Here is a 71,639-nt window from a genome sequence, read left to right on the forward strand (position 1 = left end):
AAAATAATATGTCAAACTTGCATATTTAAATGGTTGTATGCATTTTGTTGCCAAGATATAGCTTCAAATCAGTCCAGAACACCTCATTATGCAAACTACAAAATAAGTGTTCAATGGATTCCGTTTCAAGTTCACTAGTTAACATCAGGTATTAATTTAGAAATCAAGCTATTACACGGGTAGAATCTATGGATAATCTTAAAGGAGACCTTTACTTTGTTTGTCACCATAAATGTGTGTGGAGTGAGCCGAACAAGGCGTCAGTACACGTCAAACGATGGAGTCCAAAAAGCTCTCGTGGAACTTTTTCCAGCCACAAAGTCAAAATTTGCTATATCGTTAACATTTTAGTCTTCATTTCAGGTTAGGGTTACTCATAAGGTTAGCATTGTGGTTAAGTTTAAAATCAGATTGTATGAAAATAAATTGCATCACTGCCTGGTACGGCAATTGCTCGGCCTCCTGACCGCAAGGCACTATAGAGGGTAGTGCGTACGGCCCAGTACATCACTGGGGCTAAGCTACCTGCCATCCAGGACCTCTACACTAGGCGGTGTCCGAGGAAGGCCCTAAAAACTGTCAAAGATCCCAGCCACCCCAGTCATAGACTGTTCTCTCTACTACCGCATGGCAAGCGGTACCTGAGTGCCAAGTCTAGGACAAAAAGGCTTCTCAACAGTTTTTACCCCCAAGCCATAAGACTCCTGAACAGGTAATCAAATGGCTACCCGGACTATTTGCATTGTGTGCCCCCCCCCCCCCCCCACCCCTCTATTACGCTGCTGCTACTCTCTGTTTATCATATATGCATAGTCAGTTTAACTATACATTCATGTACATACTACCTCAATTGGGCCGACCAACCAGTGCTCCCGCACATTGGCCAACCGGGCTATCTGCATTGTGTCCCGCCACCCGCCAACCCCTCTTTTACGCTACTGCTACTCTGTTCATCATATATGCATAGTCACTAACCATATCTACATGTACATACTACCTCAATCAGCCTGACTAACCGGTGTCTGTATGTAGCCTCGCTACTTTTATAGCCTCGCTACTGTATATAGCCTGTCTTTTTACTGTTGTTTTATTTCTTTACTTACCTATTGTTCACCTAATACCTTTTTGCACTATTGGTTAGAGCCGGTAAGTAAGCATTTCACTACAACATACCTGTTGTATTCGGTGCACGTGACAAATAAACTTTATGGAGATGAACATTGTCCAACTTGCGCCAACATGTCAACTGCATGAATTTTACAAAAATCATGTCGGTCCTGAAGTTTTGACTGCAGTTGACTCAGAGATAGATACTAGGGGTGTGCTGACATGGCCGTAATCGTATCCGTAAATTGACAGTTGATAGTCAGATCGGATGATACTCGTGATCAGAATTATTATTATTTTTTAATATGCATAAATATATTTAGGCAAAATACCTCCTTGCACGTTTGCACTGAAAAAAAATGCAGATTAGGAGCAGCGCGCAGAGGGGCGTGTGTGGTGGCTGCTGAGGGAAGAACGGCTCATAATAATGGCTGGAATGGAGCAAATTGAATTGCATCAAACACAATGGAACCATGTAGTTTGATGTTGTTGATACCTTTCCAACTATTCTGCTCCAGCCATTACAACGTGCCAGTCCTCCCCAATTAAGGTGCCACCAACCTCCTGTGGTGTGTATGTATGCGTTTATCCTCAATTTGTAGCAGGCAGACAAATGTTATATTATGCACATTGATAGCAAATGTCCTTGCCATGTGTTTTATCATAGTAGCAGGCAGCAGTAATCTAAATGATCAGACCAAAAACATGCAGGAAAAGTGATCATGTGAAATTATGAAGCAAGTGGACAGAGAAATACAGCTTCACTCCATCTAATCAGAGCAGCTAGATCAGCATACAGCCCGCCCTTCTCTTTACAGACAGGCAAACTATCCAGTTGAGTTATTTAGACCACGTAGAACCTTGCACATAGCTGACAAATGAGAAAGATGTGTGCTGGCACCCCAAAAAAAACATTTTTTTCCCGATTACGGATAATTACAAAAAAATGAAAATCTAATTGTATTGGTCACATACACATGTTTAGCAGATGTTAATGGGAGTGTAGCGAAATGCTTGTGCTTCTAGTTCTGACAGTACAGTAATATCTGACAAGTAATCTATCAATTTCCCAACAACTACCTAATACACACATATCTAAAAGGGGTGAATGAGACTATCTACATATAAATATATGGACGAGCAATGGCCGAGCGGCATAGGCAAGGTGCAATAGATGGTATAATATACAGTATATATATATATGATATGAGTAATGTAAGATATGCAAAAGTGTTAAAGTGGCATTGTTTAAAGTGACTGGTGATCCATTTATTAAAGTGGCCAGTGATTGGGTCTCAATGTAGGCAGCAGCCTCTCTGAGTTAGTGATTGCTGTTTAGCAGTCAGATGGCCTTGAGATAGCTGTTTTTCAGTCTCTCGGTCCCAGCTTTGATGCACCTGTACTTACCTCGCCTTCTGGATGGTAGTGGTGTGAACAGGCAGTGGCTCGGGTGGTTGTTGTCCTTGATGATCTTTTTGGCCTTCCCATCGATGTGGATGGGGGGATGCTGTTTCCTGAAGTCCACGATCATCTCCTTTGTTTTGTTGATGTTGAGTGAGGTTGTTTTCCTGACACCACACTCCGAGTGCCCTTACTTCCTCCCTGTACGCTGTCTCGTCGTTGTTGGTAATCAAGCCCACTACTGTTGTGTCATATGAAAACTTGATGATTGAGTTGGTAGGCGTGCATTGCCCGACAGTCATGGGTGAACAGGGAGTACAGTAGGTGGCTGAGCACGTACCCTCGTTGGGCCCCAGTGTTGAGGATCAGAGAAGTGGAGATGTTACCTACCTTCACCACTAGGGGGCAGCCCGTCAGAAAGTCCAGGACAGGACCCAATTGCACAGGGCGAGATTGAGACCCAGGGCCTCCAGCTTGATGATGAGCTTGTTGGGTGCTATGGTGTTGAATGCTGGGTTGTAGTTAATGAACAGCATTCTTACATAGGTATTCTTCTTGTCCAGATGGGATAGGGCAGTGTGCAGTGTGATGGCGATTGCATCGTCTGTGGACCTGTTGGTATGCAAACTGAAGTGAGTCTAGGGTGGCCGGTAAGGTGGAGGTGATAGGATCCTTGACTAGTCTCTCAAAGCACTTCATGATGACAGAAGTGAGTGCTGCGTGGCGGCAGTCATTTAGTTCAATTATCTTTGCCTTGTTGGGTACAGGAACAATGGTGGCCATCTTGAAGCATGTGGGGAGAGCAGACTGGGATAGGGAGCGATTGAATATGTCCGTAAACACACCAGCCAGCTGGTCTGAGCATGCTCTGAGGACACAGCTAGGGATGCCGTCTGAGCCAGCAGCCTTGCGAGGGTTAACACGTTTAAAATGTTTTACTCACGTCGGCCACGGAGAAGGAGAGGGGTGCAGTCCTTGTTAGCGGGCCGCGACGGTGACACTATTATCCTCAAAGCGGGCAAAGGTGTTTAGTTTGTCTGGAAGCGTGACGTGGCTGCTTTTCTTTTTGTAGTTAGTTATTTCCTGTAGACCCTGCCACATACGTCTTGTGTCTGAGCCGTTGAATTGCGACTCCACTTTGTCCCTGTACCAGAATTTTGCTTGTTTGATTGCCTTGCGGAGGGAATAACTAGACTGTTTATGTTCAGCTATATTCCCAAACCTCTTTCCATGGTTAAATGCGTTGGTTCGCGCTTTCAGTTTTGTGCGAATGCCGCCATCCATCCACGGTTTCTGGTTAAGGTAGGTTTTAATAGTCACAGTGGGTCCAACATCTCCAATGCACTTTCTTATAAACTCACTCACCGAGTCAGCGTATAGATCGATGTTGTTCTCTGAGGCTGACCGGAACAAATCCCAGTCCGCGTGATCAAAACAATCTTGAAGCGTGGATTCCGATTGATCAGACCAGTGTTGAATGGTTCTAGTCACTGGTACATCCTGTTTGAGTTTCTGCCTATAAGACGGTAGGACCAAGATGGCGTCGTGGTCGGATTTGCCGAAGGGAGCACGTGGGAGGACTTTGTGTGTATCGTGGAAGTTAGAGTAGCAGTGATCGAGTGTATTACCCTCGCGAGTACTACAATCAATATGCTGATAGAATTTAGGTAGCCTTGTTCTCAAATTTGCTTTGTTAAAATCCCCAGCTACAATAAATGCAGCCTCAGGATATATGGTTTCCAGTTTACATAGAGTCCAGTGAAGTTCCTTGAGGGCCGTCGGGATGTCTGCTTGAGGGGGAATGTACACAGCAGTGACAATAACTGACGAGAATGCTCTTCGGAGGTAATATGACCGGCATTTGATTGTAAGGAATTCTAGGTCGGGTGAGCAGAAGGACTTGAGTTCCTGTATGTTGTTATGATTACACCATTGTTAATCATGAAGTATACAGTTGTGGCCAAAAGTTTTGAGAATGACACAAATATTAATTTCCACAAAGTCTGCTGCTTCAATGTCTTTAGATATTTTTGTCAGGTGTTACTGTGGAATACTGAAGTATAATTACAAGCATTTCATAAGTGCCAAAGGCTTTTATTGACAATTACATGAAGTTGATGCAAAGAGTCAATATTTGCAGTGTTGACCCTTCTTTTTCAAGACCTCTGCAATCCGCCCTGGCATGCTGTCAATTAACTTCTGGGCCACATCCTGATGATGGCAGCCCATTCTTGCATAATCAATGCTTGGAGTTTGTCAGAATTTGTGGGTTTTTGTTTGTCAACCCACCTCTTGAGGATTGACCACAAGTTCTCAATGGGATTAAGGTCTGGGGAGTTTCCTGTCCATGGACCCAAAATATCGATGTTTTGTTCCCCGAGCCACTTAGTTATCACTTTTGCCTTATGGCAAGGTGCTCCATCATGCTAGAAAAGGCATTGTTCGTCACCAAACTGTTCCTGGATGGTTGGGAGAAGTTGTTCTCGGAGGATGTGTTGGTACCATTCTTTATTCATGGCTGTGTTCTTAGGCAAAATTGTGAGTGAGCCCACTCCCTTGGCTGAGAAGAAACCCCACACATGAATGGTCTCAGGATGCTTTACTGTTGGCATGACACAGGACTGATGGTAGCGCTCATGTTGTCTTCTCCAGACAAGCTTTTTTCCGGATGCCCCAAACAATCGGAAAGGGGATTCATCAGAGAAAACTACTTTACCCCAGTCCTCAGCAGTCCAATCCCTGTACCTTTTGCAGAATATCAGTCTGTCCCTGATGTTTTTCCTGGATATAAATGGCTTCTTTGCTGCCCTTCTTGACACCAGGCCATCCTCCAAAAGTCTTTGCCTCAATGTGCGTGCAGATGCACTCACACCTGCCTGCTGCCATTCCTGAGCAAGCTCTGTACTGGTGGTGCCCCGATCCCGCAGCTGAATCAACTTCAGGAGACGGTCCTGGCGCTTGCTGGACTTTCTTGGGTGCCCTGAAGCCTTCTTCACAACAATAGTACTGCTCTCCTTGAAGTTCTTGATGATCCGATAAATGGTTGATTTAGGTGCAATCTTACTGGCAGCAATATCCATGCCTGTGAAGCCCTTTTTGTGCAAAGCAATGATGATGGCACGTGTTTCCTTGCAGGTAACCATGGTTGACAGAGGAAGAACAATGATTCCAAGCACCACCCTCCTTTTGAAGCTTCCAGTCTGTTATTTGAACTCAATCAGCATGACAGAGTGATCTCCAGCCTTGTCCTCGTCAACACTCACACCTGTGTTAACGAGAGAATCACTGACATGATGTCAGCTGGTCCTTTTGTGGCAGGGCTGAAATGCAGTGGAAATGTTTTTGGGGGATTCAGTTCATTTGCACAGCAAAGAGGGACTTTGCAATTAATTGCAATTCATCTGATCACTCTTCATAATATTCTGGAGTATATGCAAATTGCCGTCATACAAACTGAGGCAGCAGACTGAGAAAATTGATATTTGTGTCATTCTCAAAACTTTTGGCCATGACTGTACACCCCCGCCCTTCCTCTCCCAGAGAGGTGTTAATCTCTGTCCACGTGATGCATGGAGAAGCCCGGTGGATTCCGACAACCTATCCCGAGTCGGTTGCTTTAGCCTTACCACTCTTTTCATGCCATTTCGGCCGGTGGGAGGTGCTAACGTCACGGTGGGCGTGGTTTTCAAAGTGCAAGGAGGACTTTCTGATGTGTATCCATGTTCAACCGAGAATCCTCCGCCAGGACCTCATTAATAAATTCAACTATAGTGGGTTTATATTAGGGCTGACCCCAATTAGTCGACTGGACGATTGTTTGGTCGTTAGGCTGTTTTTTAGTTGTGCAGTAACAAAAAATATATATATTTGCGCCCATCCCAGTGAAGTAATTCATTGTGGAGGCCGAGTCTAAAAGCCAATTTATGCTTGATCCGAAAATGTGGTCGGAGGCTCAATATGGATGGTGTGACGCAATTTTTATGGGTGGAAGATGACGCGTTGATGCCATCTGTTGGTAAATGTTAATTACTGCAACAGCAGTATTTTTCCTGGTGTGCTTGATATACCCGGATGGATTGCAATGTGCTGAACAAGACTGAATACTCGCATCAATGACGGTCTCGTCATTGAACATCCAAACAGCAATTGCGGCGCCTCCAGAGGCATGCAGATGCCATAATCGAGCTCTGTAACTGCATCGCCATGCGCCTCCCAAATGTTGTATCAATGCGGAGGGCTCTGTATAGCTCCGCAATGACATGATTGGTTGACGGTAGTTGGGGGCGGTACATCCTGTATAAACACAAACTCACTGCCTTGACAACAGCTTTGCACTGCTCAATGAAGTGCAGGAAGCATGAATGCCCTGACTTCTGCTGAGGCCATATCACCCTAAATGCTGCAATGGCCAATGCAGACGTCGGATTGACCAAGCGCCCAGATGCACAATGAATTTATCGCTCCAGAATGCGCTCTCCCGCCAATTTGTGCACATTCATTGTTTCAAAAACGTCAGTGTATATCAATTCTCCATTACATGTATCACTAATAATACATTTACTGTTAATACCCATAATTTCTAAATATACAATGTTTGTTACTCTGGTTACGGTAATTACTTTGAATGCATTCAATATTATTATTCCAGTCTTCCCATTCTCACTGAGTGGAAACATTGTTTGCAGAGTGTACAACCTGTGCTACACTTGTGAGAAACAAGTTTTGGTTTATTTAAGCCGCGCACGCATAGAAGTAGGCCTACAGGCTACCTGAAAAATCGCCCTCCCTTTCCCACAATACTTTTGAGCTAATATTCTATAAGAGGAACAGGAGCTCAAGCAGCAGAAAATTGGAAGTGCTGGTACTCAGCTACCGTGAGCTCCTACCCAAGTCAAGCACTGCTTCTTATCCCTTGCGCAAATAGCCTACAGCGGTGTCTGTCCCGAGCTCACTGTTGGGGAAACTGAGGGTCCAGAATATTTTATACAATGTTGCAAGTTCGCTAGAGCAAGCTTCCTGCTGGACTCAATTTAATTGATACAATGTTTCAAGTTCGTTGCGGACAGGCCATGTGTATCCAATGTGATTTATTGGATATTTATTTTTATCAGGATATTTTCTATCTGCAGGCTGAATTTTTTTATTTGTTGTCTTTATGTTGTCTATTTTTTTACCTAGTTTGCAATGGCAATATAAGTTAAACTTAAAAGTATCATTTTCATTTATATTTGGATATAATTTTGATTAACCACACGACACTGATTTTGAGATATGAAGACGTTATAAATTAAATGAAACTGTTTCACGAAAATGTGCATATGAAAACCATAACTGGCACACAGGTCGGTAGAAATTGTAAGATAAATTTGTAAGTCACTCTGGATAAGAGCGTCTGCTAAATGACTTAAATGTAAATGTAAGATAAATTGGCATTCAACATGAAAGTTTGCCGACTCCTCGTGTAGCCTATTACCGGCAACTTCAGGAGAGTAATCGCAGAATCTGCGAAAGCCAGCAGAAACGGGATGAGAATAGTAGGGTCAGGTCGTTTTTCTTCTGGTTAATTAGATCTCTGGCGCCCTCGTGCAGCATCAACCTGTAAACTTTAAGCATCAGACAAGCTCAATGCCTGTAGTTGATTTTATTAAAACACATAGGGTGTCTATATGAAAAAATACACGTTTTAAAATTTCGCCCGTCCTATTTTTTTAGTCGGCGACAACCCTATTTATATACTTTACAGTTTACAATTGCACTTTCATATTAGTACATCATTTTGCATTATTTCAACTAACAATAGCCAGCTACCAAGTGGCTGGACCAGTTTTCCTCAAAAGTGAATGATGTCAAATTTTCTTTGCTAGCCAACCAATTAATGCCGCTATCAAGCCAATCTACTAAATGTACCTTGAATGGATCTGATCATTATTAGATTTAATCTAATTTCAATGCGACTGGTTAGTCAACATGCAATAATACCTTTATACTGCCACTGAGATTATTTGCATTGCTGGCTTCATTCAAAACTTTTGGTCAGATTTATTTTTTCAAGGGCCTATACATGAGGCCAACTTTACCATATGATAAAGTGTCCAATCAAAAACGCATATTTTGACCAGTGTTCAAGCCTCATGTCTCTGTCATAATCCGTTCAAAAATTATTGGAGTTTTTACCCTTGTAGGATGGCAAAAAAAATGGAGAGAAAAAATAAAATTGAACAGCATTGCGTCAGCTAGGCTGGATGCTGTGCTAGAATGAAGGCCATTATAAAATGGAGGCGTACTTATTCCCCTAGTGTCATTACTTTGTGTGAACGATATCGCTTAACTTTAAACAACCACTAGGCTACAAGGCCCCGACTTTATGGCTGTCGCAGATGCACCTCCCCCTACTTCCATCTACAGTCGGCTTCGTTTGTGCTCGAGCACACCCAGTGACCCCCAAACTGTAGTTGTCCAAACTTCATCTTTGTGAAGCTAGCCAAAATAGCGATTAGCGGTTCACCTTCAAAATAAAAGTACCCCATTAAAACTGCTGCAAACGGATACAAATAGTGGAATAATGCCATATTTGGAATAGACAATTCAAACAAGGTTGAAATGTTATATAAAATAAACCAAAGACAATAAGTAGGCTTGTTTATTTGACGACCCCCCCCCCCCCAAAAAACTAAAAAAAAAACTAAACGGATTGCATTGGGTGCATACTTATATGCACTGAATAGCAAGGGTAACACTTTTGTCTTTGACTCCAAAACTAACTAAAATAAAAACATAATGAATTACAGTATGAGTCAAAAGTTTGGACACCTACTCATTCCAGGGTTTTTCTTTGTTTACTATTTTTTACATTGTATAATAATAGTGAAGACATCAAAACTATGAAATAACATTTGGAATCATGTAGTAAGCAAAAAATATAATTTATATTTGAGATTCTTCAAAGTAGCCACCCTTTACTTTGATGACAGCTTTGCACACTCTTGGCATTCTCTCAACCAGCTTTATGGAGGTAGTCACCTCGAATGCATTTCAATTAACAGGTGCCTTGTTAAAAGTACATTTGTGGAATTTCTTTCCTTCTTAATGCGTTTTGAATCAATCAGTTGTGTTGTGACAAGGTAGGGGTGGTATACAGAAGATAGCCCTATTTGGTCCATATTATGGCAAGAACAGCTCAAATAAGCAAAGAGAAATGACAGTCAATCATTACTTTAAGACATGAAGGTCAGTCAATGCGGAACATTAAGAACTTTGAAAGTTTCTTCAAGTGCAGTCGCAAAAACCATCAACCGATGAAACTGGCTCTCATTGGGACCGCCACAGGAACTGAAGACCCAGAGTTACCTCTGCTGCAGAGGATAAGTTCATTAGAGTTACCAGCCTCAGAAATTGCAGCCCAAATAAATGCTTCACAGAGTTCAAGTAACAGACACATCTCAACATCAACTGTTCAGAGGAGACTGTGTGAATCAGCCCATCGTGGTTGAATTGAGGGAAAGAAACCACTACTAAAGGACACTAATAAGAATAAGAGACTTGCTTGGGCCAAGAAACACAAGCAATGGACATTAAACTTGTGAAAATCTGTCCTTTGGTCTGACAAGTCCAAATTAGATTTTTGGTTCCAACCACCGTGTCTTTGGGAGACACAGAGTAGGTGAACGAATGATCTCCGTATGTGTGGTTCCCACTGTGAAGCATGGAGGTGGTGTTGTGATGGTGCTTTGCTGGTGATACTGTCTGTGATTTATTTAGAATTCAAGGCACAATTAACCAGCATGGCTACCACAGCATTCTGCAGCGATACGTCATCCCATCCGGTTTGCGCTTAGTGGGACTATCATTTGTTTTTCAACAGGACAATGACCCAAAACACACCCCCTGGCTGTGTAAGGGATATTTGCCCAAGGAGGAGAGTGATGGTGCTGCATCAGATGACCTGGCCTCCACAATCACACAACCTCAACCCAATTGAGATGGTTTGGAATGAGTTTGACCAGAGTGAAGGAAGAGCAGCCAATGAGTGCTCAGCATGTGGGAACTACATGATTCCATATCTAATATTTCATAGTTGTCTTCACTTATTCTACAATGTAGAAAATACTAAAAATAAAGAAAAACCCTGGAATGAGTAGGTGTGTACAAACTTTTGACTGGTACTGTAAGTCAAAACTGTAACTCGGCCACTCAGGAAGATGGTAAGCAACTCCAGTGTATATTTGGCTTTTTGTGTTTTAGGTTATTGTCTTGCTGAAAGATGAATCCATCTCCCAGTGTCTGGTGGAAAGCAGACTGAACCAGGTTTTCCTGTAGGATTTTGCCTGTGCTTAGCTCCATTCTGTTTCTTTTTTATCCTGAAAAACTCCCCAGTACTTAACGATTACAAGCATACCCATAACCACCACTATCCTTGAACATATAAAGAGTTGTACTCAGTAATGTGTTGTATTGGATTTGCCTTAGGACAAAAAGTGAATTGCTTTGCGACATTCTTTTGCAATATTACTTTTGTGCCCTGTTGCAAACAGGATGCATGTTTTGGAATATTCTTATTCTGTACAGGCTTTCTTATCACTCGGTCATCGTTAGTTCTGTGGCGTAACTACAATGTTGTTGATCCCTCCTCAGTTCTCTCCTAACCACTGCCATTAAAACTAACTGTTTTAAAGTCACCATGGTGAAATCCCTGAACGATTTCCTTCCTCTTTGGCAACCGAGTTAGGAAGGACGTCTATCTTTGTAGTGACTGGGTGGATTGATACACCAACCAAAATCTAAATTAATAACTTCACCATGCTCAAAGGGATATTCAATGTCTGCATTTTACATTTTTACCCATCTACCAATAGGTGCCTTTTTTTGTGAGGCATTGGAAAACCTCCCTGGTCTTTGTGGTTGAATCTGGGTTTGAAATTCACTACTCGACTGAGAGACCTTACAGATAATTGTATGTGTAGGGTACAGAGATGAGGTACTTTTATTGCACAGTGTGAGTCCATGCAACTTATGTTACTTGTTCAGCTTATTTTTACTCCTGAACTTTAGGCTTGCCATAAAAGGGGTTAAATACTTAATTGCTCAAGACATTTCAGCATTTAATTGTTAATTCCACTTCGATATTAAATGGGGTCTTGTGTGTAGGCCAGTGACATCTAAATTGAATCCATTTTAAATTCAGACTCTAACACAACAAAATGTGTAAAAAATAAAGGGGTGTGAATACTTTCTAAAGGCACTGTATACAGTATGTGGCTATACATTGCATTTTAAAATGGACATGTACAGTGTGTAGTAATAGTATTTGAACGCAGGTCTGAAATACAGGACGCTATACCTCACCATCATAACACACAAAGAAGTTGAACCGGAAAGATGTAGAATACAGAAACGCAGGGTATAATTGATTAAGAACTCTAGTAGTACTATACAGTGCATTCGGAAAGTATTCAGACCCTTTCCTTTTTTCCACATTGTTACGTTACAGCCTTATTCTAAAATGGATGACATTTTTTCCCCTCAATCTACACACAATACCCCATAATGACAAAGCGAAAACAGGTTTTAGAAATGTTTTCAAATGTATTAAAAAAAAGCAGATACCTTACATAAGTATTCAGACCCTATGATATGAGAATCGAAATTGAGCTCAAATGCATCCTGTTTCCATTGACCATCCTTGAGATGTTTCTAGAACTTGATTGGAGTCCACCTGTGGTAAATTTAATTGATTAGATATGATTTGGAAATGCACACACCTGTCTATATAAAATGTCCCACAGTTGACAGAGCAAAAACCAAGGAATTGTCCGTAGAGCTTCGAGACAGGATTGTGTCGAGGCACAGATCTGGGAAAGGGTACCAAAACGTTTCTGCAGCATTGAAGGTCCCCAAGAACACAGTGACCTCCATCATTCCTAAATGTAAAAAGTATGGAACAACGGAAACTCTTCCTAGAGCTGGCCTTTGTCAAACTGAGCAATCTGGGGAGAAGGGCCTTGGTCAGGGAGGTGACCAAGAACCCAATGGTCACTCTGGCAGAGCTCCAGAATTCCTCTGTGGAGATGGGAGAACCTTCCAGAAGGACAACCATCTCTGCAGCACTCCACCAATCAGGCCTTTATGGTAGAGTGGCCAGACAGAAGCCACATGACAGCCTGCTTGGAGTTTTCCAGAAAAGGCACTTAAAGGACTCACACCATGAAAAACAAGATTCTCTGGGTCTGATGAAACCAAGATTGAACTCTTTGGCCTGAATGCCATGCGTCACCTCTGGAGGAAACCTGGCACGATCCCTACGGTGAAGCATGGTGGTGGTAGCATCATGCTGTGGGGATGTTTTTCAGCAGCAGGGACTGGGAAACTAGTCAGGATCGAGGGAAAGATGAGCGATCCAGTACAGAGAGGTCCTTGATGAAAACCTGCTCCGGAGCGCTCAGGACCTGACTGGAGCGAAGGTTCAACTTCCAACAGGACAACGACCCTAAGCACACAGCCAAGACAACGCAGGAGTGGTTTCAGGACAAGTCTCAATGTTCTTCAGTGACCCAACCAGAGCCCAGACTTGAACCTGATCGAACATCTCTGGAGAGACCTGAAAATAGCTGTGCAGCGACACTCCCCATCCAACCTGACAGCGCTTGAGAGGATCTGCAGAGGTGAATGGGAGAAACTTCACAAATACAGGTGTGCCAAGCTTGTAGCATCACACCCAAGTAGACTCAAGGCTGTAATCGCTGCCAAAGGTGCTTCAACAAAGTACCGATTAAAGGGTCTGAATACTTATGTAAATGTGATCAGGTTTTTTTTTTTTTATAGTCAAGGGGTCTGAATACTTTCCGAATGCACTGTACCTTGAAGGTTGTCTCCCTTCGCTCTCTTTACTACACTACATGACCAAATGTATGTGCACACATGCTCGTCGAACATCTCGTTCCAAAATCATGGGCATTAATATGGAGTTGGTCCTCCCTTTGCTGCTATAACAGCCTCCACTCTTCTGGGAAGGCTTTCCACTAGATGTTGGAACATTGCTGCGGGGACTTGCCTCCATTCAGCCACAAGAGCATTAGTGAGGTCGGGCACTGATGTTGGGTGATTAGGCCTGGCTCGCAGTCTGCGTTCGAATTCATCCCAAAGGTGTTCGATAGGGTTGGTCAGGGCTCTGTGCAGGCCAGTCAAGTTCTTCCACACCAATCTTGACAAACCATTTCTGTATGGACCTCGCTTTGTGCACGGGGCATTGTCATGCTGAAACAGGAAAGGGCCTTCCCCAAATTGTTGCCACAAAGTTGAAAAAGCAGAATTGTCTACAATGTCATTGTATCCTGTAGCATTAAGATTTCCCTTCACTGGAACTAAGGGGCCTAGCCCGAACCAAGAAAAACAGCCCCAGGACATTATTCCTCCACCAAACTTTACAGTTGGCACTATGCATTGGGGCAGGTAGAGTTCTCCTGGCATCCGCCAAATCCGGATTTGTCCGTCGGACTGCCATATGGAGAAGCATGATTCATCACTCCAGAGAACGCGTTTCCACTGCTCCAAAGTCCAATGGCTGCGAGCTTTACACCGATGCTTGGCATAGCGAATGATGATCTTAGGCTTGTGTGCGGCTGCTCAACCATAGAAACCCATTTCATGAAGCTCCCAACGAACAGTTCTTGTTGCTTCCAGAGGTGGTTTGGAACTCTGTAGTGAGTGTTGCAACAGAGGACAGGACATTGCTACATGCTTCAGCAGTCCCGTTCTGTGAGCTTGTGTGGCCTACCACTTCGCGGCTGAGCAGTTGTCGCTCCTAGACGTTTCCACTTCACAATAACAGCACTTCGTTTCCCGGGGCAGCTCTAGCAGGGCAGAAATTTGGTCTACTGACTTGTTGGAAAGGTAGGCATCCTATGACGGTACCACGTTGAAAGTCACTGAGCAGTTCACTAAGGCCATTCTACAGCCAATGTTTGTCTATGGAGATTGCATGCCTGTGTGCTCGATTTTATACACCTGTCAGCAACGGGTGTGACTGAAATAGCCGAATTCCATAATTTGAAGGTGTTTCCACATACTTTTGTATATATAGTGTGTTACAATGAGTGCTAAAAAAAATAATCCCACCAACACTCGCACTTAACTTTTTCTACTAGCAGACTTTGCTGATAACTACTTTGACAAATGTACTTACTAGGACAAAGCAATGTGGTCGTCTCCCCTAACCATCTTAAGATGAATGCACTAAGTCGCACTGGATAAGAGCATCAGCTAAATGACGTAAATGTAAATGCTCATCCCCAGTGAGGTCAAGGACAGGTGAAAATCCGCAAATAAGTACCCCAGTTACACCTAACTGGTTATCTACCCCTCCCCCTTGCCTGTGAAGCTTATTGTGGCCTGATGTCCCAAAGGGGACGACGACAATTAACTAACTGCAGGTTTACTAAGGACAGGTTAACTAAAGATTAAGGAAATTGCCTTTCTTTTACACACTTTAGATTAGACTTTTTTGGTCAGATTATTTGTTTTCCTCATGTCACCTTTCAGTTGTAATACTAACTTGTTTGGTTAGGTGGCAGAGAATACAGCCAGCCAACTTGGAAGTGAACCATGTAGCATAAGAAATGGTTTATCAATTTCATAGTAATTAATAGGTAGCATTGATAGTGACATTTTAATTAACGAAATGGACAAAAATAGTTCCTTTTTAATTTTATTACCCAAACAAAGAAAATCTGGATTTTTTAATTAACAATACAACAGTCTACCTATCCAGGATGAACAAAAAGAGAGAGGATAGGGGGTAGGAAAGGAGAGAGGGAGAGAGGGAAAGCGACAGTGTGGGGTTTGTGAGTGTGTCTGTGTGTGTCTGTCTGTACAAACCCCCATTAAAAAAAGGAATTGGAAAACTGAATATTGATATCTGCCCTCCAAAAATGAACATAAATCTTTCAACAAATCAACTACATCCAAGAAGATAAAGAGCAAGGGAATAGATGGATTGTGACAGAGCGATAGGGAAGGAGGAAAGGGAGTATTCTTAGTTTTCAAAGTCTTATAAAACGCTTGGCAGAAGATACTGTATACCATGTTAATCATCGTCACTGCTTACTAGATCTATTAGTTTAGAAACAATTTACCAGAAAACCAATAGTTTGCAATAAAAACCCCTTTCAACACACACACATATATACCTGGCCCCTGAAAACAGGGGAGTTAGAGTTGCCAAAGGAAAGGAAGGAAGGAATGGAGGAAGGAATAGAACAAAATAAAAAAAGATGGATGGAGTTTGTCGGTTGCCAGGTACGATATGCCCATTTTAATCAAGACACTCAATGCCTAATACAAACGCATGGGGGTGCTACCTCTATATACACATTGTATTGTATAGTGTGTGTGTGTGTGTGTGTGTATTTTTGTTTGAAAGAAAGATGAAGAGGAGTGACAGAGCGAAGATGAATGGGAGGAGAGGGTGATCGAATTGACAATGTTTTGGCAGTGTGTGTGTGTACGTGTCTGGTGGTATCGTTCAGTGGCGCCGTTTCTTCTTGCTGCTGGGGGGCGGGCCTGACGAGCGGCCCTTTCTCTTCCTATTGGCCGACGAGGTCTCCTCCGCGTCCTCATAGTGAGACTCTTTGTCCGCTGAGGGAGAGGGGGAAAGAGGGAGACGTGTCAATACCAAACAATTTGCAACCGATTTCACAGCCCCTTTTCATTATGTGAAGTGTGTCAACAACAAACATTAAAAAAAAGGTCGAAAGTGTCATGGGTCGTTGAATGAAGAATTTCCAACTCACATCGGATAACAAAGTATTATTTTCCAGTATTTCTCAGGCTTTTCTATACCAGGGACCAGCAATCAATAGTACCTCTTGTTTCAGGAACGGTAAGCTATGATTCTCTCCTTGGGGGGGGACCCCTTACATTAAAATGGGCATGTAGTAAAGTAGACTCACCTTTCCTGGCCTCCTCTTCCAACTCGTCCCAGTCTTTACCGCTCTCCTCTTCACTGCCCAGCGATGCACTGTAGTCTGAAATATACACACACACACAGTACTAAGTCTCTGTATGTGTTTGTATGCGTCTCAAACAGTGAGTCAACGCAAGTGATGCATGTGTCAGTAAATGTGTGCGTAACTCAACATGATGCGTTACCATTACCAGAGTCCTCGCTCTCTGAGTCATAGTCTTCATCGCTGTCTTCCTCCTCTGCCTCGCTCTCGTCTGCCGAGGGGTTGAATGTCTCATCTTCCCCCGACTCCGAGTCATCCTCCGCTCCCTCCCCCTGAAAGAGACAGATGTCAAACATCTTCATTTTAACACAACACTTCATGTTTTCTGTCTTGTAATAATAGCTCAAATCACACACACGCTCCATTCACACCAGTGTTCATTTCTTCAACAATAACGAAAATACTTGTCAACAACCTATTTTTCCTGATTGAAAACGAATGACGATAACAAGATGAGATGTCCTAGATAAATTTTTTTTTAAAGAATTACTTTTCATTTTAGTTGACGAAAATGTAACGAGAGTTCAATGTGAGACTAATGGACATTCAATTTGACATGAAGCTCCTTTTCATCCGTTTTGTCCAATCATAAGCATGCATCCCTTTGCAGAATATATAATGCAATCCTCTCATTGGCTGATAACGTCTTTCTGTTGAGCGGGCTGATTGAGAGTTGACCTGGCTCTCCCACACTTACAGCTCCCGGTCACTTCAAATCACTCTCGGACTCTTTTGAACTGGTGTTCAATTAGAAAACATGTCTTTAAAAATCGTTGCTTTCATATAAGCCATTTTTGCTCTGATAACATCACTCTACCATGTGCTCTGTTGTTATTAATGTGTGTTGTGGTTGCTTTTTTCCCCCGATTGGAAAAACAAATGCTTTTTGCTGAATAAAGTACAGTATTACTTCTGGCAGTGTTGGAAAGCTCATATTCTCCCCCCTCTGACAGTTATGATGGGGAGAAAATAAGAGCTAAATTGTTTAACCTGTAGGCTTTATGTCCTATATGGTTAATTATGGCTGGCATTGGTTACAATTTTTCCAGCTAAGGTATATGAGGCAATGGTAGTCCTAGTTGGACAAGGCTATTTGAAAGGACACATGATGCAAGTAAGAGGTCAATATTAATTATTTAATGGAAAAGATACACTGAATAAAATGTGACCAAAACTAGACCACAATTGTCCAGTGTGTCACCTGATCACTAAAACTAATGAAGGAAGCAATTACTAAAAATGTTACTATTAAGGCCTATATATATATATATATATATTTTTTTTTTTCAAATCAAATTTTATGTCACATGCTCCAAATACAACAAGTGTAGATCTTACCGTGAAATGCTTACTTAAAAGCCCTTAACCAACAGCACAGTTCAAGAAGAGCTAAGAAAATATTTACCAAATCAAATAAAGTAAAAAGTATAACAAGTAACAAATGAGGCTATATACAGGGGGGTACCGGTACCGAGTCAGTGTGCGGAGGTACAGGTTAGTTGAGGTAATTTGTAAATGTAGGTAGGGGTGAAGTGACTATTTTGAGACTAAGACTAAATCTAAAATAGCTGCCAAAATTAACATTGGCTGGCTCGCTCACACACATTCCCCTCACCTCACTCTCCGGGTCTAAAAAGGACCAGCCCCCCTGTTCAAAGAAGCCCTCTGGATCGTCCACTATAGTCTTCATGATCTTAGTCCAGTTCAGAGACTGGACCCCCTCTGTGTACTTGATATCACAGGAACTGGAGGGAAGACAGCACGAGGAGGGAGGGAGGGAGGGGGAGGGGGGGCAGAGAGAGACAGGTTTTTAAAGTAGTTATTCTTTTTAGGCGTAACACTTGGTAAAACACATATCAATTGAAAATCGAATTCCTTTCCCGAGAAACTCAGAAAAATTCATTCACAGTTAAAAGGGACAAGACTAAACCATTAAAATATGTTCATAAAGAGACGTATCGGTATATGACATTTAGCGGACACTTTAATCCAGAGCGTCTTACCGACGCGCTTACATTTTCGTATTGGTAACCCAAGTGGGAATCAAACCCACGGCTCGAGCATTGTGAGTGGCACACTACCGACAGCCACACAGAACCAGTTGACTTACTTGAGCCACTCCTTGATGGGGTCCAGTGAGTTAACGGGCACGGCGTTGATCATGGTGACCTTCTTGCTGTAGTCCTTGTAGACGATGACCACGTCAAAGTTCTTCAGGTGGAACTGAACACGCTCAAAATGAACCAGCTCCACCTCGTCCAGAGTCACCACGAACGGAGGCTGGAGATGGAAAGGAAGATAACGGGAGGAAAAGAGAAGAATATGTATACTGCTGAATGTCCCTTTTAGCCTCAACTTTAACCTACTGAGGATTTGATTCGATCTGTAGTAAAATATCTGCCTCAAGGTCTAGCTCTGGTGGAGAATGCAAGCAGTACTGCTAACAATATCAGTGAAGGTGAAGTATTGGTATTCATATGTGCTGTAGTATTAGTAGTAGTATTCATATGTGCTGTAGTATTAGTAGTAGTATTCATATGTGCTGTAGTAGAAGGCACTCACCCACTCAGTGGTGTTACACAGGGAGCTGGATGTGGGCTGCAGCAGGCAGGTACTCCTGTAGGGGGCACCCTGGAACCTGAACACACAAAACCATTCAGCAAATGTCCTCAACAAGTCTGATATTCTTCAAAACTTTAACACTGTTTTATACAGTTTATTACTTGAACACCCAACTCCGTGCTTCCCACCCCTAAAGCTAGAATCCTCAATTTAAACAATTACAAAGCGGGCATCCTCCTCTGTTTTAGTAAAAAGCTGAGGGATGGGCCTGGAGAAATGTAAACACCAGAGCTGAGCTATTAACCAAAATTTGAAAGTACTTGAATTCCATTTAGTTTGGTTGTTTTCTGAGCTCAACGCGCCGTTTCTCTACAGGACATATGAATACTACTACTACAGCACATATGAATATTATTACTACTACAGCACATGTGAATACTACTACTAAACATAGTTAAGTGCAGAAAACGTGGTAATTAACGACAATGACCAGAATCCATTGCGCCTACAGCTGCCTGTTTTCATTGGTTCTTGCCCAGGCAAGCAGACATGTAGAGTAACCACTCTCAAATTCATAAACAGAGCTAAAGATGCAAGGACTGACCATCCAAGATATCAAAATGATAGTTTTACACGTTTTGAGGCTATACAGCACGTTTACAAACACTGGAGTAAAACAAGCTTATATTTTAGGTTCTGATGGGACATATACAAGTTATATGGAGTAGCACACACACACCCCTACTCAGTGCCCCACCCTGCCAATATCCCTCAACTCTCCCTCCCATCCCCCCTCCATAATGATAATAATAAATGCCATGTAGCAGACACTTTTATCCAAAGTGACTTATAGTCATGCTTGCATACATTTGAAGTACATTTTACTCCAGCCCTCTCTTACCCATACACTTAGACGGCAGATCTTTGCATCTGTCCCATTATGGCGTCTGAGGACATGGGCAGTGCCATCGAGGCTATATCCATTTTGAAGTAGTCATTTTCTTCTTCTACTCCTATATGCGCTGGTAAACAAACTGAAAGGGTGCATACTGCCACCTGGAGTGTTTTTTAAAGGTATAAAGCCACGGTTGGTGATTTACTGCCTCCTGCAGTTTATGGAATGTTTGCTCACAAGTATAATTAAGTGGCTGACCCCAATAGGAAGTCGCACCCAGTTCACAACTTTAAAATGGTGGAAGTCCTCAAATGGCAATTAGTCCATGCAAAAAGGAGTTATTTCCAAGTAGCGATGTCATCTCTCTCTATGCTCTTACCCGAGGTCTCGGAAGGGCACTTCGAACTCCAGCTCCTCCTTGGTGAGGGTCTCCACCTTCTCGATGAAGTTCTTGAAGGCAGACTTGAGCTTGTGTCTCATCTCCCTCTCCATCTGCTCGGCGTACAGGTCGTCGCGGTCGTGCATGTGCTGGTGCTTGCCCAGGTCTGTGGTGATCTCACCCACCTCTGTGTAGAACTGTACATCCGTGTGACGCTTCTTACCAAACATGATGGCGTTCTGAAGGTGGACGAGGAGGATAAGTCAAAACGGACACACAAATATACACACACACACACACACCAAAATCAAGACCCCTCCAAGTGCCACCGGCAAAAGCATAGACCCAAATACCCACAGCTTGATTACAAACGCATACGAGATCAGACATGAACTAAGCCTAAGTTTATCGCAACACACAAACACAGGTAGGTACCTTGAGGTGGAAGTGCAACACGATGATCATCTCTCCGTCACACGGCTGGAAGAGGGAGTGTTTGATGTTGTTGTAGAGGATGTCCACTTTGTCCCCGCGGACGGACGTGAAGCGGAAACCTGGTCAGACATACACACGTTATTAACCAGGTTCGTTGAGTGATAATACATTCTTGTAATCTTTCCAGCAACAATCTGATCTCGGGGGAAAAATAAAAAATAAAAAAATAAAAAATTCCCCTACTACTCTCCTCCACTCCCTCGAGCCTAGAGTTCCAATTATACATGAACTCTTGCCCAAAGTCTCTTGGAGGGACTCACAATTACACTAATTTGAACTCTGCTCCATCCGCCCCTTTCCTCACCATTGGTATGGGCCTCCAGCGACCCCTGCATCCTCTTCTGGGCGATGTTGGGCCTGATGTAGAGGTCTTTGAGTTTGGGGTTGGAGCGGTTCAGGTTGATGACCAGCGAGTCCTGCTTGACGATGCCCTCCTTCTCCTTCTCCTCAGCCTCCCGGGTCTTGTAGCGCTTCTGCACCTCCTTGATGATGCGGAAGGCGTTCTGGAGGTTGGTGGACGGGACCGTTGGGTCGCCTGGCGCCTTGAGGTTCGACGCCCGGTACGTACTGCGGGGGGGGACAATGGTTAGACATAGCAGCAGTTGGACACAAAGATGAATACATCAAATACACGTACGTACACACAGGGTCTACCCAACCACCTGCTTTATATTTGATAGCAGTGAAACCTACTGCAGTAAATGGGTGCGCACATATGTTTAATGTCTTCTTACATTTCTTTGACGAAGGTGGCGTCAGGGTTGGGGAAAATGTTGCCCTCGTTGCGTCCCAGAGAGCTGCCGGGAACGTAGAAGTTTATCCTCAGGTAGGTCCAGTCTCCTTCCACCGACGAACTGATGTTCTACACACACACACACACACACACACACACACAGAAATGGCAAGTTTTTCCTCAGATCGGTGTAGTCTCAAATTCGGTCGAATTGTGTGTGAAAAGAGGTCACAGAAATCCAAATATGCATTTTGTGAGTGAATGAGTGAGTGCACGATATTAGAGTTTGTGTCAGGTACCTTGATGGTAGCGATATGGAAAGGGGTGGCGATGCCGAAGACAGGCATGACGACAGTCTCGTATTTCTTATCGATGAAGATCTTCATATCTCGAATGTCTTTCTCTCGAGGCATCTGAGAGCCGTTCTTGTAGGAGACATTGGACTTTCTGGACCTAGAGGATAAAGACACAGGGAAATACTTAATTTAATCATTCAATTCATTTGGTACCACCACACATTTTTGGAAAGTGCATTTACATAAAAACAGGGAGAAAGTGAAATCATTAATAATTTAATAATATAAATCATTAATTAAAAATGCTTTTAGACAGTCTGAAGCACACAGACTATGTTCCGAAAACTCAAATACAAAATGTTCTACCATAGGCCATTTAGACAAACATAACACCATATAAATCCCCATAACATACAGTAGGGGAAAAAAGTATTTGATCCCCTGCTGATTTTGTACGTTTGCCCACTGACAAAGAAAGGATCAGTCTATAATTTTAATGGTAGGTTTATTTGAACAGTGAGAGACAGAACAACAACAAAAATATCAAGAAAAACGCATGTCAGAAATGTTATAAATTGATTTGCATTTTAATGAGGGAAATAAGTATTTGACCCCCTCTCAATCAGAAAGATTTCTGGCTCCCGGGTGTCTTTTATACAGGTAATGAGCTGAGATTAGGAGCACACTCTTAAAGGGAGTGCTCCTAACCACAGCTTGTTACCTGTAAAAAAGACACCTGTCCACAGAAGCAATCAATCAGATTCCAAACTCTCCACCATGGCCAAGACCAAAGAGCTCTCCAAGGATGTCAGGGACAAGATTGTAGACCTACACAAGGCTGGAATGGGCTACAAGACCATCGCCAAGCAGCTTGGTGAGAAGGTGACAACATTTGGTACGATTATTCGCAAATGGAAGAAACACAAAAGAACTGTCAATATCCCTCGGCCTGGGGCTCCATGCAAGATCTCACCTCGTGGAGTTGCAATGATCATGAGAACGGTGAGGAATCAGCCCAGTACTACACGGGAGGATCTTGTCAATGATCTCAAGGCAGCTGGGACCATAGTCACCAAGAAAACAATTGGTAACACTACGCCGTGAAGGACTGAAATCCTGCAGCGCCCGCAAGGTCCCCCTGCTCAAGAATACATATACATGCCCGTCTGAAGTTTGCCAATGAACATCTGAATGATTCAGAGGACAACTGGTGAAAGTGTTGTGGTCAGATGAGACCAAAATGGAGCTCTTTGACATCAACTCAACTCGCCGTGTTTGGAGGACGAGAAATGCTGCCTATGACCCCAAGAACACCATCTCCACCGTCAAACATGGAGGTGGAAACATTATGCTAAGGGAGTGTTTTTCTGCTAAGGGGACAGGACAACTTCACCACATCAAAGGGACGATGGACGGGGGCCATGTAACGTCAAATCTTGGGTGAGAACCTCCTTCCCTCAGCCAGGGCATTGAAAATGGGTCGTGGATGGGTATTCCAGCATGACAATGACCCAAAACACACAGCCAAGGCAACAAAGGAGTGGCTCAAGAAGAAGCACATTAAGGTCCTGGAGTGGCCTAGCCAGTCTCCAGACCTTAATCCCATAGAAAATCTGTGGAGGGAGCTGAAGGTTCGAGTTGCCAAACGTCAGCCTCGAAACCTTAATGACTTGGAGAAGATCTGCAAAGAAGAGTGGGACAAAATCCCTCTTGAGATGTGTGCAAACCTGGTGGCCAACTACAAGAAACATCTGACCTCTGATTGCCAACACGGGTTTTGCCACCAAGTACTAAGTCATGTTTTGCAGAGGGGTCAAATACTTATTTCCCTCATTAAAATGCAAATCATTTTATAACATTTTTGACATGCGTTTTTCTGGATTTTTGTTGTTGTTATTCTGTCTCTCACTGTTCAAATAAACCTACTATTAAAATTATAGACTGATCATTTCTTTGTAAGTGGGCCAACGTACAAAATCAGCAGGGGATCAAATACTTTTCCCCCCCACTGTAATTCCCATCCTCATTTTTCCATCTCTCCCCAATTTATCATCTCTCCTCATCCCTCCATTCCAGTCCTTTATTAACTCTAACCAGTATCCTCCCATCTCCCTCCTTCCAAACATCATTCCATCACCTCCACTCCTCTTTTCCCTTGTTCACTCACTTCTGGACCTGTTGCTCTCCTTTCTGTTCCGTCAGACGTCGCTTGGCCTCCTCGTTCACCTGATTTGCCAGCTCCTTCTGGTGAGCCCGCCTCTTCTCCTCTGCCGTCATCTCGTTCTGACCAATCAAATGACAGTGTTCCTCACAGTCTGACCAATCAACAGCAGCCTTTATCTCATACACACAGAGTACAGTGAATTTCTCTCAAGAACACAGACAAACACACACCCTAGTCCTGTCCTGAAGTAAAGCTTGTCCACGTGCTCCCTTCCCCAGTAGCTCCTCTGCATCGTCTGCATCTTCCTCCTCATCCTCTTCCTCATCGTTCTGAGGAGAAAAGTTTTTTTTTTTAGATACATTTTTATTTTCCTTTATCAAACAATGAGTAAAATAACATTGCAAAAGTTTAAGAGGGCATAGAGCCCTAAAAGAAACATTTTAATATATGAAATAGATGTGTATCTTTCAGGATTGGAGAGGGACAGAGTGAAACAAGAATCCGAGAGAGACGGTGGTTATCTTTCATACCTTTAGGAAAATTCCAACGTTCTTTAACTTCTTCTTGACCGGTGTGAGAACTGTGGCGGGATCATCCTACAAGATACGCAGACATTTAAAATGCACACACACTGAATGTTAGGTGTTTTGATACTACTGTCAATGTGCTTATATCAGATATAAAAAATTATATTAACAGAACTATATGTTTGACTCTGTAAAAATTAAACAAAAGTGTGTGTGTACCGGTTTTACTATACTTCTGAGTACCAGAGGTCCTCACAAGAACAGTAAAGCAAGGAAAATTATAACAAGTGAGGATATGTTGACGGTCCTCACAAAAACAACGGCCATTTTAAGATTAGGGTTAGGAGTTAAGGAAAATAGGATTTTGAATGAGAATCAATTGTTGGTCCACAAATAGTCCTTACAAACGTCTGTGACCGCTACTTTGTTGAGTTGTACAGAGTCCTATGAACAGGGCATATTTCTTCTGCTCCCCCCATCCATCCCTCTCTCTCTCCTACCTCATTGATCTGTACAGAGTCTCCTATGAACAGGGCGTATTTCTTCTGCTCCTCCTTCTTCCCCTCCTTATTCACCAGGTCAGCGAAACCCAGGCTGATGCTCAGTACCATACCTAAAAACAGACATACGTAACGCACACAGTTATGAAAGCGTCCGCTCCACACACACACACACCACGTAAAATTGCCTTTGTCTGAGACACACTGACACAATACCATGCCTACAAAGTAACCTACTCCTACTCAGTAAGGCAGTACAGTGACTTGACTTTTCTCACCTTTCTTCAGTTTGTACTGGTTCTTGCTGTTCAGGACCAGGGAGCCCTCTCTGAACTCAATCCCCATGGCAAACCTACAACAGGGAGAGAGAGGGGCCGCACAATAAACAAATGGGCACATGGGGAGCCTGTGTCAGAAGTTAAGAATGTGTGGTTGTGTGTGAGAGAGAAAGAGACAAAGAGTGAGTGAGAGTGTGCGCGAGCGAGAGCAAACGGGGACGTGTCGCGGCCTACCCTAGGTTCTTGGTGAGTTTGGCCGCCAGGTCTGGTTTCTCCTTCTTAACGTAGTTCAGCACGGCATTGTACGCGTCGCAGATTTTCACACCTAGAAAAGAATAAAGAAAAGGTTAGGTTACGGCAACCACGTGTACCCTATCCCGCAAACACACTCCCTCTCATCTACAGCCCCTCTCTCCCCTCGAGGTGTTTGAGCAGCGCCAAGCTGATGTCCTGCATCTCCCCCATCACACACACACACACTCCCTCCATCCTTCACCCACCATGTTTGAGCTCTTTGAGCAGCTCCTCCTCCACCTGTAGCAGGAAGCTGTAGTTGTCCTGCATCTCCTGTGGGGGGTCCACCATTAGGGTCCGGACCAGGTTGGAGCAGTAGGACTTGTAGCGGATGCCCATGGCACACGTGATGGCCCCGAAGTGCATGTGATTCTTGTCACTGTCATAGGGAGTTATAACAGATGTATACAATAATTATAATGGGGGTATAATGGGTTAATAGAGGTTATAATGTTTTAGAAAAAGGAGTCTGCTGTGACAGGTTATGTACAATTTGATACAGTTTCTTGGGTCTTTCTGGTCAAGAAAAGGGGATAAAATGAAAGATTGACGACTTCGCAGTCACAAGTCAGTTAAGCAGTAAACTGACGATCGATCGTAGTAAAAAAGGCAACCCCATGGAAACGGTCGTTCACTCTAGACATCGCCATGGAAACGGCCATTACCTGACGACACTGAACTTGAGGCTGTAGTTGCCCCCGCTCTGTATAATAGGGGGGTAACACATCTCCACTGTCGAGGGGTCCGCTCCCCCGAGGTACTTCTTCTCCTCGATGGCCTTCTCCACAGACTCAGCCAGCTTACTGTGGCGCACCTTCTGTTAGGGCAGACAGATGGGGACACACTGTTAACAAAGGAAAGGAATGGAATCGATTCAAAACAATTTGGACGTAAACTGTGACGCTTACATCTATGTTTGCTGTATGATGTTCTTTCAGGCCAGTCTAGCCCGGTTCCAATACTTTGAAAATGCATCCTTTCTTCCTAATTTGAAAGATAGCACTGATCTGACATGACTCGATTGGTGAAAGCTGGTGTTGGGTCAGTGATTACTCCATGGGAGAAAGGAAGGTAGGGAGAAAGGAAAAAAGAAAGGAAGGATTTTAAAAGTACTCAAACAGGACCTAGATCTTCTCTTGTGTCCTTCCTTACCTCATCTGCGTCTACGATCTCCATGACCCTCTCCTTGAAGAACTTAGAGTAGACCTCGCTGGTGACGGCTGCAGCTTTCTTCATCAAAGCCAGCTCCCCATCCTCCTTCACAGCCATGGTGTAGGCCACTACCGCACTGATGTCCACCTGGGGGAAAAAGACGGGGCGGAAGGTGTTAAACTATATGAGGATCCACAAACCAATGAGTAGCTACTTGTACATTACATGCGTACAAGCACGTCACAGACATATCCCTGGGTCGGATTTTCGGCCTGCTAACACACACCCCATCATCCCTCCTTTCTCTCACCTTCTCCAGGCCCTCAGCAGTGATCATGTCATTCCAGCTCTTCATGTATTCTCCGGGGAACTTGTCCTTGCTGAACACACCTACAGTCTTGCCCTCCTTACTGGCCCTGATCGCCTCCATCATCTTCTCAAAGTTAGCCTTGTTGCTTTCGTTCTGAGGGGCGGGAGAGAGAGAGGTTTTGAGTGTTATACCAACAGGCTTGAACACATTCATGTGAGCGAGTGAGCATACTCACACAGGCTTTCCCCTCACGCAAAAACACAAGCGCTCACAAACATGAGCTGACAAGGTCTCGCTCTCACACAACTTTGCAACTACAAATGACTAATGAGACTTGAACAACCACGCGGACTCGATGTGTCACACATTACAAAAGGACAGGCATGTTGGGGAAAAGACGCGTCAACACTGACAATCAGTGATAGACCATCCCGAGTCTACCAAGCGGTGCTTACCTTTTCCCTGACGAGCAGCGTGATTGGTGGAACCCCATTGGCGTTCTCGTTGCCCTTGGTGACAGCCACCTGTTTAAGGAACTCCACCTTCTTCTTGCTGGCCAGGAAGATGATCTTAGACTCACAGAACACCATGATGGTGTCGGTTAGCTCATAGCCAAACAGCCATGTCTTCAGAAAAGAGGAAGGGAAGAGAGGAGGAGGAGAGCATACATGTTATTCTCTGAAACGGTTGCTGATGCTAGAGTAGGGCTGGGCGATTACGGCCTAAAAATCATATAGATTTTTTCCCCCCAAACTTGTCGTTTAATGTTCTCTCGAAATAAGCTTTGTCGTACAATTAAAGGTCAAATACACTGCATTTCAAACAGTCAGGAACAACCTAATGAATTCAGGGCTTGCGAAAATTCTATCTAGGCTAAATATAAGCCTTCCACAACCATAAGACCCACTTTTTGTAAACATTTACCAGAACCATGCATAATGGACATTCACTAATAATGACTTATGTTCTTGTAGCAGGCATTTTAGACAATGAACACAGCTCTCAAACAGGTAGCCTAGTGGTTAAGACCGTTGGGCCAGTAACCGAAAGGTTGCTGGTTCGAATCCCCGATGTTGTGTAGCACACGCCAGATGATCTAGTTACAGTATGAAATTCACAAATAAATGTTTGCCAGCTAGATACCCTAGAACTATTAAGTGAAATGTCTAAAATGTGCGAAATGCTCCGCATTTGTGCATTTGGATTGATAGCCAACTTGAATTATCTAACAGTGCTTAGCTTCTTCCAAAATCAAGCTTTGTTTGGTAACAGCAGAGAATCCCCTACTGGATCAAGAGTCTTGCTGTCTAATATTTGTTTTGTGTGTGCAGCAAACTGTGCTTTTTTATTTACTTGTATAACTTTGAGCTGGGATGTCTGTCCTGCAAATACTTTAGGTCAGAGACAAGTGAAATGCAACAACCTCTCCCTCAACGTGAGCAAGACTAAGGAGCTGATCGTGGACTACAGGAAAAAGCGGAACGAACAGGCCCCCATTAACATCGACGGGGCTGTAGTGGAGCGGGTCGAGAGTTTCAAGTTCCTTGGTGTCCACATCAACGAACTATCATGGTCCAAACACACCAAGACAGTCATGAAGAGGGCACGACAAAACCTATTCAGGAGACTGAAAAGATTTGGCATGGGTCCCCAGATCCTCAAAAGGTTCTACAGCTGCACCATTGAGAGCATCCTGACCGGTTGCATCGTCGCCTGGTATGGCAACTGCTCGGCATCTGACCGTAAGGCGCTAGAGGGTAGTGCGAACGGCCCAATACATCACTTGGGCCAAGCTTCCTGCCATCCAGGACCTATATAATAGGCGGTGTCAGAGGAAAGCCCATAAAATTGTCAGAGACTCCAGTCACCCAAGTTATAGACTGTTTTCACTGCTACCGCACGGCAAATGGTACTGGAGTGCCAAGTCTGGGACAAAAAGGCTCCTCAACAGCTTCTACCCCCAAGCCATAAGACTGCTCAATAATTCATAAAATCGCCACCGGACAATTTACATTGACCACCCCCCCCCCCCTTTTGTACACTCGCGTTTGTTTGTTACTTATGCATTGTCACTTCGCCCCCACCTACATGTACAGATTACCTCAACTAGCCTGTACACTGACTCGGTACTGGTGACCCCTGTATATAGCCTCGTTAATGTTATTGTGTTACTTTTATTATTACTTTTTATTTTAGTCTACTTGGTAAATATGTTCTTCTTCTTGAACTGCACTGTTGGTTAATTACTTGTAAGTAAGCATTTCACGGTAGTCTACACTTGTTGTATTCGGCGCATGTTCAAATCGTTAGCATTTAGTTAGCATTCTCTATGGGATTTTACATGTAAGCATTGCTACCCTTTGGATTATAAAGGCTCAGCAGGGGTTGGAGAGAGAAAAAAAAAGAAAAAAAGCCCATTGTGTTCAGTGCCGTTATTACAGTACATCCCTGTATGGCACAAAGTCGGTATGAAGGTATGAGAATCTGGATTCCGCCCAAGCCTCGTTCAGATGTTGATATCAAATGGCCTGCCTTATTTTTTCCTTATATAAATTGTTTTTAATACTTATTGCACATATATAAAAACACAGACTCGACAGCTAGTATAACAGTCTTTAGCTAAAATGCTGCTAGCTGCACGTGGTACCGCAATGCCACAAACTGAGCATACATTTTCCAGAATCAATGTTCATTGATACTCCCATTTTAGTGGTGTCGGGCTCTGCGCGCAATTTGAGGAGTTGAGACAAAGGGTATCATTAGAAAGGTTAACTTCTCTATTACAGTGAAATAATGTCTCAATGTCTTTCGGTGTCCATATGACCCCTTCTGTTGGACTAAATCTCAAATGTAAATAGTGAGTTGAAACCGCTTGTCAGAGAGGAAGAAGTGATCTCGCCATCTTTGTTGTTGTAAGTGGCAGGCAGAGGGGCTTGGTGTGTGTGTGTAAACAGAGAGGAAGAGCCGAAGCGAGAGGTTTCACGCTTGCCAAAATCTGTCAAAAATAAACCCTATGCATTAATGAGTTTATTTTGGATCTAAGCTTGTCTGCCTTGCCACCGTCGGGACGACTCCAATTGTTAGGGCAGAGACATGAGACATGAGCATCTCATCGTTATATAGAGATATCTGGTGTAAATGGGAATGTGCAAAGAGCACACAAGGAGCGAAGGAGACGAGACCAAAAAGACGACAAGAGGTCAAACGCTCATTAAAACAACAATATTGTAGAAAAAGTTCAAGTAGAATTAATCAAATGATTGAGATATATATAGATATATATATATCTATATATATCTCAATCACAATCAATCACCCAGCCTTATGCTTGAGTGTAAACTAGCTATGTTTCTTCATTAGACAAGTCATAACACACATGTAAATGTGCGTGAGCTCACGCACACACGATTTGAAGTCAGACTGTGCAACAAGTTGCCAAGGAGCCATATTTTCCTGACCGGACCCAAATGACTCCAGGCCCCAGCTACAGCCTACAATTGGGGTCCAGAGTTTTCCCTGATCAGCTCACAGTTAGGAATAACTCCAAGATAGGGGTAAGGTTCATGAGTTTTACCTGCAGGGCAGTGGATTTGGCGTATACAATCTCCTCGTCCACACCAACAGAGACCACCATGGCATCCACTTTGCCAAACTCATCTTCTCCTTTCTGATAGAGAAAAATAACAAAATAGATACTTGATTAATAATACAGGAATGTTTTACATAGTTCTAACTAAGTCAACCAATGAGCAAAAAAGGTACAGCTAGCCACAGTTGTGAGTTTTGGTTGACAAGTTGCTGGTTGTTCTTTTTGAGTGCAGTTTAGTATGGAAAAGTTGCTAGTAAGCTACAACCTAGCTAGCTAACCAGTTAAGAACAAACTGAAGTTGATAGCCATCTATTGCTATAGACAGTAGTATCTCAATGTAGCTAGAGAGAAGGTTGCTAGTTAGCTAGCTTGGTTGGCATTCAAATGCAGGGGATGAGCTTAATCATAAATAACCAAAAATAATAAAAGTGCACTGTGCACGTAACAAATCAATGCCTTCGCGCGATTTAAAAAAAAAAAGCTAGCTATCGCGCTAGCTTGAACATGTCCAGCTTTCTGATGTTCGATAGTTGCAGGACCGGCACCAGAACGAATCAGTTGGATGGGCATTGACCTTTTTTAAATGGGTTTTATAGTAAAGACATAATTTAACTGTAAAAATGTATTACGTTTTAATGTGGCATGAACACAACTAGTCGTGATGTTTTCACCTGATTGTCAAACTAATCACTTTAAAAAGCAGGTTACCTTTGCACGTTCGTAAAAAATAATTCCAGCATCCGAAGAGTGGCTGAAACTATCTCACCAGAGAAAGCATCCAAGGGAGCGAAACACGCCCCTCTGTTTTACTATAAATAGCCCATGTATCTGATGCTGTCTGGTCAAAAAGAGTACGTCATGCCACACTCTTTTTGTCCACACAGCATCAGGCTACACATTGAAACAGAGGGCCGCTGTTTCGCTCGCTCAGATTAGGGAAGTCGAATGAATGGGCTGCTGCACAGTCACTATGGGAGCTCTTTCTAGAGCCCCTGGTTAAAATTGTGCATAAGAGCATCTCTAAAATGGTTAACCTAGTGAGAAATGTGATTATTGAAATAAATCTGAGAGTTTGCTTTATTTACTATCATCCAAAATTAAGATAATAATTTTGCCGTGGGCCTCCCTAGTGGCGCAGTGGTCTAAGGCACTGCATCACTACAGACCGTGTTGCAGCCGACCGGGAGAACCATGAGGTGGCGCACAATTGGCCCAGCGTCGTCCGGGTTGTCCTTGTCCCATCGCGCTCTAGCGAATCCTGTGGCGGGCCAGGCACAGTACACGCTGACACAGTCGCCAGGTGTACGGTGTTTCTTCCGACACATTGGTGCGGCTGGCTTCCGGGTTAAGCGAGCATTGTGTCAAGAAGCAGTGCAGCTTGGCGGGGTCATTTCGGAGGACGCACGGCTCTTGACCTTCGCCTCTCCTGAGTCCGTACCGGACAAGGACAAGACTAACTACCAATTGGCTATCACGAAATTGGGGAGAAAAAGGGGTACATTTATTATTAATAAATAAATAAAAAGAAAATACTTGTTTTTTTGCCATGTGTAATGCATGTATATTGTAACGACCCTGGGTTTATAAGCGCGGAAATCGACTCTGCCGCTCGAGCATGCTTTTACGGCACAGTCGATAGCGCGCTGGACTTCGGGCTAGAAGGTCGAGGGTTCGAGACCTGCTCCCTGCTTGCTGTTTCATTACAATATTATGCTACTTTCCATGTCGACAGCACGTGTTACTACATTACACAATGGGGGGTAATTACACATTATTGATTACCTCAGATTGGTGATGTTAGTATAAAATGTTAAGTCAACACAATTATACAAGATCAATTGCTTAAAACAAATAAATATTGGGTTAGGGTTAGGGATGAAATCAACATCCGCCATTACAAAATATAGATATAAGCCAACACCTTGTTCTATTTCAGTGTGATATCGAGAGTTCCTCTGTCCAGTGTCTGTTCTTTTTCCCATTTTAATATTTTATTTTTAATTGGCCAATCTGAGATATGGCTTTTTCTTTGCAACTTTGCCTAGAAGGCCAGCATCCCAGAGTCGCCTCTTCACTGTTGACGTTGAGACTGGTGTTTTGCGGGAACTATTTAATGAAGCTGCCAGTTGAGGACTTGTGAGGCGTCTGTTTCTCAAACTAGACACTCTACTGTACTCGTCCTCTTGCTCAGTGGTGCAACGGGGCCTCCCACTCTTTCTATTCTGGTTAGAGCCAGTTTGCGCTGTTCTGTGAAGGGCGTAGTATACAGCGTTGTACGAGATCTTCAGTTTCTTGGCAATTTCTCACATGGAATAGCCTTAATTTCTCAGAACAAGAATAGACTGACGAATTTCAGAACAAAAGTTATTTGTTTCTGGCCATTTTGAGCCTGTAATCGAACCCACAAATGCTGATGCTCCAGATACTGAACTAGTCTATTTGAAGGCAAGGTTTATTGCTTCTTTAATCAGAACAGTTTTCAGCTGTGCTAAGAATTGCAAAAGGTCTTTCTAATGATCAATTAGCCTTTTAAAATAATAAACTTGGATTAGATAACACAACGTACCATTAGAACACAGGAGTGATGGTTGCTGATAATGGGCATCTGTACGCCTATGTAGATATTCCATTAAAAATCAGCAATTTCCAGCTTCAATAGTCATTTACCACATTAACAATGTCTACACTGTATTTCTGATCAATTTGATGTTATTTTGACGGACAAAAAAAAAAGTTTTTCTTTCAAAAACAAGGACATTTTTAAGTGACCCCAAACAAAGTTTATATTCAAGTTTTTAATATATCAAACTGTTTCTGCATATTTGGTATTAGGAATATAAATGGGGCTTTCAACATTAATTTCCAATGGGGTATTGTAATAAAATTAAAATAAATTAAAATCAGGTAACAGCTGCTGAATGAGATGTATAATTTTTTTATATACCAGACATCTCCAACACGGGTTTGCCCTGCCTTCTCAGATGCTTTATCTGGGATTGATGTGTCTTTCAGGGAGTGTCTCAGTCAAAGAAATTATCAATATTGGAATATTTTATTTGGATGGGCAAGGAGCTACGGTAGGGCGGGCCATGCCCCCTAAGGCCCGCCCTGGATAGTTGCTGGCTGGCTAGCTAGCTAGCATGTTTACTGATGCTAGTTAGCCATGTGAACAAGAAGCAACTAGTTAGTGAAGATAACCATTGTCAAAGTATTTTGGTGCCAATTTTAGATGTGCAACGCAGAATAGTAATTCATAATTTGCTAGCTAGCTAACGCTGGCTAGACTGGCAACGAGCTAAAGTGATTGTGCCACACACAGTGCCAGATACTGGTAACTGACTGGCTGGCTTAGCTAGCTACGCTAATGAATAGATAACTGCCTGACATGGTGAATAATATAACAATGCAGAATAAGTGGCAATGTTGTAGTTATAATTTTTAGGATGTGTAAGATCTCCTGAATGTATTAAATCCACAATAGTGTTTCATGCATGTAAGTCTACCTATATAATCAAAGTGAGGCCTTCCGCTCATTGTTGGGTGCTTTTTGCGCTTCTGTGCAACACCACCATGGCACTCACTCATGCCGAAAACAAAGTCAACCACGCACTTCAGAAACGCGGCTATCGGCGAGTATCAGTATCTAAGCTAGAGCATGATTTTACGAGTTTTACCCACACCTATACACAAAAATGATCGTTTCAAACGTGCCGTTTACCTTCCAATTGCCATATAAGCGCTTGATTCGGCGGTAGTACGCTTCCTTGTCCAAGTTTACCGCCATAGTGAGTCTTCTGCACCTTCAAACTTCAGCTCCTGGCTTCTCAGAGTAGCACAGGCCGGATGAGTGTTTGCTGTTTCACGCACTTTCCACGCCTCAAAACCTCTCTATCAAAAGACACTCTTGCTTCCTCCTCGATGTATGGACGATTGTTACGTTCAATTCTTCCCAAGATGTGCCTCTATGGCTATGTTGCTCAATTAAAAAAAATCGCCAACAAATGTTTACATTAAATACGCGTTTTGTTACAAAAAAGATATTTCGAGTAAAAATGTGAAATTCATAATTTTTCTTGAGATGAATAATTGCATAACATCTAGCTGTTTGTTATCCACACTGGTGCCACGCATAAACGACTCGATTATAATTGATACCCCCCACCTTCTCCGTTTTCTCCTCCTTCTCTCTCCCTCCCTCTTCTTGCAGTCTGTCGAGCACTTTACGTGTCAGATAGGTCAATTCCAATACTCAGCCTATATCTGGCAAGCACATTATTTGGATAAAATAATGCGACATGTTTATTATAACGGTGCTCTAGTTTATATGACACACACGCAATCTTGGTTTGCTTCTGTTTTCCTCTGGACCGCCTGGATTTCTATCTTTATTCGATGTATAAAAAAATAATATCAGTGTATTAAATCGTTTGATGGGGTTTTCAATTTGGGGCATTTCATGTATATTGTTAGATTGTTACAGTGTATCATTTTATTGTTTTACATTACTCGACAGCGCCTCCAGAACGACATCTGAATACCCACCTCCAGTCGGATTGTGCAAGCGACCATGCGCCCCCCACTACTGTATATTTTCCCGCCACCTCCACCCCCACTACTGTATATTTTCCCGCCACCCCCACTACTGTATATTTTCCCGCCACCCCCACTACTGTATATTTTCCCGCCACCTCCAGAATTCGAAATTCCTGAACACGTCACGCTGGAAACAAACGTTTTATTGCACAAACATTTAAAACATGTTCTTCTTACTGCTGGAATCAGATGTGCATGGTAGGCTCTTGCAAATAGTTATTTATCATGGTGATAAAATCATAATCTTTAATAGATTAGTTAATTGGATTTTTTGCTATTTTTTTATTTTCTTTTACCTTTTAGGGATATAAACCAAAATTCAAACCAAAAAAATATTACGTTCTGATACATAAAACATTTAATTTTTCCATAAAACATTTTAATCACCATTAGGAGAACAACCTTTTCATTCATTTCTTTTTTCTTTTTTACTATTTATGAACATGTTTGTGCAATTTATGTTCTGCACCCATAATATACTGACAATGACAACTGGTAAGAGATTAGAATTCAGAACCCATAATTTCTCTTTCACTAATCCAATGCCAAGCAAATCTATTGATGCACGTGGTGAAACCATATGAAAAATAATTACTATTGTACAGAATTACGATGTAACAAAATAATTATATTATCTCTATGGGTAAAATACTGATATTGCTTATTTACACTTCACTGACGTTTTCATAAGCATCTCAGAGACGAAGTGCTGACCTAGGAACAGTTGTCTTTTAGATCAAAATGAATAAGATTACATATGACAGCAGGGGACATGATCCTAGATCAGCACCCCTACTTAGAGACGCTTTATGAATATGGGCCCAGATTGAGATTAAACAGGAAAAAAATTATGAGGTTAAGAAATCAAAAGTTATTTTTCCTTTCTCCTACTGAAATAAAAGTACAAACTGGTTTAGTGTTATTGTGTGCAGTGTTTAAATGATTATGTATTTTCTTTCAAATACATTTTTCCAACTCTTATTTCACCACATAATGGTTTTTCAAAAACAAACTGTAAACCTGAATGTTCCTAATATGCATACTTTAAAGGTGAGAAGCCTTCCCATTCAACGGGAATCATTTTCACTATAGAACAACTGTACAGATATTTCATATAATATATTTCTATATGTAGTACAGACATGCTTTTGTCAGGTACTGGAGAAAGGAATCATGTCAGTTCTATACATAGCATTTCTATCTGCAACGTTCTGAATGTTGCACACTCCTGAACACAGCCCAGAGGTTTATTTTATGTCAAACCCGGTCCCTTGCTCTGGAAACCAACTGTCTTAACCATTAGACCGAGAGGAAATTCGGGTGACACTGATTTTAAGTTGCAGGCAGGGCTACCAAATCACAATGCATGATTTACAGTGCATTCGAAAAGTATTCAGACCCCTTTACATTACAGCCTTCTTCTAAAATGTATTCAATTGTCCCCCCCCCAATCAATCTACACACAATACCTGATAATGTCAAAGCAAAATTAGGTTTCGACATTTTTGAAAATGTATAAAAAATTAAAAACGGAAATATCAAATTTGCACAAGTATTCAGACCCTTTACTCAGTACTTTGTTGAAGCACCTTTGGCAGCAATTACAGCCTTGATTATTCTTGGGTGTGATGCTACAAGCTTGGCACACCTGTATTTGGGGAATTTCTCCCATTCTTCTCTGCAGAGCCTCTCAAGCTCTGTCAGGTTGGATGGGGAGCGTCGCTGCACAGCTATTTTCAGCTCTGTCCAGAGATGTTCGATCGGGTTCAAGTCCGGGCTCTGGCTGGGCCACTCAAGGACATTCAGAGACTTGTCCCGAAGCCACTCCTGCGTTGTCTTGGCTGTGTGCTTAGGGTCATTGTCCTGTTCAACGGTGAACCTTCGCCCCTCAGTCTGAGGCCCTGAGCGAGCAGGTTTTTATTGCGGATCTCTCTGTACTTTGCTCCGTTCATCTTTCCCTCGATCCTGACTAGTCTCCCAGTCCCTACCACTGAAAAACATCCCCACAGCATGATGCTGCCACCACCATGCTTCACCGTAGGGATGGTGCCAGGTTTCCTCCAGACGTGACGCTTGGCATTCAGGCCAAAGAGTTCAATCTTGGTTTCATCAGACCAGAGAATCTTGTTTCTCATGGTCTGAAAGTCCTTAGGTGCCTTTAGGCAAACTCCAAGCAGGCTGTCATGTGCCTTTTACTGAGGAGTGGCTTCCGTCTGGCCACTCTACCATAACGGCCTGATTAATGGAGTGCTGCAGAGATGGTTGTCCTTCTGGAAGGTTCTCCCATCTCCACAGAGGAATTCTGGATCTCTGTCACTGACCATTGGGTTCTTGGTCACCTCCCTGACCAAGGCCCTTCTCCCCCAATTGCTCAGTTTGGCCGGGCGGCCGTCTCTAGGAAGAGTTTCCGTGGTTCCAAACTTCTTCCATTTAAGAATGATGGAGGCCACTGTGTTCTTGGGGACCTTCAATGCTGCAGACATTTTTTGGTACCATTCCCCAGAGCTGTGCCTCGACACAATCCTATCTCAGAGCTCTACGAATAATTCCTTCGACCTCATGGCTAGGGCTGTGGTGGTCATGAAATTTTGTCAGCCAGTGATTGTCAAGCAAATAACTGTCAGTCTCACGGTAATTGACCGTTAATTAACATAAGCACATTTAGCATAAACTGGTTTCCACACACAGCCCACAAGCCATTTTAAAATGTTGAATAAATCCATGTAATATAGCCTACACCTTCACAATAAATCCATTATTGTTTTAGACAGGTCTAAAGAAGCATGATAAGAAGAAAATGTAGTCTATTTCAGAAGAACAGAATAGCATACTCTGAGTTGTCCTTGTGTTAGGTCCTGATGTGGCTATGTCAAATGGCTGTGGGCTACACTACTTCATTTAGCAGACAAGATTTGCTTATAATTCCGTGGCATTATTTTATAGTATTTAACAAAGCAGAATAAAATATAAATAGTCTCTCGATTTGAGGGAATGAGCACATGCGGCTATTCTGTGTTGAGCGGTTAACAAAGAAATAGGTATTCCTATATGCTTAATTTAGAGTTATCAATGTAACTTTAGTTGTTCTACAAACGTTGTAAGGCTGCATGATGAGACTAATGATGATTTGAAAAAGTTGCTTGAATGGCATGAGCCCCGCTTAATTTTTTGTGCAGGCTGTACACACTCCAATAGTCTCATTCACAATTTAACAAGCACCTGATAATGCCTCGATTTTCACGGTGGCATTCCCTTTGTGGCCGTAATGCACCCTAAAAAAATCCATGCCTTTTGCGGCCCTGAGTGCTGCGTTGTGCTCTTCTCCCCGAGTGTGCTGCGCAATCTGTCACGTGATCGGGTTTTTCCTCACAGGCTACAAGTTAAGACAGACATATCGGGCACGCAACTGCACGAGTCCTTATCCAATTCCGAGGTACATATTGAAGATATTGGATGAACTGTCCACATTTACTTTTCATCAGCCGACAAGGTGAGTAGGCCTAACGAACAGGAAAATAACTAGTCTATGTCAAGCTGCTATCCCCCGTAGTACAAAGGTTGACCTATTCTATTCTGTGCGAGAAATTAATATTCCAAACAGTCTGGGACAGTTGTGGGATGCTATAGATCCCAAATTAATACAGTCACTAGCATCAAAAAAACTTTTTTATGCAATATGACTGACACAACAGATCAGAACGTTTAGCTTAAAATGTTGATAAACTATTAGGCTATTTCTTCACATTATAAGTGCAGCAATGCGCACATGGTATAGTAGGCTATAAGCGCGAATGTTCAATTAGAGGAAAACACCATTATCAAAAGTGACCGCAAAGGCAATAATGCATGTAATGCTTATATTATAAAGGTGCATTTTTTATGGTGAAAATGATCTTCCCCAAACTTGAAACTCACACGCTACTTATATATGCCAGTTAGGCTCTACACCCCTTGTAAAGCGGATTAAATGTGCTTAATTTTAAGAAGTTATTTGGCCACTTTAGTGATACAAATCTTATTAAAACATAGAAGCCTATGGGCTAGGCTACATGAGGTGTGTGACTATGATACGAACAAGTGATAATATATAATTCACAAGACAGGCTAATATTGTCACCCATCAGACTAGTCTTGATTTAATTTTTTCTTTACATATACTTAATAATATATGTGTGACATTAGTTTTGATTTCGAATGAACCATTATCATGCACCTGTATCAAAACAGGGCAGTGTGAAAAAATAAGTCATCTATGCACCTATATAGCGAATGGAGGACGCTTTTCCCAGTGGTTTATTTTCATGCCAGCCAGGTAGGCTATACTCCTGTTGTAAATATAAGTAATGTGCTTAACATTAGGAAAGTTGAGAAATGAATAAATATAGTAGGCCTAGCCTTTTAGAAAGCTGATGGGATCCTCCTCTTTTTATTAGTGACCATCACTGTTTTCTCCCACAATTGCATAGCCTATAGAAATGTTGCACAACATGAGCTGATGGGCTCTCATGAAGTGTTTGATTCGATTTTAGAACACATTTGCTTTGATGTCAGAGTGATTAGAGGGACAATAGATTGCTGAGTACCAGGCAGTTAGCAAGTTTGGTAGGCTACCAATGACCAGCATCAGAGCTTGGAGAAGCTTAATTACCGTGACTAAACGGTCATGTGGAATTTGACTGCTTTCATGACTCGTGACTGCCGGTGTGGCAGTAATATGGTCACCGCAACAGCCCTACTCATGGCTTGGTTTTTGCTCTGACATGCACTGTCAACTGTGGGACCTTATATAGACAGGTGTGTGCCTTTTCAAATCCTGTCTAAATCAGTAGAAAGATCTTAAGGATGATCAGTGGAAACAATTTCGAGTCTCATAGCAAAGGGTCTGAATACTTATGTAAATAAGGTATTTCTGTTGTTTATTTTTTATACATTTGCAAAAATGTAAAAAAAACTGTTTTTGCTTCGTCATTATGGGGTATTGTGTGTAAATTGATGAAGATTTCTTTTCTTCATTTAATCCATTTTAGAATAAGGCTGTAACGTAACAAAATGTGGAAAAAGTCAAGGGGTCTGAATACTTTCCGAATGCACTGTACATACCTTGAAATCACTTGGATACGACAACACTGATACCATGGTCAGGAGAAAAACCTTCATTAGCCGTAGAGTTGGATAGATTAAAACAGTCTATTTTTACATGGACAGCACCATTTGCAAATATGTGCCCTTTGTCCAACTCTATGGCACGAGCTATGAAATGCAAGCGACATACCAGTGGTGCATCTAGCGTTATATTACATATTACCTTAAAAACATTTAATATAAAATGATTTAATTATTATTTAAACTTCATAATGTATCATCACAGGAGTATTGGTCTTCTGCTTGATTATTCTATGAGGACAAAGTCTGGTTGTGGAAAAAAGCCAAGTCCCTCTCTTCTCTTCTCCATTCTTCACTCCCCTCTCCTTTCTCTTTAGTCTTGGCTAATCCCTATCATGTCCATATATCACTCTTCTCTCCTCTCACTCCTCTTTGAAGTCTGTCCATCTATCACTCCTCTCTTCTGGCCATTCCTTACGTGACAGTGGAGTTCTGCCCTCGAATCGCACACCAGGCCATGAACACATCCCTATAAAGACAATAAATTGGAGAAGAAAAAAAGATAAAAAATAAAATAAAATCAATCAACTAATCAGTAATAAAAAAAATGAATCACAATTAGAGCAGAAATGTTGCTTTATCGGCATTTTCCTTTCCTGGCTACCCAAACGCTATGCTACGCCACGCCCACAGACAATCGTTTCCTCTCCACAATGAGTCTGGATCTGAGCTGTCGAAACGTTTGGTTATTAGGTTATAAAATTATTGCATTGGAGCTCCTAGAGTGTGCGGCTCTCTTTTTCTTTTCCAAGTGTTCTACTCCGCTAGCCAGCACCTCGCCTAAACAGGTGTGCGGTTCTTTCGCCTCGAGGCCATTCTTTGGGAAGAACATGATCTATCTTGACTCCTAAGTGTTTCAGGTGGTAATGTCAGTGTGTACTGTATATGTGTCTGTATGGTTGCATTTAGACAGGCAGCCCAATTCTGATATTTTTTCCACTAATTGGTATTTTGACCAATCATCAGATCTTTTCACATCAGATTTTTTTCAGCACTGATATGATTGATCAAAAGTGAAAAAAAGTGAGAAAAAAAAGCTCAGAATTGGGCTGCCTGTCTAAACGCAGCCTGTGTGTCCAACCATCTATCTGTCTGTACCTGCAGTGTGTGGCCACACACTCGTTGCTGCAGTATTCCCTGTCCCAGTCCTTGTTCTCTACAGCTGGGTTGGTGCAGCCGGCTCGGACACACAGGTTATCGCTGCAGGTCTGGGTCACATCTGGCCCTGGAGACACATTCAACTCCACCTGCATCTGGGAAGGGAGGGAGGGAGGGAGGGAGAGGGGGAGAGGTGAAAGACCAGGGGGAGAGAGAGGTAGGGGAGAGAGAAAGACAGTGGTTGATATACAGTAGTGTGAAGGATACCAACCATTAGATGACCAGGGCCCTGAGTTTTCAGAGAAAATGATGAAAACATATGCTAAAGTTTCTCTATTCTATACTTCTCTTACCCCTTCTTCTCCTTCAGCCCCGTCCTCGGCTTCCGTCGAACAGGCCGTTACTAAGGCAGCGGACTGTACCACCTCCCCCGAGGTCGGAGTGCCCCCCCCCAACGCGGCTAACCCCCCTGCCGCCGTGTCGATAATGGGAGAGTCCAAATCGGAGGCGGGAGGGACGATCTTGATCTGCAGAGGGGGTGGTGCCATGGCACCCCCGCCTCTTGGTTTGGCCTGCAGTGGCGGTGGGGCCTGGGCATGTACCATCTGCTGGAGACGGGGCGGAGGAGGGGTGTTCTGCATCTGTTGGAGTGGTGGCGGCTGCCGAGTAGACAATACCGTACTACTTGACACCACCATTACCCCTGATGGCGACGTCTGTTGCTTGATGATGATTTTAGTAACGGTGGGGGGGCTTGGAGCCAGGGCGGGCGTAGGAGTGGGAGGTTTGTGCGCCCCTGTACGGGAGCGGGTGGTGACCTGAGGGAGGTCTCCACCTGCTAGGATGATGTTGGAGGTGCAGATGTTGGTGATGGTGTTCTCTTCAGGGGCGAGGTGGGGGACGGAGGAACGGGTGGAACGGGGAGCAGGGGCGGGGAGTGGGGCAACGGGAGGAGGAGAGGGAGGCGATGGGGAAGTGTCCAAAACCTCAATGGTCGGCTGGGAGAGAGAAGAGGAGGAGAAAGGTAGAGGGGTTGCAAGAGAGAGGAGTTGAGAGGGAAAAGAGGAGATTTAGTTTACACACTGACAAAGGGTGGCCATCATAATAAACCTACTCACACACATAACTGAAGTGTTCTCTAGGAATACTTGTCTTGCCTCACCTGAGAAAGCTGATTATCTCTGTAGGCTGCCAGAGCCTCGAAATACTCCTTCTTAGCTGCTTCCGTCTTCCTCTTGTACACCTGAGAGGAATACACATACAGGGATATCATGAACCCGATACCATTACATTATTCATATCTGCGTGTGCTTGTGTGCTTTACATGTCCTTGTGTAGTGAATGTGATTGTGAACATGCGCATTTGCACATGTGAACGTGTGTGTGTGTGTGTGTGTGTGTGTGTACCTGCTTCTGCTCCTCCCCCAGGCTATCCCACATGGAGGCCACTATCTTGGACACCTCTCCGAAGGTGGCGCTGGGGTTCTGGCCCTTAATGGCTGCCTGTGTGTCCCTGAAGAACAGAGCGTAGGCCGACACAGGCTTCTGGGGCTCGTCAGGGTCTTTCTTTTTCTTCCCTTTCTTCCCTCCTCCACCTCCTCCTCCGGCCGCTCCCCCTCTCCGGACGAGGGTAGGAGGGGTGCTGGAGGACGGAGCGAAGGAAGGAATGGGGGAGTCGGAGAGAGGGGGCTCGAGGGAGATGACGCCGAGAGAGATAGGGGACTCCACCAACACACTCTGCTGAGTTAGAATGGAAGAAAGAGGGGTGGGATGGGAGAAAGGGAGGAATAGCAAAAACAAGGACATCAGTTTCATATAAAGTGACGTTTGTATACAAATTTGTGTGTGACTGTAATCAATGAAGAGACTGAGGCAGACAGACAAACCAAACAACAGACAGACTGACTAGTAGACAGACCAACCAATAGGACTGACCTGTCTGAAGTCGTCCATGTCGTCGTCCTGTAGCGAGCCGGCCGGCGAAGCAGCGGCCGACGGCGGTTGGTCAGGTGACTGCGACCTCGCCAGGATGGCCCCGCCCCCTAGGCTGAGCCCCAGCTGGGCGCTGAGCTCCGATTGGTCGATGGTGGTCAGCTGGTTGTGGCCCAACAGGCCGTGGCCCATGTCACTCAGTGGGACATCTATGGTCATGGGGGAGGAGCTGCTGAACTGGGAGCCAACGGAGTGGCCCAGATCCTGGAAAATGAGGCAGGGTTCATACTCAGAAAAAGCCAAAGACAATGTATTACAGGCAGGACCGGCCGGCCCATTAGGCAGGATTAGGCGGCCGCTGACACCAGCAGATTGACGAAGGGCGGGATTTTCCGAGCTAAACTGACCAAGACACACCGTCAACAACACATAAAGCCTCACATAATTCTTCCCAAAAATAACTACAATTCCTCTCACCTAGTGGCATATGGATTATTTAGGTGAGCGCTGATGCCCTCCTGTGATAAGCAGAGTCCACTTTGTCAAAAGCTGGGGCGCAAAATATTTTGCTCGTCCCATGCCGAATGCGCCTCTCCAGTGTGCTGTTGGCGAGACACACCTCTGCGGTGCTCCACCAACATTACTTTAAAAAAAAATCATCTAACATAAATCATTTAGCCTATGGTAGAAAGAGTATATGGCCTTTGCTGTAGCCTACAGGTAAAATGTATGTCAACGTCATGAGACAGACACTTAACATCATGCACGCTTCTCCGATCAAATAGCCTAACCTAAATGGCACCCAATCAAAAAAAAAAAATAAGTGCTTCGATGTGAATATGGCATGTTAACAAACATCATATCCTTAAAACAGGACAGCTCAAAGTAAAATGGATAATATGGAATGGAAAAATCAGGCTACTCACAACCGCTGTCCAGGAGTTTCATACTTGGAGCTAAATTGTCATGATAATCAGTGGTTTTCAAGTTTGTATCCATAATTGTTTTTACAAGATGATCATAGTGAAAAATAAAATGCTTCTGCATTTCCCGCTATGTAAACACATTGATTCTCATTGCAAATAGGCTCAGGATAACTCCTGATAAAGTTAGGTAGCTGATATTCAGAGCTTAAACAGACAAAATGATTAGTAACAGGAAGCAGGACTAATAAAGCCAATGCAACTGCCTATTTTAGAAATGGTAGGTCTACCACATGGATGAGCATTCATTAAATGTCATTGTGGGCTGACACTGTAGGCTACACCCCAGCATTGGAGGCTGGTGGGAGGAGGTATAGGAGGATCAGGCCCATTGTAATAGCTGGAATGGAATAAAAGGTTTCCATATGTTTGATACTGTTCCATTTATTCCAGTCCAGCCATTACAATGAGCCCGTCCTCTTATAGCTCCTCCCACCAGCCTCCACTGCACCCCAGTAAGCACGGACCAACGCGGACGTCTTTTGGACATATTTTTGGGGGTCCTGCCTGGATGACTTTTTTTGTATTGATTTGGTACGTTCCGGACTTGATTTCAACATCCATGGACCGGATCTAATCTGAACCAATCATAGACGTCTATGTTAAGTTGAGATTCGGTCCGGTCTGGACCGGCCTTGATTTGGCCCAAACATAGATGTCTATGTTTGGTTCAGATTTGGTCCGGTCCGGTCCTACTCAAGACATCTTTTCAACTTTCATTCAGAACCGAAAATGAACCCCAAAAAAATTGTCTCGCCTAGGGCGGCAGAAGGGCCAGGGCCGGGCCTGATTACAGGCAGCAACCATCTTGTTATCAAAAAATTGACCTGTGAAAAGGGCCCAATTCAGATAATTTCACATTTCTGTCAAGAACTAATTGTGTCGGAAATGGAACCCTAATAGGCTATTACCTACAGTACCAGTCAAACATTGACACACCAAATCATTCCAGGGTTTGTGTTTATTTTTACTATGTTCTACATTGTAGAATAATAGTGAAGACATCAAAACTATGAAATAACACATATGGAATCATGTACTAACCAAAAACGTTTTAAACAAATATATATATATATATATTTTATGTTCTTCAAAGTAGCCACCCTTTGTCTTGATGACAGCTTTGCACACTCTTGGCATTCTCTCAACCAGCTTCATGAGGTAGTCACCTCGAATGCATTTCAATTAACAGGTGTGCCTTGTTAAAAGTTAATTTGTGGAATTTATTTTCTTTGAGCCAATCAGCTGTGTTGTGACAAAGCAGGGGTGGTATACAGAAGATAGCCCTATTTGGTAAAGGACCAAGTCCATATCATGGCAAGAACAGCTAAAATAAGCAAAGAGAAGTGACAGTCCATCATTACTTTAAGACATGAAGGTCAGTCAATGCGGAACATTTCAAGAACTTGGAAAGTTTAAGCGCAGTCGCAAAAACCATCAAGCGCTATGATGAAACTGGCTCTCATGAGGACTGCCACAGGAAAGGAAGACCCAGAGTTACCTCTGCTGCAGAGGTTAAGTTCATTAGAGTTGTGTAAGGGCTATTTGACCAAGAAGGAGTGATGGAGGGCTGCATCAGATGACCTGGCCTCTAATATCACCTGACCTCAACCCAATTGAGTGAAGGAAAAGCAGCCAACAAGTGCTTAGCATATGTGGGAACTCCTTCAAGACTGTTGGAAAAGCATTCCAGGTGAAGATGTCTTCACTATTATTCTACAATGTAGAAAATAGTAAAAAATAAAGAGAAACCCTGGAATGAGTAGGTGTGTCCAAACATTTGACTGGTACTGTACATAGTGTACTACATTTGGCCAGATTCATATGCAGGCCCTTTTCAAAAGCAGTGTACTACATAAAGACTAGGGTGCCATTTCAAAAGCATCCTCAACCCTTGCAGTCCTCACCATGCCCAGAGCAGACCCCAGAATAGCTCCTCCTCCACCGGACTGACTGATGACCCCCAGACTCAGGTGGTGGTCCAGTCCCTGAGACCCCGGGTGGGGATTCACAAAGGTGGAGGCGAAGGACGGGTCGTCTCCCCCGACCACAACGTTCCCGGGGGTGGACAAGCCACCGCGCTCTCCATCCGACAGCTCTCCGAAGTGGGCCACCACATCGGACACGGTGAGCGCCTGGTCTGGATCCAGGGAGATGGGGGGGATCTCGAACTCCTCATCTCCCAGACTGGGGGTGTGGAACGTCTATTGGGGAAGAGCGAGAGGGAGAAGAGATGGTAGGGGATGGGGGAGCGGAGACGGTAAGAAGGAAAGGGGGTATGGAGAAAAGAGGAAGAGAAGAGAGAGAAGAGGGGAAAGAGGGTGGGAAGAGCAAAGGTTATAATTATTATAGATTGAGACTTCCTCACCTGCTATATTGGGTGTGAGTGTTGTGTGAGTAACTGCAGATTGTGTGTATTGTAAAGAGAGAGACAACATAGTGGAGAGAAAAAGAGAGTGAATGAGAGTTTAGAAGCGAGAGAAGTGGAAGGAAGGAATGAGTAGCTACCTCAGAGGATGAGAGGAACGGATTGCCTGCCCCGCTGATGGTCAGGTAGTTGTCACTGCCTTCAGGGAACTGAAACACACACACGGGTCAAATCATCATCGCATAGGAGAATAAGTCTCATTATCATCATCCTAACAGTCAGCATCCCTTTAAAACATCTGTGGCATCATACAAGGCTCGAACAAGGCTGCTGTATCACATCCGGCCGTGATTGGGAGTCCCATAGGGCGGCGCACAATTGGCCCAGCGTTGTCCGGGTTTGGCCGGGGTAGGCCGTCATTGTAAATGAGAATTTGTTCTTAACTGAGCACATCTACTGCTGCTAAGCTTCCCAGTAAAGCAAACGAAAGTAATTAAGCATTCCAGAAGAAAAGTGCTCAAAATAGCCCATGTTAATATATGCAGCTTAAGAAACAAGGTTCATGAAATCAACAATTTGCTAGTAACAGATGACATCCATATTCTGACTCTCTCTGAAACTCACTTAGATAATACCTTTGATACAGTGGTAGCAATACAAGGTTATAACATTTATAGAAAAGATAGAATTGCCAATGGTGGAGGTGTTGGTGTTTATACTCAGAACCACATTCCTGTAAAGATTAGAGGATCTCATGTCAAATACTGTTGAAATAATATGGCTACAGGTTAATCTGCCTCACCTAAAACCCATTCTGGTGGGAAGCTGCTACAGACCACCAAGTGCTAAGTCAGTATCTGGATAATATGTGTGAAATGCATGTGATATCAACAGAGGTATATTATCTAGGTGATTTAAATATTGACTGGCTTTCATCAAGCTGCCCATTCAAGAAAAAGCTCCAAACTGTAACCAGTGCCTGCAACCTGGTTCAGGTTATCAGTCAACCTACCAGGGTAGTTACAAACGGCACAGGAACGAAATCATCAACATGTATTGATCACATCTTTACTAATGCTGCAGAAATGAGCTTGAAAGCAGTATCCAGACCCATCAGATGTAGTGATCACGATATAGTAGCCATATCTAGGAAAACCAAAGTTCCAACGGCTGGGCCTAACATAGTGTATAAGAGGTCATACAAGAAGTTTTGTAGTGATTCCTATGTTATTGATGTAAAGAATATCTGTTGGTCCGTGGTGTGTAATGAGGAGCAAACCATCACAAAACCAACTGATATTGCCAACTACTTTAATGATTTTTTTAATTGGCAAGATTAGCAAATTTAGGCATAACATGCCAGCAACAAACGCTGACACTACACATCCAAGTATAACTGACCAAATTATGAAAGACAAATTCCGTAAAGTTAGTGAGGAAGAGGTGAAAAAAGTATTGTTGTTTATCAACAATGACAACTTGGATGGAAAATGACTGAGGATAATAGCGGATGATATTTTCGCTCCTATTTGCCACATCTTCAATCTAAGCCTACTAGAAAGTGTGTGCCCTCAGGCTTGGAGGGAAGCAAAAGTCATTCCGCTACCTAAGAATAGTAAAGCCCCCTTTACTGGCTCAAATAGACGACCAATCAGCCTGTTACCAACCCTTAATAAACTTTTGGGAAAAAATGGTGTTTGACCAGATACAATGCTATTTTACAGTAAACAAATTGACAACAGACTTTCAGCATGCTTATAGAGAAGGACATTCAACAAGCACAGCACTTACACAAATGACTGATGATTGGCTGAGAGAAATTGATGATGAAAAGATTGTGGGGGCTGTTTTGTTAGACTTCAGTGCGGCCTTTAACATTAATCGATCATAGTCTGCTGCTGGCAAAACTTATGTGTTATGGCTTTACACTCCCTGCTACATTGTGGATAAAGAGTTACCTGTATAGCAGAACACAGAGGTTGTTCTTTAATGGAAGCCTCTCCAACATAATCCAGGTAGAATCAGAAATTCCCCAAGGCAGCTGTCTTGGCCCATTACTTTTTTTATTCTTTACTAATGAATTGCCACTGGCCTTGAGGAAAGCCAGAGTGTCTATGAATGCGGATGACTCAACAATATACATGTTAGCTACTACAGTGACTGAAATGACTGCAACACTTAACAAAGAGTTGCAGTTAGTTTTAGAGTGGGTGGCAAGGAATAAGTTAGTCCTAAATATTTATAGAACTAAAGGCATTGTATTTGGGACAAATCATTCACTAAACCTCAACTAAATATTGTAATAAATAATGTGGAAATTGAGCAAGTTGAGGTGACTAAACTGCTTGGAGTTACCCTGGATTGTAAACTGTCATGGTCAAAACATATTGATACAGTAGCTAAGATGGGAAGAAGTCTGTCTATGATAAGGCACTGCTCTACCTTCTTGACAGCACTGTCAACAAGGCAGGTCCTACAGGCCCTAGTTTTGTCGTACCTGGACTACTGTTCAGTCGTGGGGTCAGGTGCCACAAAAAAGGACTTAGGAAAATTGCAATTGGTTCAGAACTGGGCAGCACGGCTGGCCATTGGATGTACACAGAGGGCTAATATTAATAATATGCATGTCAACCTCTCCTGGCTGAAAGTGGAGGAGAAATTGACTTCATCACTGCTTGTATTTAAGATGTATTGACATGTCGAATGCACCGAGCTGTCTATTTGAATTACTGGCGCACAGCTCGGACACCCATGCATACCCCACAAGAGGTCTCTTCACAGTCCCCAAGTCCAGAACAGACTATGGAAGGCGCACAGTACTAAATAGAGCCATGACTACATGGAACTCTATTCCACATCAAGTACCTCATGCAAGCAGAACATTTTGATTTAATAAACAGATTTTTTTTAAAACACCTTATGGAACAGCAGGGACTGTGAAGCAACACAAACATAGGTGCATACACACACACACACACGATAGCATACGCACACATACACATGGATTTTGTACTGTATATTTATGTGGTAGTGGTAGAGTAGGGGCCGAGGGCACACAGTCTGAATGTTTTGTAATGTTTTTTAAATTGTATAAACTGCCTTAATTTTGCTGGACCCCAGGAAGAGTAGCTGCTGCCTTGGCAGCAGCTGATGGGGATCCATAATAAATACAAATACTGACTTGCCTAGTTAAATAAAAAAAATATATAAAAATAGGGATGGCAGCACCTCATCAGACCATAATAACCAACAACTAGATATAATGTTCACGCAAACTTTACCATTCATCAAAACATTGAAAAGGAAAATCTCAATAACAGCTGAGCTCACATCACTTCCCCACACACGTACTGGATATACTACATATTCAACTAAGCCCTTACATGCTGTTGTAAAATAGTTATTGTACAGGATTCTGAGTGCATGTGAGAGTCAGTGAGTTTTCCATAGAGCACAACACACAGACAGACACACAGGTCGCTTGTCAAATCAATCTCGCTGTCAGTCACCTTATTGTCATATCCATTGAAAGACCCAGGGTCCAGGAATTCTGGATCTCCGTGTGGCCCAGTCCCATCCGTTAGATCGGAATAAAAATTCAGGTCCATTATCTAATGGCGCCTCGTATGACATTAAATCAATGCAATTGGTTGATATACGGAATAAATCTAATCTAAAACGTCTGTACCACTGACTGTTTTAGTACCACCAAATGTATAACCAAAAAAAGATATGACTCGAGGCTACACACCGAATTCAGATTTCTGTCATGAAATATGCAGGATTTAGCGACGTGATGGTATGAAACGAAGCAGTTGTTACCTATGCTCATATGGCCAAATAATTATTGTAGTGCACGCCAGCGCTCTCACTCACACCAAAAATAACCTCTCTTTACTAATTAGCGTGGCTATCCTAGCTGACGCAAGGCTGTGTAGTACCGAATCATGTGCTAATGGTATCTCTGGTTAAAATTCTACAGCTACTACACCCGAAAAAAGACAAACTCATGTTAACAGATGGGTAATATTACAAGTTATATGGAGTCCCGCAAATAGCCGTATTTTGATGTGTCTTGAGGCAGTTCAGAATTGACCTCGTCTGGTTCTTTCTCACAGCTGCTCTACTCTGCGCTCGAACAAGGCTGCTCAATGGATCCTGAACTGTGGATTTGGATTGGAATCAATCACCATGGGTCGGGTTCCAGTGTGGGGAATGGTTGGGAATAGAGGGTGTCTGGGATATCGGACTTTTGCTTTCACAGTTGTTTTAGTTCAAAGATTTGTCATCATGTAACAATCAACGTTCTTGTGTAGACACTCATATGGCTGGCTCAAGTCAGTATACAACCAATCTATAATTGAAATAAGTAAACAACAAATCGCACAGACTCCTCTCCCCCCAGGCCCCCATTTTTCTCAAATGGTTCATCCCAATGGCCTAGTACACCAAATTAAATAATTTTAACTGTTTATTCTCTGGAGACAGAATATTCCAGACCACTACTAACCCACTTTCAAATATTTGGTAAAGCCAATTGTCAACATAAATGTTGGTAAATAGCCATTGTCGCAGTTTTATTTGAACAGTCCAAATATGGTACGAAAGGGATCACGACCGCCCTTCTCCTGTGTTGAGATCTTGGTTTTACTAGCAAGCGTTCTCAGCTTTTGAAACAAGGCCACGTGAAGCTCACTAACTAGTTCATCTAAGGCTTCAAGGACTTTTAAAGAATCAGAAGCGAACTGCAGCTCGTGACAAACTAGGAAACTGTTAGCTATGCTAGCTAGCTAACGTTCAATCTGAATTGATGTCGGGCTGAGCGTGAGTGTTCATTGTGTGTTTTGAAAACCAAAGATTGTGGACACTTGGGCGAGCCAATCTGTACACGTTTGAATATGCCGACCACACGTGATTCCCCCACTGCGAAATTTTCTACGCTTCTTACCTCCATTATTACCCCGAAATCTGCTCTGTCCCACTTTTCTGAATTTCGCCCGTGATAATTTTTCCTAAAAAAAATGACATTGCACCGGCTTCCGTGATTGTCTCGAGAAGAGGAAGTGACATCATTTCCACAGAGCGACAAACAAGTTGAAGTTCCGCGAGCTAGAGTTACAAATGAGTTACAGTTTAACAATCATTTGAATGTTCTTGAATAAATATAACTCAATTTCTACTATATCCTTTCCTATACCATTATGTCAGAATACACAGAAAAACAAATGTTTTAAGTTGATGACTTATCGTTAACTCACATTTTCTCCCCATCTTTTTTATATTAACGTAATAAAAAAAAGATACAACTTGGGATGTCTGTTTTTATATACAAGCAAAATTGGAGGAAAAACTATCACACTGTAGAATCCATCCCTGCACAATAAAGTCAATACATTGAGAAGATCAAAGACAATCATTTAGCAGAATAAAATACCTCCAGGTTTGTGTCCCAAATGGCACCCTATTCCCTTCATTAGTGTACTACTTTTGACCAGGTCCCACTTTCACCTCTATCCTATTTTCATGAGTTCACAAGCATTGCAAGAGGCAGGAGACAATGTGATAGAAAATGTACCCGATTACCTACGTCGTGCACCCTTTTTGACCAGAGGTCAAAAATATAACATTTACATAATTATTCAGACTTTAAGCAGTACTTTGTTGAAGCACCTTTGGCAGCGATTACAGCCTCAAGTGTTCTTGGGTATGGCACTATAAGTTCAGCTACCTGTATTTGAGGAGTTTCTCACCATTCTTCTCTGCAGATCCTCTCAAACTTTGTCAGGTTGGATGGGAAGTGTCACTGCACAGCTATTTTCAGGTCTCTCCAGATATGTTTGATCAGGCTGGCTGGGCCACTCAAGGACATTGAGACTTGTCCCGAAGGCACTCCTGCGTTGTCCTGTTGGAAGGTGAACCGTCACCCCAGTTTGAGGTCCGGAGTGCTCTGGAGCAGGTTATCATCAAGGATCTCTGTACTTGGCCGGTCATCTTTCCCTCGATTCTGAATAGTTTTCCAGTCCCTGCCGCTGAAAAACATCCCCACAGCATGATGCTGCACCACCATGCCTCACCGTAGTGATGGTGCCAGGTTTTTTCCAGACGTGACACTTGGCATTCACGCCAAAGAGTTCAATCTTAATTTCATCAGACCAGAGAATCTTGTTTCTCATGGTCTGAGTGTCCTTAGGTTCCTTTTGGCAAACTCCAAGCAGGCTATAATGTGCCTTCCACTGAGGAAAGGCTTCCATCTGAACACTCAACCCTAAAGGCCTGATTGGTGGAATGCTGAAGAGATAGTTGTCCTACTGGAAGGTTCTCCCATCTCCACAGAGGAATTCTGTCAGTGACCATTGGGTTCTCGGTCACCTCCCTGACCAAGGCCCTTCTCCCCCGATTGCTCAGTTTGGCCAGGCAGCCAGCTCTAAGAGTCTTGGTGGTTCCCAACTTCATCCAATTAAGAATGGCGCCACTGTGTTCTTGGACAATTCTTTTGACCTCATGGCTTGGTTTTTGCTCTGACGTGCACTGTCAACTGTGGGACCTTATATAGACAGATGTGTGCCTTGCACATCCAAATCATGTTAAATCAATTGAATTTATCACAGGTGGACTCCAATCAAGTTGTAGAAACATCTCAAGGATGATCAATGGAAACCTGAGCTCAATTTCGAGCCTCCATAGCAAAGGGTCTGAATACTTATGTAATAAGGGATTTTTTTATTTTTAATACATTTCTAAAAACCTGTTTTTGCTTTGTCATCAGTATTGTGTGTAATTAGGGGGAAAAACTATTTAATTAATTTTAGAATAAGAATGTGATGTAACAAGATGTGGGAAAAGTCAAGGGGTCTGATACTTTCCAAATGCACTGTATATACTAGCTAGCAGATCTGACCTGCTTGCTTATAGCTGCACTAGGGTCAGATAGGCTTCCTGTGTATATTAAAAGCCAATTCATGCTTGATCCGGAAATGTGGTCCATGGCTCCGTATGAAGGGTGTAATCCCAAATTTGGTAACAATGTGGTCTCTGTAGAGCTCCGCATTAACATGATTGGTTGGCTACGGGTGGGGGCGAGAGGTGCTGTATAAACACAAACTCACTTCTTTTACAACAGCTCTCCGAAGCGCAAGAAGTATGAATGCCCCGACTTCCACAGAGGCTGTATCACCGTAAATGCTGACGGTCGGATTGACAACGCAGCGCCTTTAAGACACCATGGAGCCGGCGTGAGATATGTCTTGGAAAACATGCCTCAATCCAGGGCTGAGAAATGCATTGTAATCCAAATTATCCCAAATTTTCAACGAGAAGATTGAACTGCTGGTTTAATAGCAGTCGGTCCATCTTCTCTGTGTAACAGTTGGGAGTACAATGTGTCTCACCCTAGGATTGAGGTACAATTGAGTCTCGCACCAGCTGCGAGGTGTCTTAATCTACACAGGAAGCCTGTCCGACCCTAGTGCAGCTGTAAGCAAGCGGATCGGCTGGAGATTATAATATATACACACATAATCAAAATGTAATTAGCTAACAAAAAGTTGATTGAAAAATATGCTAAAAATATATTCAATATCTACAAAGCTCTCTGCCTAAGCAACCTCACAGCCCCATGGCACCTCTCTGTCCTATACATTTATCCAACTACATTTCAGTAGACGTACAAGAGTAGTTCTCACATTTAATTTATTCTCCATCTCCAAAACAAATATCTTTAGAAAAATATTGACACTAGTACACACATTAATTGAACAGTTGATTTTGACAGCTCTGAAAAACACATTTATATGGATTAGGAGAATCACATACAGCACTTCATGTCCAAAATGATGTGTTCTCTATACACACAGAATAAAAACTCAATTTAAAAATTATATTCTGGCAGGGCAAATAGCCTATGTAGGAGCCGGCCTGAGATTTTCATGAGCAGATTTCTCAGGCTAGCCCCAAGACATACATCCTCTGGGCCCATACGTCTCAAACAATTGTGGAACGAGCCTCAAATCAATTGATGATAAATCAAAGCCTGATTCACACTTTAGGGCCATGCTGAGCTGTACTGTTTAGCTGGAAACGTGCTGGAAAGGACAATGTACAAAGAAAATATCCAAGCCAACGCAGTAGGTCTACGGTTCGGGTCAGCCCTGGAGGGTGAATCAGGCACAATAGTTGTCATTCATGCTTCAATCACAGAACTGGTCTGGGCTGCTGGGTGAGGAGGAGGCCGAAGCGTTTCTTCAGAGTTACCCGGTGCCGGGAGAACTTGTCGTCGGGCGAGAAGCGGGCAGGATGGGCAGAGCTGGTGGGCTGGCCCAATAGATCCACCTTCTGTTTGGTCACAGGGTGACAAGCGGTATGACAAGAAAAGAGATAGCATGAACAAGTAGCTGAGTATAACTTGTCACATAACGTTACAGGTTTGGACTGGCCCATTTTCTACAGAAGCTGTAGGGTCAGAAAAAATGATATGTAAAGTTTGGATAAGTGGACCACCTCTGCGGAACTCCATATTTTGGTGAATGCCGAACGTATGTGGACATTATAACATTTGCAGAGCTAGTTAATGGGACTTTCAATTTAAGGATACTGGGCGTCAGAGTCTCCTCAAGCCCAGGTACTGGTTCAGTTCACAGCCAGCGTCTGACATTATCAATGGCGACTCTGGAGCACTTAGGGGTTAAGTGCCTTGCTCAAGGGCACAGAAACAGATTTTTCACCTTGCCACCTCTGGGATTTGAACTAGCAACCTTTTAGTTTCTGGCCCTACCAGAGAAATAGAATGAATTATATTTCTATGGGCCCAATGGTCTTACCGCTAGGCTATCTGTGCATTAGAGACCTCCAATACCCAGAAAAGTCAGATTGAAACTGCCATTCACCAGCTCTGCAAAGCGTTATAACGTTAATTTCAAAATATGTTTGCTTGTCAACAAATACTATCTTAAATTTACTCCTGTTACGGCCAGTATGTACTGGAGCTGTTTTCGACGTCCGACCTGTGCGTGGCTGTAAGGAGATGCTGAATAGGCATTTTTTGGGGTCAATTGTATATGTTTTGGGCAGTACATATTGGCATTAACGCGAGTAAATTAGCAGTTTCTCAGCAAAAAACCACATGATCAACGAACGTATTTTGACAACGCTTGCAGAGCTGGCGGTGTAATCTGAGCGTTAGAGGTCTCTAACCCATATCGCCCTGCTTGACTGCCTTCGGTTTAGCTTTGGGACACAAGATCGGGAGTCTTTGTATTGGTTGGACTCCGTCTGCAAATAACCCATACCACAATATAGCCAGCTTCACGCCCAAAAAGTTTCCAGTCAAAAATGGGCATATGTATAATCTCTAGCAACTCTCCACCAGACTTACAGTGAAATGTGTGCTTCGCTATCAAATAAACATCTGAATCCAACTTCTGTCCTTACCATATACCTGCTGTGCTCAGTAGACGGTGGTAGATTTCATGGTAGGATTTCTCACGTGAAGTGCGTGGTCTAATGGCAGTCCGCTGTTTAACTCGACATGAATATGGTGCTTTTCGGACAAATTTTAGATTCAGACGTTTATTTGATAGCGAGGGACACATTTCACATGTGTTAGAGTTTCTAGATAGCAAATACATGGCTTTGTTGAATGGAACGTTTTTTCTTGGGGTGAAGCCGGCTAAGATGTATTGTGGTAGCGTTATTTTCGATGCACAACTAGGCTACCTGCCTCCCTAAAAAACACAATGCATTAACGCATTCCGCGAAACTTTTCTAACAATGCAAAAGACACGTAGTATGTATGTGCATAGAGTGGACACGATTCTATACAACATCATTAAATATTGCTAACGGGTTTGCTTGCTAGTTAGTTGTTAGCTAGCTAAACCTACCTTCAGAGTGTAAACTCTCTCCCCATTCTCGTTCAAGTAGAACTGCAGAAACATCGTGACGAATAACTTGTGCTTTGTAAGTTATAAACAATAATACCGCACCACCAAAGTGGACTTGTTAACTTATATTTTACAGAAAATGTTCCTGTATTTGTTGCGTTCAGCGCTTACACGTGCTTTTTTTCTCCGAGTGTTGAAAGCGGATATCCGTGAGGGGAAAAAAGTGCCTTTTGCGAAAACCCAATCGGGGAATCTTGTTTTTTTCTTATTCGATGAGGTTTAGTTGGCATCCAATTAATATTGCATTACCGCCACCTACTAGACTGGAGTATAACTCATTTGCGTGAAAATAAATAAATAAATACAACAAATACCCTACCATTTAACACCACTTTATTTATAATAATAAAAACAATACCATACTTTGTCACATGCGCCGAATACAACAGTTTTAGACCTTACATTTTACATTTTAGTTATTTAGCAGACGCTCTTATCCAGAGCGACTTACAGTAGTGAATACATACATTTCATTTTCATTTCATGCATTTTTTTTTTGTACTGGCCCCCCATGGAAATCGAACCCACAACCCTGGCGTTGCACACACCATGCTCTACCAACTGAGCCACAGGGAAGGCTACAGTGAAACGCTTACTTACAAGCCCTTAACCAACAACGCAGTTTTAAGGAAAATAGGTGTCAAGTAAAAAATAGATAGGTAAAAAATAACAAATAATGTAACTCTTCTGATGTCAAGTCTCGCACACCCAAATACCTCTCTGCAGCTACCACCACAAGCTCTATTTTCTGCGACTTACGGATCCTTGCAGTACAGTTGATAACCATTGCTATAAATGCCAAAAATCAAATCTTACTGAAACATATATCACTTGTTGGTTTATCCCTCTGTACTGGTACAGATCTACTACTCACACCACTCCTCTCAGGATCCCTCGAACTTGACCCATCTTCCTCTATTTTCTTCAAAGCCTCAGCATATGACATCTGCACTACTCTAACCAGGGAAACCTCAACCTGCCTCTCTCGCACAAGACAGTTCTGATCCCCAGCCCCATGGGCACCCCTACAATTAACACATACCACTACTTTGTTTCATGCCCTTCTGCACACTTCTCACACCTAGGAACCCCCCTCCTACACACTGCTGCCACATGCCCTTAAGTTTGACACCTGTAACAACGTAATGTATTTGGCACAAAAGCTCGTACAGGATAACTTATATATCCTAACATCACTTTGTCGGGCAAAGACTCAACATCAAAACTCAAAAGTGTCAGAGAAAGGCCCTAAAAAATGTAAAAAACTCCAGCCACCCTAGTCATAGACCGTTCTCTCTGCTACCGCATGGCAAGCGGTACCGGAGCGCCAAGTCTAGGTCCAAAAGGCTTCTTAACAGCTTCTACCCCAAAACCATAAGACTCCTGAACAGCTAATCAAATGGCTTCCCCAACTATTTGCATTGCCCCCCTCCTTCTTTTACGCTGCTGCTACTCTCTGTTTATTATCTATGCATAGTCACTTTAACTGTACCTACATTTACATATTACCTCAATTACCTCGACTAACCGGTGCCCCCGCACATTGACTCTGTACCGGTACCCCCTGTATATAGCCTCGATTCTGTTATTTTACTGCTGCTCTAATTATTTGTTACTTTTATTTTTCCTCATCTATTTTTAACACTTTTTTAACTGCATTGTTGGTTAAGGGCTTGTAAGTAAGCATTTCACTGTAAGGCGCATGTGACAAATACAATTTGATTTGATCTCCAATACTTCGCCCTCATTCACTTCCAATTCCCTTCCTGTCTTCAATTCACTCTGCTTACACTTTCTACCATTCTTCTTTAACAAACCATCTCCCCTTTTCCCACAATTTTTAACCAACTCAAGCTCACCCTCTTCCTCCCTCTCTCTCTCTTAGACCTCCTCTGCCTCTCTTTTTCCCTCCATTCCTCCTCCATATTCCAAGTATAAGTTTCCTTACAGAGGGTAGACTGACTGCATCACTTCTTTTCATAAGAAACATTAATGTGTTGAAAATCCCAAATTGTTTGCATAGTCAGCTTACACGCAGCTCTGACACACACACTTATCCCACCAGGGGTCTTTTCATAGTCCCCAAATCCAGAACATTATATAGAGCTCTTACTGCATGGAACTTCCTTCCATCTCATATTGCTCAAATAAACAGCAAACCTGGTTTCAAAAATACAGATAAAGCAATACCTCGCGGCACAACGCCTCTCCCCTATTTGACCTAGATAGTTTGTATGTATGCATTGATATGTGGGCTACGTGTGCCTTTTAAAAAATGTATGTAGGTCTGTCCTTGAGCTGTTCTTGTCTAATGATGTTCTGTATTATGTCATTCTGTATTGTTTCATGTTTTGTGTGGACCCCAGGAAGAGTAGCTGCTGCTTTTGCAACAGCTAATGGGGATCCTAATAAAATACCAAAAACTAATAATACTGCACTTCTCCTGACATACATCTTGTTCTTGCCTTGTCAAGGGACGCCGTTTAACCGGCTGTCACAATCTCCTAAATTGAGTTTTATTTGCAGTTCTCGTACTTGAAAGTTTTCATAGGATAATATTATTTCAGTCAATCATTAAATCACATGTAATGTTCTCTTGTTAGAATGTTTTTGTTGTCCTCAGAACGTTGGGTCATCGTCAGTGACAGAAGAGCCATGGTAGTCTAATATTAGCCTACTCAAGTTGTCCAAATGTTCAGTGCTAACAATGTCTTTTCCATATTATGCTGGCTAAAAATACACCAAAGTTACATAGCTTACATAGTTGTTTTTTTATGCAGCTAGGCTAGTTTTAATAGTCCTATTGCAGGGAGAGATTGAGATGTTCACTGACTCAAATCCCACTAAATAAGAACTCAAAAGTTACAGTATGTTGGATATACTGTATGAAACCCCAAAGGCTGCATTAGAATGATCTCAGATACAAGGGAGGCAGACGCCGACCTAGCACAGATACTGTCAGATCAATCCCGTGTCTGTATCAGATCCACCTCTGATTCAGATAAACGAAGAGTCCAACCAAGTCCAGATACAGGCTAGTGCTCCTCTCCCTCAGATTATCATGGATTTGAGTCTGTACCACCTCATTCACAAGGGGAATCCGACCCAGTCCTGTTACAGCCAGAGCAGCCAGTCCCAGCCACAGACCTTACATTCAAGACTGAGACCGATCTCTCTTCTCCGGCTATATCATATCTGGTGTTTTACTTTGGACCAGAACCAGGTGCAGTGACTCTGCAATCTGACTCAAAGGACAGGGACAGAGTCCGTGAAGGCTCCCACTTGCGACACCTTCAACCTCACCCTCACGCTGTCATACCCCTCACCCATACAGCCTCAGCAGCCTCCATTCATATTTAATGGCCCTCCACAGATAATCTGTCACTCAACCCTTATCCCAAACTGCCCACTTCTGGATATAGCTCTCCCCCAGGACAAAGAAATATTGATTTCAAAGTTTAAAGCTAGAATCCTAAGTTGCTCGGTCCATTTTTGGGCTTGCAAATTCATATTTAGCCATTGATTTTTGAAGAATATAACTTATAAATGCCTCATGAGCATAGTTCAACTGTCGTACCAGATCAGAACCTAAAAATATTGTTTAACTCCAATGTTTGTAAACAATGTAAATGTAAACAAACAATGTACAGCCTCAAAACATGGTTAAAACTATAATGTTGATATCATGGATGGTAAGTCCTTGCATCCATAGCTCTGTCTATGAATTTGAGTGGTTACATTTCTCCAGGCCCATCCCTCAGCTTTTTACCAAAACCGAGGCGGGATGTCCGCTTTGTTATTGTTTCAATAAGGATTCCAGCTTTAACAAACCTTACAACTCTATGCACAAGGACACATTTGAACAACTCCCATTGAACATTTTACAAAAACACATTTACTGGAAGAAATGTTCAGATGCAAAGTATGGTAACAGAATTTCTGTAAAATCTCTGTTTTTTGTGTGACCACGTTTTCCAAACACTTCAATATTTGCTCTGAATTCAAATTCAAATATGTCTGCATTAAGAATTGGGTTTTAGCTTTGTCATGACACCTTGGCTTTGAAAACATCTCTTCTGGTTATTGAACTACAGTACGTGAGGTGGATTTACATCCGGTAACAGAATTACGGTAACGGAATTACATTATGGGTCCCTGATCTGTACCATACAAAAATGCATTATTATGGATATGGATGTCATTCTCTTCATGCATCCTAAATGGGTACCCAAAAGTAGAACTATTCAATATTCTCCTTTAAACATCACAGCATACTTTAAAGATATATGGTGCGTAGAAATCCACAGAAGGTGGCCAGCAGAGATAGGTGGGATTGGCTGAGGGCAGCTGAGGGTTGCGATGTGGAATTGGAGACAAGTGGGGGTGGAGTTGCCGGGCGGGGGATATAATGACAGTCAAAGATAAAAGTAAAAATAAATAAATATAAAATAAATAAAACAAAAAGAACATTTGAATGACACCGAGGGGCAACGTTGTTACAGCTAATGCCTGTTTGCCTGAGGCTGATGCCGCACAGGTGTGTGTACACATGCATATACACACACACACACTCATTCAAATGCACAACCGTGCACATACACGGACACACACACACACAAACATATTCAGTTGGCCTTGCTGTTATGATTTTTGTTGTCCTTGATGTCTTTTGTTTTTTGTATTGTTGTTTTCTGTTTCCCTTTGTCTTTTTTTTATTTTGTTCATTTTGTTGGTTGTTGGGGAAGGTGGGGGGAGCTTGGGCCGGTGGCTGATGGGGACCCTAACCAGCGACCTGTTTTTGACCTTGAGGGAGATCTGTCAACGTGCAGTTGAGCATGGCGTTGACCCTGGTTGCTCCTGTGGGTCACTCTGGATGGGAGTCTGTTAGATTACTGAATGTAATGTAAATGTTGAGTGGCTTCACTGCAAGTAGAATGTATGTTTTAATATTCAATAATAAGAAATCAAATATGCTCCTTTGCATATTTGGATATTATTCTAATGAGCTACGCACCTAAACAAGACAACATTTGGTTGGTCTGGACCAGACCAAATCTGAACCAATCAGAGACATCTATGTTTCACAAGTCTGGACAGTACAGCACAGTAAAGCTCAGTACAGTAGTTCAGTAGAGTACAGTAAGGTAGATACAGTACATTATACTGTACTCTAGTATAGTGTGCGCTACTGTACTTAACTCGACTGTACAGTACTGAACTATGCTCAACTTTTCTTTACTGTACTGTTCTCTACTTTACTGTGCTGTCCAAACTTCTGAAACACAGACGTCTGTGATTGGTTCAGATTTGGTCCGGCCAGGGCGAACTGACCAAATTTCAACTACTTTTCAATGTCTAAGGACATCCCGTGTCGGTTGGTCGGTGCTCAGTGGGTGAGGATGCTTGTCACAGTAAATGGAAAGAGGGTCAGTGTTAGGTGTCATGGTAGTTGCCTGTCAGAGCCGTGAGAGGTGCCATTAACTGGAGAGAGAGTGAGAGGGAGGGTTGTCCAGACTGTTTTTACACTATCGCTTTGACCACCAGACGACAGAAAGAGAAAGAAAACAGTTCTGAGCTGAACATAACAGTATGCTAGTAGAAGGGAGGACAGACAGTAGCAGGTGTCTGACTCAACTCTGGTTTGTGACTATTATGATTTCCCATTGTAGCCATTTCAATTGCAGTAATTTGATTTGGTAACAGAATTAGAAATTTGTATCACTTAATAATTAATAAACTCAGTAAAATAAACTCAGCAAAAAAAGAAACGTCCCTTTTTCAGGTCCCTGTCTTTCAAAGATAATTCGTAAAAATCCAAATAACTTCACAGATCTTCATTGTAAAGGGTTTAAACACTGTTTCCCATGCTTGTTCAATGAACCATAAACAATTAATGAACATGCACCTGTGGAACGGTCGTTACGACACAAACAGCTTACAGACGGTAGGCAATTAAGGTCAGAGTTATGAAAACTTAGGATATTAAAGAGGCCTTTCTACTGACTCTGAAAAACACCAAAAGAAAGATGCCCAGGGTCCCTGCTCATCTGCGTGAACGTGCCTTAAGCATGCTGCAAGGAGGCATGAGGACTACAGATGTGGCCAGGGCAATAAATTGCAATATCCGTACTGTGAGACACCTAAGACAGCGCTACAGGGAGAGAGGAAGGACAGCTGACACCTGCGGGACAGGTACAGGAAGGCAACAACTGCCCGAGTTACACCAGGAACGCACAATCCCTCCATCAGTGCTCAGACTGTACGCAATAGGCTGTGAGAGGCTGGACTGAGGGCTTGTAGGCCTGTTGTAAGGCAGGTCCTCACCAGACATCACCGGCAACAACGTCGCCTATGGGCACAAACCCACCGTCGCTGGACCAGACAGGGCTGGCAAAAAGTGCTCTTCACTGACGAGTCGCGGTTTTGTCTCACCAGTGGTGATGGTCGGATTCGCGTTTACCGTCAAAGGAATGAGCGTTACACCGAGGCCTGTACTCTGGAGCGGGATCGATTTGGAGGTGGAGGGTCCGTCATGGTCTGGGGCGGTGTGTCACAGCATCATCGGACTGAGCTTGTTGTCATTGCAGGTAATCTTAACGCTGTGCGTTTCAGGGAAGACATCATCTTCTCTCATGTGGTACCCTTCCTGTAGGCTCATCCTGACATGACCCTCCAGCATGACAATGACACCAGCCATACTGCTCGTTCTGTGCATGATTTCCTGCAAGACAGGAATGTCAGTGTTCTGCCATGGCCAGCGAAGAGCCCAGATCTCAATCCTGTTGGATCGGAGGGTGAGGGCTAGGGCCATTCCCCCCAGAAATGTCTTGGAAATTGCCTTGGTGGAAGAGTGGGGTAACATCTCACAGTAAGAACTGGCAAATCTTGTGCAGCCCATGAGGAGGAGATGCACTGCAGTACTTAATGCAGCTGGTGGCCACACCAGATACTGACTGTTCCTTTTGATTTTGACCACCCTTTGTTCAGGGGCACATTATTCCATTTCTGTTAGTCACATGTCTGTGGAACTTGTTCAGTTTATGTCTCAATTGTTGAATCTTATGTTCATACAAATATTTACACATGCTAAGTTTGCTGAAAATAAACGCAGTTGACAGTGAGAGGATATTTCTTTTTTTTGTTGCTGAGTTTACAACTAAATTGGTAGGTCTACCTTTACTTGTTACTTCTGTGAACTTTCATTATCCTCCCTCCTCATGAAGGAGATACGTATGTGGGGTTTTGGTAACGGAATTACAAGGCAAATAATTTCTCCAAAACTAAATATAAATGTAGATATTAGTTGGCAGGGGTCATTACTTAAACAATATTGTGTTTTGCTGTATTTCTAATACCTTTTAAGACTTTTTCTGGTAAATGTTGTCAAAGACCCATATTTCCATCAGTTTGACAAGAAATCAAAGCCTATAAATAAAATGTGTATATGCCTTAATTTCTCAAAATTATAGACTCTTAGCTTTCAGTGTAATCCAATTTGACACGCTCCTATGAACACCACGTTTGTGTTCATGGGTCCTTTTACATGGAAATGCACACTTACATTACTTCAGTAACTCTGAATAAAATGAGATTACACACTTTACACATAGCTTGTCAAAACAGTGATGTTATTAGTGGTTAAAAAAGAAATGTATGCATCACAAATGGAACCCTATTCCCGAATCCCCATATTCTGCATTACATTTGATTTAAGGCCCATAGGGCTCAGGTCAAAAATAGTGCACTATATGTGGAATATCCTGTGTGAAAAGTGAGAATGGGACGAACTGGTAATTCAATTGCAGTAATTCGATTTGGTAACAGAATTACGAATTTTAATCACTTAATAATTCATAAACAAACTTGATATCAGTAAAAACACAACTAATTGGTAGGTCTACCTTTATTGATGTTCAGTTTATGGTTGCGTTTTTAGTCACAAGCATACTATGTGGCCGGAACAGGGCGTCATTTGAGATGTGCCGTGTGTGTTCAACCCTAGATTCTTGAAGTTTGAGGTGACAGAAGAGCAGGGATAGAAAAATCAAAATAGCGAGTAACGGAAAAGATAAAGGGAAAAAAAGTGAAGTACCTAGTTATAGGAGTTGAGGTGGAGAAAGTGATAGCAACCAAATACAAAACGTAACAGAAAAGAAACAAAGTCAAAAGGAGGCGAGACAAGCAACGAAAATAAGAAAACAAACAAGCTGAAGAGAAACAGACATACAGTGAGGAAGAGAAAGTGTGAGTCCAAGGCGACTACTGCTCCTAATATTAACACTGATAAACTGAAGGTGATACTGAAAGAGCCTCAACAAGGACAAAGAAAACAGAGACGGCGAAACAACGAGTCGAGGCAAAGAAGACAGAAAAGCCAAGTCCCATGATGAGAGAAAAGAGGAAAAGCAAAGCTGCAGAGAATAGGGGAAAGGAATTGACGAAAACAGCAAAAATTGCCGAGAAAGGGGATGAAGCAGAGGACATAAAAGGCTAGTTCTCTGAAAAGTCAGAGAAAGAAGAGTAACGGATTAGAGAGAACTGACTTTGTGGCTGTGGTAACCGTTGTGCTTGTTGTTCACATGCGTATCTGCCCTCTCATTGGCTGGAATGGTCCCACCTGATCCTGCCACATGCTGACAGCCTTCCATTGTTAGAGCGGCCACTTGAGTATCTGGTCACGAAGACTGCATCTGTTTCTGATTAATAAACAATGCCATGCTAGTGGGTGGTGACATTCAAATAAAATCCAGCCCTGAAACGAAATGTAGGCTTAAAATAATTATTACGTCATATCATAGAAAGACACCGCATTCACACACATTTTCACAAAGTGGGTAGTTCGGATTTGTCACTTCTCGCCGGAATATCATACTTTTGACTAAAACAACGACTTTTATAGACTTAAATTGTTGTGCAACACCATATGTAAACTGGCCAGTAAACTCTGGCCATTGTCTTTCAGCTCGAAAAAGTGGATTTCTACAGTTGTAGGTGTATGTATAATACAATAAAAAATCTTGAGAATAGTCATTTACGTTTGGTTTATATATTTTGTTCTTTAAACAATACAAATGATTCACATACCACATCTCTTTCAAGCAGTACAAAATACAAGAACTCTTAATTTTATTAAAACATCACATTTATAAATAACTATTGTGAAACTATTTTCACAGCATCTTGATGAACAGACTCAGAGAACTGCGTGACATAATCATAGCAAGCTATGTACATTGTAAACAATATATAACTAATCTGAGACTCACACAAACTAATCATGACATATATTCCCTTTGACATCTATGGGGCTTACTGTAGATACTGTAGAGCTGCTTTGTGCAGGTTACTCCATTTCTCAAAACGGTGTAAACCCCATAGAAATATAATTCCTAGAAGGGAATTCGCCATCAAAGTCAATTGGGTGTCATTGGAGACGTAGCCAGCAACAGACTAGCCTTCAGAGTACATAAATATAATTTCTAGAAGGGACATAGCCCTTCAGACCACAGCAATTAGACTGCCCAGTCAGGAATTCAATTACTATGCTTCAGAGTTCCTTCACTTAGTCATCCTTCTTGTGGGGTAGAGCCGAGCTGTTATCAGCAGTTTTATAAAGCAAAGCCGATCTGTTGTCGTTAGGCAATCCTTCATTATTGTTTCCCACCTTCCCATTGATCAGAGGAGTCGATGGCGTTGTAGACTCTGCCCCCTCAGATGCGAGGTACTCGCTGATCAGCTTCTGATAGGTGGGATGGGTGGTCAGCACTCTGAACAGCTCCTCTGTAGAGATACAACAATGTAGCGTTAGGGTTGTTGACAAGGATGTGGCTCTCTCAACTTGTCTTTCCTTCAGTCCTCGCTACCCATCTCCTTGGCGCCTCAACTGTATTGGAGAAGGTCCACGGTCCCTTCCGTCAGAACTTCTCTAATGGGTTTTGAGAAGGAGGCAAGGAGAGAGGATGCGGGGGAATCGAGGAAAGATTAATTGAGAAAGAGCCAGTAGGTAGGGGCAGTCGGACGATCGCTCTTCTTTGAAACAGCTTGTGTCACATGATCACAGACTTGGTTTCTGCTCAACAGCCACAAAAGGCAAAAAAAAGTTTAATAATACACACTAATAATCAAGGTAAGTTGGAATGGGCTGAAAGTAGCTGAGGTGAGGATTAAAAAACCCATGATCTATAATAGTTCTGACTGAAAACACTTCATATAATGTATACTGGATGTGTTTAAGTACCATCTATCCAGATGTAATCAAATAGCAAAAATATAGTTATGTAATTACGGTGTAAAAAAATAATGTGTAGAATATACATGTAACAAAAATGTTTTTTTGTCCTCCGAAAGAGGGGTCGTGGTAGATGGGTCCCCCAAAAAATAAAGATATGTTTATTTGATTAATCAAGTTGTTCATTCATTTAAATGTAAATTATGTTAATATAGATTGGTGTCTTGCGTTCAGTGGGCGCGCCTCTCCAGGACAGTTCTGAGTACAGCTCCTCTGTGTGGTATTGAGGACTCCCCACTATCGCCCCCATCAGGTCAGACACATCCACTGCAGTCAGACTGCCATGACCCTCTCTGTCATACAGCTGCAGACACACACACACACACACACACACACACACACACACACACACACACACACACACACACACACACACACACACACACACACACACACACACACACACACACACACACACACACACACACACACACAGCAGATAGTTTATATTGGGTTAAAAAAATACACTGTTTATGTAAGTATATAAAGTTAATATACAGTTTGTAAAATATTCCATTTAGAAAATACAGTATATACACAGTGCATTCTAAAAGTATTCAGACCCCTGTATCTAATCCATTTTAGAATAAGGCTGTAACGTAACAAAATGCGGAAAAGGTGAAGGGGTCTGAATACTTTCCGAATGCACTGTACAAATACAGTACATACAAACACATGTAAAATATACTGTATATGACTAGTTTATAGGTTAAAGCGCCCTCTTTATACTGTATATACCGCCTGGGTTTGTTTCTCTGTTCTTAACCTGGGTACCAGTCTGTTCCTGCTCACTTGCCAAACATGTTGGAGTTGACAAGCGCACAAACAGATCTGGGACCCAGGCTATGTACACACACTTTATAGGTTGAAATGCATAACTTCAGACCATATTTAACATGTACTCTAAACATTAACACAGGGGTTATGAATCTATTCTACACGTACGCACACAAACACTGGGAGATGTACTTACAGTGAAGGCGATGTGAAGGAGAGACTTGAAGTCCATAAAGCTGGAGACAGCAGCCACACTTAGATAGATCTGTCTGAGATCCACCTTGTCATCCTGCAATGCAACGCACACACACACTGACCACGTTTACATGCACACCAATATCCCGTTATTACTTGGGATATTCAAGAACTTTGTTTTTGAGTTGACGCATATAAAATATCAAATCCCGTTTACAATAACCCGAAAAAGCTTATATCCCGGATATGTGAAACCAGGATAAGATGCCTGGAATATGCTGATCTTAGACGGAATAGTGTGGCACGCTCTCCATAGTCGATGTGAGTAAGACCTTTAAACAGGTCAACATTCACAAGGCAGCAGGGCCAGACGGATTACCAGGACGTGTACTCCGAGCATGCGCTGACCAACTGGCAAGTGTCTTCACTGACATTTTTAACCTGTCCCTGACTGAGTCTGTAACACCAACATGTTTCAAACTGACCAGCATAGTCCATGTACCCAAGAACACGAAGGTAACCTGCCTAAATGACTACCAACCCGTAGCACTCACATCTGTAGCTATGAAGTGCTTTGAAAGGCTCACATCAACACCATTATTCCAGAAACGCTAGACCCACTCCAATTTGCATACTGCCCCAACAGATCCACAGATGATGCAATCTCTATTGCACTCCACACTGCCCTTTCAAACCTGGACAAAAGGAACACCTATGTGAGAATGCTATTCATTGACCACAGCTCAGCGTTCAAAACCACAGTGCCCTAAAAGCTCATCACTAAGCTAAGGACCCTGGGACTAAACACCTTCCTCTGCAACTGGATCCTGGACTTCCTGACGGGCCGTCCACATGTGGTAAGGGTAGGTAAAAACACATCCGCCACGCTGATCCTCAACACGGGTGCATGCTCAGTCCCCTCCTGTACTCCCTGTTCACTCATGACTGCACGGCCAGAACACCATCATCAAGTTTGCCGATGACACAACAGTGGTAGGCCTGATCAGATGGCCTATAGGGAGGAGGTCAGAGAACATGCCACTGCATGTTCTCTGACCTCCTCCCTATAGGCCATCTCATCGTTGTCGGTGATCAGGCCTACCACTGTTGTGCCATCGGCAAACTTGATGATGGTGTTCTGGCCGTGCAGTCATGAGTGAACAGAGAGTACAGGAGGGGACTGAGCATGCACCCGTGTGGTGCCAGGACAACAACCTCTCCCTCAATGTGAGCAAGACTAAGGATCTGATCGTGGACTACAGGAAAAGGCGGTCCGAATAGGCCCCCATTAACATCGACGGGGCTGTAGTGGAGCGGGTTGAGAGTTAAGTTCCTTGGTGTCCACATCACCAACGAACTATCATAGTCCAAACACACCAAGACAGTCGTGAAGAGGGCACGACAAAACCTTTTCCCCCTCAGGAGACTGAAAAGGTTTGGCATGGGTCCCCTGATCCTCAAAAGGTTCTACAGCTGCACCATTGAGAGCATCCTGACCGGTTGCATCACCGCCTGGTACGGCAACTGCTCGGCATCTGACCGTAAGGCGCTAGAGGGTAGTGCGAACGGCCCAGTACATCACTGGGGCCAAGCTTCCTGCCATCCAGGACCTATATAATAGGCGGTGTCAAAGGAAAGCCCATAAAATTGTCAGAGACTCCAGTCACCCAAGTTATAGACTGTTTTCTCTGCTACCGCACGGCAAGCGGGACCAAAAGGCTCCTCAACAGCTTCTACCCCCAAGCCATAAGACTGTTGAACAATTAATAAATCGCCACCGGACAATTTACGTTGACACCCCCACTTCATTTTGAACACTGCTGCTACTCGCTGTTTATTATCTATGCATAGTCACTTCACCCCCACCTGCATGTACAGACTACCTCAACTAACCTGTACCCCCACACACTGACTCGTTATCGGTGCCCCCTGTACAATAGCCTTGTTATTGTGTATTGTGACAAATAAAGTTTGATACTTTCCCAATGCACTGTACTATTACATTTAACCAATATGAAAGTCAATTAGGAATATTCTGTATATTCACAGATTCCATGGATACTCGTGAACGGGATTTCAAAAAGATACATGTAAACAGCTTATCCTGAATAAGACCTTAAGCGGAATATGAGTTACTAGCCGGAAAACTGTGCGCATGCAAACGTTGTCACTGTTACACAAACAACACAGAAACAAAGTACACACAACACCAAGAAATAATCAAAGTGTACTGCACACACACACACACGCTTGACGCTGGTGGACAATTTTACCTCAGAGTACTTTACCTTTGAGTAGAGACCACAGATCTTAGCAGCAGTCTGTCTGTCAGTCAGTCCCATAAGAGGGACCAGCTCATCCGCAACAGCCCTCCAACCCTGTTCTGACTGACACCTGTCAATCATCTGAGTTAGTGCCACCTCAACCTCTGACTCTCTGAGACTGAGGATGGAGAGGGAGAGATGGAAGGAGAGAAACAGATTGAAGGGGAGAGAAATGAGAAAGAGAGGTTTCTAGATGACAATTTAAGAAGCACTGCACACAAGAATGAGAGCACCTGCACAGTTACGATCAAACACAAAGCCATAGATAAATAGCCTACACATAGTGCATTCTGAAAAAGTATTCAGACAACTGGACTTGTTCCACATTTTGTTACGTTACATTCTTAATGTAAAATTGATTAAATTGTTGTTCTCATCAACCTACAGTTGAAGTCGGAAGTTTACATACACCTTAGCCAAATACATTGAAACTCAGTTTTTCACAATTCCTGACATTTAATCCCAGTAAAAATTCCCTGTTTTAGGTCAGTTAGGATCAAGACTTTATTTGAAGAATGTTAAATGTCAGAATAATAGTACAGAGAATTATTTATTTCAGCTTTTATTTATTTCATTACATTCCCAGTGGGTCAGAAGTTTACATACACTCAATTAGAATTTGGTAGCATTGCCTTTAAATTGTTTAACTTGGGTCAAACATTTTGGGTAGCCTTCCACAAGCTTCCCACAATAAGTTGGGTGAATTCTGGCCCATTCCTCCTGACAGAGCTGGTGTAACTGAGTCAGGCTTGTAGGCCTCCTTACTCCCACACACTTTTGTAGTACTGTCCACACATTTTCTGCAGAATTGAGGTCAGGGTTTTATGATGGCCACTCCAATAGCTTGACTTTGTTGTCCTTAAGCCATTTTGCCACAACTTTGGAAGTATGTTTGGTGTCATTGTTCATTTGGAAGACCCATTTGCGACCAAGCTTTAACTTCCTGTCTTGAGATGTAGGTCCAATATATCCACACAATTTTCATCCCTCATGATGCCATCTATTTTGTGAAGTGCAGCAAAGCACCCCCACAACATGATGCTGCCACCCCCGTGCTTCACAGTTGGGATGATGTTCTTTGGCTTGCAAGCCTCCCCCTTTTTCCTCCAAATATAATGATGGTCATTATGGCTAAACAGTTCTATTTTTGTTTCATCAGACCAGAGGACATTTCTCCAAAAAGTGCGATCTTTGTCCCCATGTGCAGTTGCAAACCGTAGTCTGGCTTTTTTATGGTGGTTTTGGAGCAGTGGCTTCTTCCTTGCTGAGCGGCCTTTCAGGTTATGTCAATATATAAC

At 42.8% G+C, this 71,639-nt stretch overlaps 4 protein-coding genes across 7 annotated transcripts in view; all 4 read right to left on the reverse strand.

Moving 5' to 3' along the window:
- Positions 1-15,195: 15,195 nt before the first annotated feature.
- LOC115198532 (FACT complex subunit SPT16) lies at positions 15,196-34,862 on the reverse strand. 2 transcript variants are annotated; one of them, XM_029760521.1, is made up of 24 exons: positions 34,401-34,862; positions 30,668-30,760; positions 27,549-27,719; positions 27,094-27,246; positions 26,784-26,930; positions 26,297-26,448; positions 25,838-26,010; positions 25,572-25,662; positions 25,338-25,411; positions 25,060-25,172; positions 24,563-24,628; positions 24,263-24,361; positions 24,036-24,151; positions 21,872-22,025; positions 21,574-21,701; positions 21,144-21,406; positions 20,780-20,898; positions 20,345-20,583; positions 19,071-19,146; positions 18,619-18,788; positions 18,124-18,253; positions 16,657-16,780; positions 16,452-16,526; positions 15,196-16,137 (listed from the first exon to the last, which is right to left on the reverse strand). In XM_029760521.1, exons 1-24 carry the CDS (start codon positions 34,464-34,466, stop codon positions 16,025-16,027), a joined length of 3,105 nt encoding a protein of 1,034 aa, XP_029616381.1. In that variant the 5' UTR covers positions 34,467-34,862; the 3' UTR covers positions 15,196-16,024. The 2 variants fall into 2 exon arrangements, with proteins under 2 accessions (XP_029616381.1, XP_029616380.1); XM_029760520.1 differs by having other exon boundaries at positions 16,651-16,780; positions 34,401-34,861.
- A 5,543-nt stretch (positions 34,863-40,405) lies between these two features.
- On the reverse strand, positions 40,406-51,881 carry tox4b (TOX high mobility group box family member 4 b). Of its 3 annotated transcripts, none has more exons than XM_029760525.1 (9): positions 51,768-51,881; positions 46,960-47,028; positions 46,359-46,655; positions 43,472-43,732; positions 42,944-43,273; positions 42,699-42,779; positions 41,890-42,534; positions 41,537-41,691; positions 40,406-40,907 (listed from the first exon to the last, which is right to left on the reverse strand). In XM_029760525.1, the coding sequence occupies exons 1-9, from the start codon at positions 51,771-51,773 to the stop codon at positions 40,853-40,855; spliced, it is 1,899 nt and encodes a 632-aa protein (XP_029616385.1). In that variant the 5' UTR covers positions 51,774-51,881; the 3' UTR covers positions 40,406-40,852. The 3 variants fall into 3 exon arrangements, with proteins under 3 accessions (XP_029616385.1, XP_029616384.1, XP_029616383.1); XM_029760524.1 differs by lacking the exon at positions 51,768-51,881 and adding an exon at positions 50,329-51,103 and having other exon boundaries at positions 41,537-41,685; XM_029760523.1 differs by lacking the exon at positions 51,768-51,881 and adding an exon at positions 50,329-51,101.
- Positions 51,882-54,491: 2,610 nt separating this feature from the next.
- Positions 54,492-56,948, reverse strand: LOC115198534 (H/ACA ribonucleoprotein complex subunit 3). Its single transcript, XM_029760526.1, has 2 exons — positions 56,698-56,948; positions 54,492-55,150 (listed from the first exon to the last, which is right to left on the reverse strand). The coding sequence occupies exons 1-2, from the start codon at positions 56,749-56,751 to the stop codon at positions 55,010-55,012; spliced, it is 195 nt and encodes a 64-aa protein (XP_029616386.1). The 5' UTR covers positions 56,752-56,948; the 3' UTR covers positions 54,492-55,009.
- An 8,833-nt stretch (positions 56,949-65,781) lies between these two features.
- Positions 65,782-71,639, reverse strand: part of LOC115198535 (lysophospholipid acyltransferase LPCAT4) — a 13,993-nt gene continuing 8,135 nt past the window's right edge. The window contains exons 10-13 of the mRNA XM_029760527.1: positions 70,306-70,459; positions 68,019-68,111; positions 67,214-67,349; positions 65,782-66,537 (exon numbers count right to left, since the gene is read on the reverse strand). Coding sequence (XP_029616387.1) covers positions 66,320-66,537; positions 67,214-67,349; positions 68,019-68,111; positions 70,306-70,459 — 601 coding nt within the window. The 3' untranslated portion in view covers positions 65,782-66,319. The remainder of the gene's footprint in view (positions 66,538-67,213; positions 67,350-68,018; positions 68,112-70,305; positions 70,460-71,639) is intronic.

The sequence above is a fragment of the Salmo trutta genome, chromosome 8 (genome assembly GCF_901001165.1).
Source record: "Salmo trutta chromosome 8, fSalTru1.1, whole genome shotgun sequence".
NCBI classification, from domain to species: domain Eukaryota; kingdom Metazoa; phylum Chordata; class Actinopteri; order Salmoniformes; family Salmonidae; genus Salmo; species Salmo trutta.

Coding starts and splice junctions, on each gene's coding strand:
- LOC115198532 (XM_029760520.1), bottom strand. CDS start 34,466: ATGGCGGTAAACTTGGACAAGGAAGCGTACTACCGCCGAATCAAGCGC. Junction 26,931..27,093: donor CTGCTGAGGGCCTGGAGAAG/GTGAGAGAAAGG, acceptor TTTTTCCCCCAG/GTGGACATCAGTGCGGTAGT. Junction 25,412..25,571: donor AAACTCACCAAGAACCTAGG/GTAGGCCGCGAC, acceptor TCCCTGTTGTAG/GTTTGCCATGGGGATTGAGT.
- tox4b (XM_029760523.1), bottom strand. CDS start 50,427: ATGGACCTGAATTTTTATTCCGATCTAACGGATGGGACTGGGCCACAC. Junction 47,029..50,328: donor TCAATGGATATGACAATAAG/GTGACTGACAGC, acceptor TGTGTGTTTCAG/TTCCCTGAAGGCAGTGACAA. Junction 41,692..41,889: donor GGGCTGAAGGAGAAGAAGGG/GTAAGAGAAGTA, acceptor CTCCCTTCCCAG/ATGCAGGTGGAGTTGAATGT.
- LOC115198534 (XM_029760526.1), bottom strand. CDS start 56,751: ATGTTTCTGCAGTTCTACTTGAACGAGAATGGGGAGAGAGTTTACACT. Junction 55,151..56,697: donor AGAGAGTTTACACTCTGAAG/GTAGGTTTAGCT, acceptor GTGACCAAACAG/AAGGTGGATCTATTGGGCCA.